Source organism: Bubalus bubalis, chromosome 9, assembly GCF_019923935.1.
Source record: "Bubalus bubalis isolate 160015118507 breed Murrah chromosome 9, NDDB_SH_1, whole genome shotgun sequence".
NCBI lineage: Eukaryota > Metazoa > Chordata > Mammalia > Artiodactyla > Bovidae > Bubalus > Bubalus bubalis.
Window position 1 is genome coordinate 47,839,349 of NC_059165.1, and position 72,089 is coordinate 47,911,437.

A 72,089-nucleotide genomic window follows, 5' to 3' on the forward strand; every position below is an offset into this window, starting at 1 on the left:
TCCGTATTGGGATGTTGAATAAAGATAAAATACCCAGAGTTAAGGCATCAATCTTGCAACAGCAAGGGCACAAACATGAAGATAAAAATACAACACTCTATGACCAAAAAGAGGAGAGGGGGAGTGCCTGGGTTCTTGAAAGTAAGTGCCACAGAGCAACTGAACTAATACCATTAGCCACCTATCTCCACATTTTATATTTTGTAAGGGAAACAAGCCCCTGCAGGCTTAAGCCACAACTATTAAAATCCTGTTACTTGCAGCCAAATTCACTTCTAAATGATACAACGATCAAGCAAAAACAGCCACAGCTCTTTTTTTAAAAAATGAAGCTTCCAGTCTAGTGGGGGTCGGGGGGACAGATAGCAAAATAGTTATACTACTGGATGTATAACTGCAAACTGAGACAAGTACTCTGAAAAAAAGGGTATTTAGTTACATTAGAGTATATAAAATGGAAACTGACCTGGGCTAGTTACGAACGAGAAGGAAGTACCCATGGAAAATTTTGTTCAAGTTATTTATTTCCATACAACAAACTGCTCCCAATTTAATAGCTTAAAACAATCACTTTATTTAGGTCACAATTTCGTGAGTTAGATATTCTGGAAAGGCTTCGTTGGGAATTCTCTCTTGGGTCTCTAATGAGGTTTCAGTCAGTTATCAACTGAGGCTGCAGTCTTCTGAAGGTTTGGCTGAGCTGGGGGTTTAGGACAGGTTACTCACAAGGCTAGCAGGTGATGCTGCTGCCAGTGGGGAGCTCAGCTGGCTGCTGACCAGAGCGCCTCCGGCACAGACTCTAAGGGAAGCTGGAGTTCTTGTGAGGTGACTCAGGACTCCAAGTACCACTATTCCAAACAAAGTGGAAATTGCCTGGTATATTATGACCTAGCCTCATAAGTACATACTGTCACTTCCATCACACTCTTGGTCAAAGCAATTATAAACTGCTCAGACCCAAGAGTGAGGATCTAGACCCTTCCTGTCAATGGGTATTGTCATTATTATCCAGTCACTCTGTCGTGTCCGACTCTGCAACCCCATGGACTGCAGCTTGCCAGCCTTCCTTGCCCTTCACTATCTCCCAGAGCTTGCTCAAAATCATGTCCATTGAGTTGACGATGCCATCCAACCATCTCATCCTCTGTTGCCTCCTTCTCCTCCTGCCCTCAATCTTTCCCAGCATCAGGGTCTTTTGCAGTGAGTCAGCTCTTCGCCTCAGGTGGCCAAAGTATTGGAGCTTGAGCTTCTGCATCAGTTCTTCCAATGAACATTCAGGGTTGATTAGCATGCCAAAGAAATGAAGGGCCTATTTAGATTAGTTTTAGGCTTCCTTAGGAGATGAGAGTTGAACTAACAACTGGAGAATGAATAGGTAGCATTAAGCAAACAGAAGAGGAAAGGAGACATAACATCTACAGAGAAGAGCCTGGTCCAAGAAAGAGCAAGTTATAGAAGAAATCACAGTGTATTGGAGAATAAAGAGAGTGCAGCACAGAAAGTAAGATGTGGGGGATGGGGTGGGGGAGTCATGGTCGGGAGAGAATTCATGCTGGATTTTGTAGGCTATGGTAAGGATCTCAATCTTTATCCTAAAAGTCACTATTTGTGTGACCTTGAATAAGTCTCTAAAAACTACTGCCACTCTCTGTTGGGGAGGTGGGATAGACATTTATCATTCATTCCTGCCTTATAAAACTGTCAAAAGATTTAGTGAGATGGTATTCACAGTAAGTGAAAGTGATAAGTGAAAGTCAGTTGCTCAGTCATGCCCAACTCTTGCGATTCCATTGACTGTAGCCCACCAGGCTCCTCTGTCCAGGGGATTTCCCAAGCAAGAATACTGGAGTGGATAGCCATTCCCTTCTCCAGGGAATCTTCCCAACCCAGAGATCGAACCTGAGTCTCCTGCATTGCAGACAGATTCTTTACTGTTTGAGTGTTAGAAAAATAGCAGTTGTAGCTATTGTTGTGGTCATTTTTATTGTATTTTTATTCTATTACTAAATAGGGCATTTGCTTTGCAGTTAGGAAACTAAGACCCATAAGAGTTTAAGTGGCTCAGAATATCCAAAAAACAAGTCATTGAGCAAAGATTGAAACCCAAGTCTCTTGGCCCCTCATTTAAGTGTTCTCCCTTCATCGCCACTTCAGCCAGGGCAGTATAGAGGCAGAAGTTCAGCCACACTTGGACACCCCCTGTATTTCTAGATGCATCTGATAGAAGCAGGCATGGATTTTAGGAATCTCAGTAATAAACTGAGGCCCATCACTGCTGCTAACAAGCCAGGAAGGCTGGTCTGTGTGTAATTGATGCAGGAAGTGATGTAAGGAAGGGCAAGTGCATTGACTCTGCCGCCAGAAAGAACCCCAGCTCAACACTCTCTGGGTCTGCAGCCTCCAGCAAACACTGAGCTACACTGAGCTTCAGCGACTTCATCTCCAGAGTGGGAATGATATCCACCTAATTTTGAGTGATTTTGAGAATAAAAGAGAAAATGAATGTGAAACATTTGAAGCCTCAACAGTACCCCATTAATGTCTCTTTTCCCACTCAGAAGTCTAAACCTCAAAACACTGAAATAACACCAATTCTTTCCACGAGACCTTATCACCACTGACAATAATACTAAAGTGAATTGGACATTCATAAGTGTGGGTCCGTAAGTCTACTGAGTAGATTCCAGATATGGAGTCTTTGCCCAGAAACTCTCCCCTCAGATTCTAGCATATATTGCTCTTCTGTTCACTCAAGTTTCTACTCAGATAAGGAGGAGGTGAGGAAAGGCTTCATGAGCTAGGATTTCATAATAGGTGGGATTTGGCAACATAGAGATCAGGGTAGAGGACATGATGCATCAAAAAAACAGCATGAATTAAAGCACAAATGCAGGAAAAACGGGGGTCCTCTTTAGGACCATGGTAGATAGTTCCAAGACTATGGTAAGAGGCAATATGGGATGGTACAATGGGTATGGAACATACACAGGTGAACCCAGGAATGTCATTCTAAACATTAAGAAGTATTAATACAATAGGGCCTAAGGCCCTGACCCATTAATCCAACAATCCATCAATTGTGTGCACCTATCCTCTTTCTCAAGATTGCTGGGAGAAATATCAGTACTCTCAGATATGCAGATGACACCATCCTTAAGGCAGAAAGCAAAGAAGAACTAAAGAGCCTCTTGATGAAAGTGAGAGAGGAGAATGAAAAAGTTGGCTTAAAACTCAACATTCAGAAAACTAAGACCATGGCATCCAGTCCCACCACTTCATGGCAAATAGATTCGGAAACAATGGAAACAGTGAGAGACTTAATTTTCTTGGGTTCCAAAATCACTTCAGATGGTGATTGCAGCCATGAAATTAAAAGACACTTGTTCCTTGGAAGAAAAGCCATGACCAACCTAGACAGCATATTAAAAAGCAAAGACATTATTTTGCCAACCAAGTTCCATCTAGTCAAAGCTATGGTTTTCTCAATAGTCATGTTTGGATGTGAGAGTTGGACTATAAAGAAAGCTGAGTGCTGAAGAATTGATGCTTTTGAACTGTGGTGTTGGAGAAGACTCTTGAGAGTCCCTTGGACTGCAAGGACAGCCAAGCAGTCCATCCTAAAGGAAATCAGTCTTGAATATTCATTGGAAGGACTGATGCTGAAACTGAAATTCCAATACTCTGGCCACCTGATGTGAAGAACTGACTCATTGGAAAAGATCCTGATGCTGAGAAAGATTAAAGGCAGGAGGAGAAGGGGACAACAGAGGATGAGACGGTTGGATGGCATCACCAACTTGATGGTCATGAGTTTGAGTAAGCTCCAGGAGTTTGGGATGGAAAAGGAAGCCTGGTGTGCTGCAGTCCATAGGGTTGCAAAGAGTCAGACACAACGGAGCGACTGAACTGAACTGTGTTCTCTCTCTTTCACATACACACACTCACTATGGACCTCTTGCCCAATTATTCTCTTATAAACCTAGAGGACCACTTGCCAGTCTGGAGTTAAGATTTATAAGCCTGTCACTGATGGAAATCAGAGCTGGCAGACAAGTTATGAGAACATAATTTAGGGGACCGCAGGGGGAGACACCCATTCATTGACTCAGCATCAAAGGAGTATGAGGAGAAGAAAGGGAGGGAGGGAGGAAGGAGAGAAAGGGAGAGAGGATAGGACAGAAGAAAGATGGGATAAAGGGGTAAGGGAAGGGGAGAGAAGGAGAGAGTAGGAAGAAACTGGAAGAAACTCTAAAATTCCCACTTTCCCTGGAGTAAGAAGAATGGCTGCCAAAATCATTCTTCCTGAGTCACCCTTGTGAGTAGATAGAGCAGAGAAAACCTTGTGAGCTAATAATAGTCTGGGACACATTACTTGCAGCCTACAATATGCCCCCATCTGGTTCTGGCTCAGCACCGAAAATTCCTCCAGTTAGGGATGCAGGCATCTTTAGGAGTCCAATGTTAAAATGCAAATAACTCTAGGAGGAATACAACATTAAGCTATTATCAACTATTAGCATTTCTACAGGGAGTAGACTCACAGAATCAGAGGTTCTCAGGGCAGGAAGGAATTTTTAGAGATTAATTTATGAGTTAATTTACTAACACCTGGACCTTCAGAACCATATCCTCAGGGGAGAAAAGTACAGCCCACATCTAGTTCTGTCTCCTCTACCTCATTCATCTCCTTCTCCACCCTAAGGCACACTCATTCATTCATTCATGAACTCTTTACTAAGTGCTGTTTTAGATATTAGTGATAGAGGGTAACCAAAGCAGGCAAGGTCTTGGCATTCTAGTGGAGAAGTTTGACAGTTATAAAGAAACTCTAATTTTTTACGCTCACCCTTAGTCTCTGTGTTCACATTCTTGTGGTGAATGCTAAACCCTAATCCACACTGCTGTCTCCCTTTTTGGAGAGCCTGCTGCATTATTCAAATTCTCCCATAGTTTAGTTTTTAATAATGCTCTAATTTCTTGTTCTGCATTCTCACCCGGACTGTAAGCTCTTGGAAAGCAGAGATATTGTCATGCCTAGTTGTATCCCTTACTAAGCCAAGCCTAAGACACAGCACAAACAGGAATTCAAGGGCCTGACAATCCCTGCAGATCACAGGTATTTTTCCTCACCACTAAACTCCTGGCATTTAGTTGGTACTTTATAGACATTTTTTTCAATAAATAAATACTTGTTGACTGATACACAGAGAAGACATTCCAAGTGGGGTGTTCTGGGGAAATGGGCAAAGCAAACAAATGAACAGCATTTGGACACAAGACATTTGAAGCTGGCACCAGAACAAGAAAGAGTAGATACTAAAAGGGAACAGGAGGTAAGAGACAAACCCTGACCTTATCATTTTTTTTAAGATTTATTTATTTTTTATTATGCTGGGTTTTCATTGCTGAGTGCAGGCTTTTTCTAGTTGCAATTAGTAGGGGCTACTCTCTAGTTACAGAGTATGGGCTTCTTGTTGCCGTGGCTTCTCTTGTCGTGGACACTGACTCTAGGCACAGAGCTTCAGTAGTTGCAGTGCATGGGGTCAGTAGTTGCCACGCACGGGCTTAGTTGCTCCTGGCATGTGGAATCTTCCCGGACCAGAGATCGAATCCATGCTTCTTGCATTGGCAGGAAGATTCCTAACCACTAGACCACTAGGAAAGCTTCTGGCCTTATCATTTCCTACTGTTTATTTTCCTGGTATGACATGGGCGAACTGTGCCTTCTAACTTGGTATTCAGTGATTGAGGACTGATTTTTCAACTGATCTGGCTTGTTGACTGATTTATTGCAGCATTCAACATGTACTGCAAATCTGCTGAATGTGAAGCACTCTGTAAGACTCTTGGAGGATAAACTCTTGATAAGAACTAAACTCAGGTTCTGCATTTGAGCAGATTTTGTGAGACCACTGTGTGATGATTCTGAAGGTCTCATCCCTGGGTGTCCAGAGAGCAGGCAGCAGATGAATATCTATAGCTGTGAATAGCAATGACCTTGAATGCTTTTGTTACAGACTGGAAATATCCAGTGCATGGGATAAGACAGAAGTGCTCTTAGTGAAGTGGTCACCTGGGGCTTCCTAGCCTCATTAGCGCCCTGGCTGCCTGATTGATTCAATCACACCTCGTAAGCTCATTTATTCTATGACTGGATCTGAAATACCCTTTACTTGACAGGTTCTGGAAGTAGATAGCTTGGATTCCATTCCTGGCTCCTCTTCTACTTATTGGTGAAGTGAAATTGGGTGACTTACTGAATAACAGTGTCTTAGTTTCAGTTCAGTTCAGATGCTCAGTCATTTCTGACACTTCGCGACCCCATGCACTGCAGCACACCAGGCTTCCCAGTCCATCACCAATTCCCAGAGCTTGTTCAAACTCATGCCCATGGAGTCAGTGATGCCATCCAAACATCGCATCCTCTATTGTCCCCTTCTCCTCCTGCCTTCAATCTTTCTCAGCATCAGGGTCTTTTCTAAGGAGTCAGTTCTTTGCATTAGGTGCCCAAAGTATTGGAGCTTCAGCATCAGTCCTTCCAATGAATATTCAGGACTGATTTCCTTTAGGATGAACTGCTTGGATATCCTTGCAGTCCAAGAGACTCTCAAGAGTCTTCTCCAATACCACAGTTAACAAGCATCAATTCTTTGGTGCTCAGCTTTCTTTATGGTCCAACTCTCACATCCATAGATGACTACTGGAAAAACCATAGCTCTGACTAGATGGACCTTTGTTAGCAAAGTAATGTCTCTGCTTTTTAATATGCTGTCTAGGTTGGTCATAGCTTTTCTTCCAAGGAGCAAGTGCCTTTTAATTTCATGGCTGAAGTCACCATCTGCAGTGATTTTGGAGCCCAAGAAAATAAAATCTGCCATTGTTTCCCCATCTATTTGCCATGAAGTGATGGGACCAGATGCCATGATCTTTGTTTTTTGAATGCTGAGTTTTAAGCCAGCTTTTTCACTCTCAGTTTACTCATATATAAATTAGGGATAATAATAGTGCCAGTGTGTTTCCTAGAGTAATGGAAACAAAAGCAAACAAAGAGATAGGACCTAGTAAACTTACAAATAATTGCACAGCAAAAAAAAACATAAACAAAATGAAAAGACAGCCTATGGAATGGGAGAAAATATTTGCGAATGATATGATCAACAAGGAATTAATTTCCAAAATGTACAAACAGCTCATATAGCTCAACAACAACAAAACAAACAATCCAATGAAAAAAATGGGCAGAAGACCTAAATAGATACTTCTCCAAAAAGACTACAGACCAGTAGCAAGCACATGAAAAGATGCTCAACATTGCTAATTATTAGGGAAATGCAAATCAAAACTACAATGAGGTAGGTATCACCTCACACTGGTCAAAATAGTCATCATCAAAAACCCTACAAATAATAAGTGCTGGAGAGAGTGTTGGAGAAAAGGCAACCCTCCCGTATTGTTGGTGGAAAGGTAAATTGGTGCAGCCACCATGGAAAACTGTATAAAGTTCCTTAAAAATTGTAAAACAAAGTTACCATATGATCCAGCAATCCCACTCCTAGGCACACATTCATAGAAAACTCTAATTCGAAAAGATACTTGCACTCCAATGTTCTTACTGGTACTATTTACAATAGCTAAGGTATGAAAACAGCCTAAGTGTCCATCAACAGATCAATGGATAAAGAAGATGTGGTACATGTATACAGTGAAATACTACTCAGCCATAAAAAGAATGAAGCAACGTCATCTGCAGCAACAGGGATATACCTAGAGATTATCATACTAAGTGAAGTAAGTCAGACAGACAAGAACAAGTATCATATGATACCACTCATATGTGGAATCTTTTAAAAATGATAAAAGTGAACCCATTTACAAAACAGAAATGGACTCACAGACAGAAAATCAACTTACGGTTACCAAAGGGGAAAGGAGAGGAGGGATAAATTAGGAACTGGGGAGTAACATATATATACATACTAATATACATAAACTAGATAATCAATTAAGGACCTACTGTATAGCACAGGGAATTATACTCAATATCTTACAATAACCTATAATGAAAAATAATTTGAAAAGTATATATTTATATATGTATATATAACTGAAAGAAAGAAAGTGAAGCTGCTCAGTCATGTCTGACTCTCTGTGACTCCATGGAGTATAGCCTGCCAAGCTTCTCGTCCATAGAATTTTCCAGGCAAGGGATAATGGAGTGGGTTGCAATTTCCTTCTCTAGGGAATTTCCCTACCCGGGGATCGAACCGGGTTCTCCTCCACTTCAGGCAGACTCTTTACCATCTGAGCCAAGAGGGAAGCCCAATAATAATCTAAGAGACAAATGTATTTTGAAACACTCATTCACAGAACTAACTCCAAGAAGTAATGGAGGTAAGGTGGGGGGTAGGGAGAAAAGGAGTGACTTTAGACTTCAGGACTATTTAAGTAAACTGAGAACAAGAACAGAACTCTAAGCTTCATGAGGAAAGGGTTTGTCTGTTTTGTCCATTCCATGTATCCAGAACATGCTCATAACTGGTAGCCATTTAATAAATATTTTTAGGATAAATGAAAGCTAAGAAATAAATGAATGCAGATTCTGACTGCGAGATGCACCTCCCTCCCCATTATTTCTCTTTATTTCTATCTGCACTGTTGAAGAATAAGGACCATTTCTTAAATTCAGAGGCCTCTCCAACCTGACCCTATCTCTACCCATCTCATGAACACAACACACTCATTTCCTAACCTTATGCCTTTACTCACACCACTTACCTGATGTGAATCCCACCCATTTCTCTTGGCTATACACCTGAAATGTAAATCAACTCTACTTCAGTTAAAAACTAATAATAATAGTGGTGACAGCTGAGGATTATATTGAAAGCTAAACAAGTTGGTATATGAAAAACACAACTATTTCTGGCATATAGTATATATCTAATAACTCTTTGTTATATTTATAGTATGTGGTGGAACAGATACCTCTCTTCCCAGAATTCGTGTCTATTGAGGGAGAAAAGCAATTACAATGCAGTGAGAGAAATGCTGGGTGGGGTAAAGTCAAGGCTGAGATGAGAAGGCAGAGGAGGGACCCTGAATCAGGAGGTTAGGGAGAATTGTTAGAAGAATGTGAAGACTGAAATGAGACGTAAAGGAGCAACCCATCAAAGAGCTAAGGGAATTAAGTTCTAGGTGGAGTTTATTTAAAATCTCAGACATCAGAGTATGTGACCTGTGTGGGGAAGCTGAAATTTCAGTACGGCAAAGACACCAGAAGAAGAGACAATAACAATAAAAACCTAGTAAAGCAGAAAGAAAAGTGGTAACTGCATTAGCAAACCAAGAAAGCAGAATTTTAAGTGGCTGTGCAAGGGGAAAATAAAAGCAATCCAGTTTACACTGAAGAAACCCCAAAAAGCTCCAGGATGGGTGGTATCAGCACTTCTGGAAGGAGGCAAAGGCAGGGCTGAATAGAAGAGGGTGGGTTATAAGTATAATCAAAGTAGTTGAAACTGAAAAAGAAAATATTTGTAAGTACTGAAGCTGGGTGTTAGGAAGATGGGAGTTCATTACACTCGATTTTGGCTTATGTTTGAAATTTTCCATCTAAAAAGGTTAAAAAAAAAAAAATAGCTCCCACATGTCCTCCAATCTGCATAACTGGGAAACTGCACCTTACTGACCTTGACAGAAAATTGGAAGCTTATTCTGAAGAATAAAAAAAAGGGGGTCGGGAACTTTCCTGGTGGTAGAGTGGCTAAGACTCCACACTCCCAATGCAGGGGGCCTGGGTTAAATCCCTGGTCAGGGAACCAGATCCTGCCTGCCACAGTGAAGATCCAGCACAGTCAAATAAATACATAAATAGTTTTTAAAAGAATGAATAAAACCAATATCTCTGAATATTGGGCTTCCCTCATAGCTCAGTTGGTAAAGAATCCTCCTGTAACGCAGTAGACCCCGGCTCTATTCCTGGGTCCAGAAGATCTGCTGGAGAAGGGATAGGCTACCCACTCCAGTTTTCTTGGGCTTCCCTTGTGGCTCAGCTGGTAAAGAATCCGCCTGCAATGCTGGAGACCTGGGTTCGATCCCTGGGTTGAGAAGATCCCCTGGAGAAAGGAAAGGCTACCCACTCCAGTATTCTGGCCTGGAGAATTCCATGGACTGTAAGGTCCATGGGGTCGCAAAGAGTGGGACACGCCTGAACAACTTTCACTTTCACTGAATATGCAGGCATATTTAAAATGCAAGTATGCACACATACATAAGATTCCAACTAGTTTTTTGGTTTGCATTCCTACATATGTAAAGATAGCCAAAGATGATGAATTATCTCAAGAAAGCCTTTAAAATGAATGACAGATAACAAGATAGCAGACAAATAAGGGGGGAAATCAGCTTGCTAACACAGAGACTATTCAGGAAGATGAAAGCCTTAAAAAAAGAGAGACAAAAAAAGCTGCCGTTAACATCCTCAGAGACAGAAGGAAAGATATTGCATTCATAAAGCAAAAATACAATCTGTTGAAGGGGTAATTAGAAAGCATGACAGAGCTCTTAGAAATTAAAAATGACAGGAGAAATGGAAAACTAAGCAAAGGATTGGAAGATGAAGCTGAAGACATCACCCAAACAGAAGGGGGAACAAAGGAAATAAAAAAGAAAAGGCAATAAAAATAGAGAATCCCTCTATAAGATACAACATCTATGTGAGAAGAGCCCTGAGAAAAGAGTGGAGAGAAAATAATCAAAGAAATAAATTCAAATGAATTTCCCACAGCCAAAAAAACCTGAGTTCCCATATTGAACTACTCACTAAAAAGACCCACAGGGATAAAAAGCACAGCTAAGCCAAAATATAATAATGAAATTTTCACAATGTTGAGAATAAAGAAAAGATCTAAGAGATTTCACAGAGGAAAAGAAAAAATAGGTTACATATTAAAAATCAATAAGCAAATAGGCTTCAGGTTTATCAACAGCTTCACTAGATGAGAAGAGAATGGAGTAAACGCCTTCAAAATCATAAGGGAAAGTAATTTCCAAACCGTATTTCTATAACGAACCAGAATGTCAATTAAATATAGAGACCAATGAGAGATATTTTCAGACATGCAAATTAATTTTTATCCTGTGCATTCTTTAGGAAGAAAACTACTGAGTGAGATGCTTCACCGAGATGAGAAAGAGGCAGAACTGGCATTCAAGACAAGAAAGAGAAGAAATGACTCAGGATGAAAAAAGAGACCCAAGAATTTGAGCAGACTCAGAGAATATTAAGTCCAAATTAAAACAAGTCATAAATTTCTAAGAGTAATGTCTCTAAGAACATTGAATTGAGAGGAATTGAGAAAAATAAATAATGTGTATAATCAATGTAATGAGAGGAGACTGTGATAAGCACAGGGGGCAGGATATGCCACTTGGGATACATTTTGAAAAATGACATTTTAAAAAAGTAAACAAATCAAAAAAAGACTATCATTAACTCCACAAAAAAAAAAAAACAAAGTTAAAAAGAAAAGAAAAAGTAATTGTCATTAAATGGCTCAGTAGTGAACAGTGTTTATGGAATATAAACATGGAAAATTCAGGCCACTAATTATGTAGTTAGTATATTAGGGGAAAGAATGGAAAATGTACTTGTATGCATTGGCGGGAGGGGGGTGCTTTGGATGAAAGGTAGCTTACCTTGCATTTTTCCATCAATTCAGTTCAGTCCCTCTGTCATGTCCAACTCTCTGCAACCCTATAGACTGCAGCATGCCAGGCCACCCTGTCCATCACCAACTCCCAGAGCCTGCTCAAACTCATGTCCATTCAGTTGGTGATGCCATCCAACCTTCTCATCCTCTGTCAGCCCCTTCTCCTCCCAGCTTCAATCTTTCCCAACATCAGGGTTTTTTCTAAGGAGTCAGTTCTTCACATCAGGTGGCCAAAGTATTGGAGTTTCAGCCTCAGCATCAGTTCATCCAATGAATATTCAGGACTGATTCCTTTTAGGATGGACTGGTTGGATCTCCTTGCAGTCCAAGGGATTCTTAAGAGTCTTCTCCAACACCACAATTCAAAAGCATCCTTTCCTCAGCACTCAGCTTTCTTTATAGTCCAACTCTCACATCCATACATGACTACTAGAAAAACCATAGCTTTGACTAGAAGGATCTTTGTTGGCAAAATAAGGTCTCTGCTTTTTAAAATGAGTCTAGGTTTGTCATAACTTTTCTTCCAGAGAGCAAGCATCTTTTAATTTCATGGCAAGCATCTTTTAATTTCATGGCTGCAGTCACTATCTGCAGTGATTTTGGATACCAATAAAATAAAGTCTCTCACTGTTTCCACTGTTTCCCCATCTATTTCCCATGAAGTGATGGGACCAGATGCTATAATCTTAGTTTTCTGAATGTTGAGTTTTAAGCCAACTGTTTCACTCTCCTCTTTCACTTTCATCAAGAGGCTCTTCAGTTCTTCTTCTCTTTCTGCCATAAGGATGGTATCATCTGCATACCTGAGGTTATTGATATTTCTTCCGGCAATCTTGATTTCAGCTTGTGCTTCATCCAGCCCGGTATTTCTCATGATGTACTCTGCATATAAGTTAAATAAGCAGGGTGATAATATACAGCCTTGATGTATACTCTCCCAATTTGGAACCAGTCTGTTGTTCCATGTCCAGTTCTAACTGTTGCTTCTTAACCTGTATACGGGTTTCCCAAGAAGCAGGTCAGGTGGTCTGCTAATCCTTATCTTTTTAAGAATTTTCCACAGTTTGTCGTGATCTACACAGTCAAAGGCTTTGGTGTAGTCAATAAAGCAGAAGTAGATGTTTTTCTGGAACTCTCTTGCTTTTTGTATGACCCAACAGATGTTGGCAATTTGATCTCTGGCTCCTCTGCCTTTTCTAAATCCAGCTTGAACACCTGGAAGTTCATGGTTCATGTATTGTTGAAGCCTGGCATGGAGAATTTTGAGCATCACTTTGCTAACATGTAAGATGAGTGCAATTGTGCGGTAGTTTGAACATTCTTTGGCATTGCCGTTCTTTTGGTTAGAATGAAAACTGACCTTATCCAGGCCTGTAGCCATTGCTGGGCTTTCCAAATTTGCTGGCATATTGAGTGCAGCACTTTTACAGCATCATCTTTTAGGATTTAAAATAGCTCAACTGGACTTCCATCACCTCCACTAGCTTTGTTCATAGTGATGCTTTCTAAGGCCCACTTGACTTCGCATTTCAGGATGTCTGGCTCTAGGTGAGTGATCAAACCATTGTGGTTATCTGGGTCATGAAAATCTTTTTTTGTATAGTCCTTCTGTGTATTCTTGCCACCTCTTCTTAATATCTTCTGCTTCTGTTAGGTCCCTACGATTTCTGTCCTTTATTGAGCACGTCTTTGCATGAAATGTTCCCTTGGTATCTCTAATTTCCTAGAACAGATCTCTAGTCTTTCCCATTCTGTTGTTTTGCTTTATTTCACTGATCACTGAAGATGGCTTTCTTGTTTCTCCTCGCTAATCTTTGGAACTCTGCATTCAAATGGATATATCTTTCCATTTCTCCTTTGCCTTTTGCATTTTTTTTCTTTTCTCAGCTATTTGTAAGACCTCCTCAGAAAACCATTTTGCCTTTTTGCATTTCTTTTTCTTGGGGATGGTCTTAATCACTGCCTCCTATACAATATCATGAACCTCCATCCATAGTTCATCAGGCACTCTGTCTATCAGATCTAATCTCTTGAATCTTTTTGATATTTCCACTGTATAGTCTTAAGGGATTTGATTTAGGTCATACCTGAGTGGTCTAGTGGTTTTCCCTACTTTCTTCAATTTAAGTCCGAATTTGGCAATAAGGAGTTCATGATCTGAGCCACAGTCAGCTCCCGGTCTTCTTTTTGCTGACTGTTTAGAGCTTCTCCATCTTTGGCTACAAAGAATATAATCAATCTGATTTCAGTTTTGACCATCTGCTGATGTCCATGTGTAGAGTCTTCTCTTATGTTGTTGGAAGGTGTTTGCTATGACCAGTGTGTTTTCTTGGCAAAACTCTATTAGCCTTTGTCCTGCTTCATTCCATATTCCCAAGGCCAAATTTGCCTGTTATTCCAGGTATCTCTTGACTTTCTACTTTTACATTCCAGTCCCCTATAATGAAAAGGACATTTTGGGGGGGTATTAGTTCTATAAGGTCTTGTAGGTCTTCATAGAACCATTCAGCTTCAGCTTTTTCAGCATTACTGGTTGGGGCATAGACTTGCATTACTGTGATACTGAATGGGTTGCCTTAGAAATTAACAGAGATCATTCTCATTTTTGAGATTGCATCCAAGTGCTGCATTTCAGACCCTTTTGTTGACTATGATGGTTACTCCATTTCTTCTAAGGGATTCTTGCCCACAGTAGTAAATATAATGGTCATCTGAGTTAAATTCACCCATTCCAGTCCATTTTAGTTCACTGATTCCTAAAATGTCAACGTTCACTCTTGTCATCTCCTGTTTGGCCACTTCCAATTTGCCTTGATTCATGGACCTAACATTCCAGGTTCCTATGCAATATTGCTTTTTACAGCATCAGATTTTACTTCCACTACTAGTCACAACTACAACTGGGTATTGTTGTTGTTTTGGCTCTGTCTCTTCATTCTTTCTGGAGTTATTTCTCCACTGGTCTCCAACAGCATATGGGGCACCTACAGATCTGGGGAGCTCATCTTTCAATGTCCTATCTTTTTGCCTTTTCATAGTGTCCATGGGGTTGTCAAGGCAAGAATATTTAATTGGTTTGCCATTCCCTTCTCCAGTGGACCACATTTTGTCATTTTTCCATAGTGGGACATAAAAAACAAATTTCTAAACTAAAAAAAAAAAATCATGAGGAGATACTATATGTATATTATTCAGAGATTTAAAAAAATTCTAAGTATTTAAGATTATTGGGTAGGATGGTGTATTTTTTCATAATAACTGAACAAAATCATTCATCTTGAAACTTTGAGAAATGCTGGGCTGGAAGAAATAAAAGCTGGAATCAAGATTGCTGGGAGAAATATCAATAACCTCAGATATGCAGATGACACCACCCTTATGGCAGAAAGTGAAGAGGAACTGAAAAGCCTCTTGATGAAGGTGAAAGTGGAGAGTGAAAAAGTTGGCTTAAAGCTCAACATTCAGAAAACAAAGATCATGGCATCCGATCCCATCACTTCATGGGAAATAGATGGGGAAACAGTGGAAACAGTGTCAGACTTTATTTTGGGGGGCTCCAAAATCACTGCAGATGGTGACTGCAGCCATGAAAATAAAAGACGCTTACTCCTTGGAAGGAACGTTATGACCAACCTAGATAGCATATTCAAAAGCAGAGGCATTACTTGGCCAACGAAGGTCCGCCTAGTCAAGGCTATGGTTTTTCCAGTGGTCATGTATGGATGTGAGAGTTGGACTGTGAAGAAGGCTGAGCGCCGAAGAATTGATGCTTTTGAACTGTGGTGTTGGAGAACTCTTGAGAGTCCTTTGGACTGCAAGGAGATCCAACCAGTCCATTCTGAAGGAGATCAGCCCTGGGATTTCTTTGGAAGGAATGATGCTAAAGCTGAAACTCCAGTACTTTGGCCACCTGATGCGAAGAGTTGACTCATTGGAAAAGACTCTGACGCTGGGAGGGATTGGGGGCAGGAGGAGAAGAGGACGACAGAGGATGAGATGGCTGGATGGCATCACTGACTCAATGGATGTGAGTCTGAGTGAACTCCGGGAGTTTGTGATGGACAGGGAGGCCTGGCGTGCTGTGACTCATGGGGTCGCAAAGAGTCGGACATGACTAAGCAACTGATCTGATCTGATCTGATATTAAAACTAAAAGCGGGGCAGGAAAAATCACATTCTGGTCCACCAGCAGGTCACAAACAGCACTTCAATCATGAGAAATGTCCTAGTCTTATCCCTACCTCAGCTTTACAGATAATCCAGGTGAGACCTACAGGAGTGAAGAGACTTGCCCAGGATCAACCAGAGGTGGCAAGGACAGAAGGAAGTACCAGATCTTTGAACAGTTTTCAGACTTACAGAGGTTTTGCTCATAGCACTCTGCCAGTAAGCCATGTCTGCCCAAGGAATCCGTGTAGCATCTGGGCTTCAGTCATTTGGGACTGAGTCCTGTAGAGGCAAGCACCATGGAAGGTGACTTGACCACTGCTACTAGAAGCTTCCAGTCAGAAGACTAGTATCCATCTGCGTCAAACCCTTGTAAAATAGTCAAGTGCCCCCAGGAACTTACTCTTAACAATTACCGCTTCCTTGCTGGCACTGCTCTTTCCCTTCTGTCCTCACCTTTTGGCTACTGTGGCCTCAGCTAACTGAGAAGTTAACACATGCAGATTTGCCTTTTCTTCTTACATTGTTAAATTTTTAAGATAAATAAATCTTTACTATTATACAAGTGAATAATTATGTTTTTATAACATTATATAGAAAAAAAATAAGAAAACAAACTAAACATAAATAGACATATATAACAGCTCAGAAGATAACAACACAAAAAAAATTCAAGTTGAAGGGAGAATTTAGAGATATTAGAATTCTACATACCCTATTTTAAAATAGGATTCATAGGGTTGGCCCAAAAAATGATCAAAAGTTCAGAAATAGGCACTCACAAACTCTGTTGGTTAAAATGTTAATCACGGCAAACTTTGGAAGACAATAAAGCAATAGCTACCAATAATTAAAATCCACTTACCCTTTGACTCAGCAGTTTCTTTGCTAGGAATTTACCCAAAGGTATGCCAAGATATATGCACAAGGAAATTCACTGCAGCATTGTTTGTAAAGCAACAATAAAAGAACAAAATATAAACTGCTTCAGTATCTATCAATACCACAGTGGTCAAACCATTAATTGTTGTATATTCCTACAATGTAAAAATAAGTATCCTCTAAAAAGAATGAGCTAGATCAATCTTGCTGACATGGGAAGATTTCCAATTATACTGTTTAGTCTAAAATGCAAGGTTCAGCATAGTATATTTCCATTTGTTACACACACACAAGCACACTGTTTTCCAAAGAGTTGTCATGTTTGAAGAGAGGAATCAGAGCCCAAGAAGAGAGATGAGGAGGAGTTCTGCTTGATTTCATACCTTTTACAAAGTTTAAATTCCAATCATATGCAAAAGTGAAAGTAAGTCACTCATATGCAAGTATACCATTTTTAAAAATAATGAAGTCTAAAGATGGCATCACCGACTCGATGGACATGAATTTGGGTGAACTCCGGGAGTTGGTGATGGACAGGGAGGCCTGATGTGCTGCAATTCATGGGGTTGCAAAGAGTTGGACACGACTGAGTGACTGAACTGAACTGAAAGATAGACAATTCATGAAAAGCAATAAATAAATTCTCATCCAGAGAAGGGAAATTATTTTCCTAACTTCAGTCAAATGAGAGCAGGAGTCTGAGAACTAAAATTAAAGGCTCTTGCCTGATGCACTGCTTTCCATAGTTTCCTCTCCCTGTCCCCTGATCTGGAAAATGGGAACATTCCTTCCTCCTCTATTTCCAAAGATGCCACAAAAAGAGGCCTGCATCCTGAAAGTTGTGTTGTAGCTGCATGTTCAGTAAATGAATGGGAATTAAGTAAGATCATGCAGGGGGGAAATACAGGATTACAGCTTTGAAAGGGTTAATTAATGCCCTCTCCCCACCTGGGACTTGACTGACTGCCCTCTGAGTCCCCATTTGGGAAGAAGGTGACTGGCCCCGTGACTGCTCTGCCCGGCATGATGGATGAGAGGAACATGCAGGAAGCAGCCACCAAAGGCTTGGCATTGGCTCCTGTTGGCTTTCTGATCACATCGCGGCTGGCTGTCAAGTCCATGGCCCAGCGATTTATGGTGTCCCTGGGCAGGAGCAGCCTGTGCAACGTTGTTGCTGCGGCAGTCCAGGGACAGGAGCCAAGCTCTCATTCTCCTTGAAGCTGGAGCCACTCTTCCTGTGGGCCAGGAGCTCCCTACGTCAGATCAGAAAGACTGCACCCTGATGCCTCCCCGCAACACCACTCCCCCCCACCTCCACCACCACAATTTCTTACCAGGACTCTACAGCTGCCAGTACAGTGATTCTGTGGACAACCCCGGCTGGTGCAAGGCAGACATCTCTGCCAGACCCTGCTTCCCAAATCACTGACAGCAATAAAAAGGCATTTACTATCTTTATCTTCACCTCAGACATATGCCTGACTAGTGCCGCACCTCAGGAAGAGTTGAGCAGAGCTCCCCTATAATTCATTTAACCATCTCTAAGCAGAATGCTGCCGGCAGCAAGGGCGGTCAGGATGGAATCCTGGCTAAGGGTGTGAGTTCTGGACTCCAAAAGACCTGTGTCTAAACCCTAGCTCTGCCGCTGTCAGCAGTGTGACCTTGGGCATGTTACTTAACCTCTCTGTGCTTCAATATTTTCAGCTATAAAATGATGATCCTAATAATAATACCCAGCCCACAGGTTTGATATGAACAATATGATTTATTCATTTGAACGGGACTTTGTCAACTATATTTAGGTAGGCTGTTCAGCAAAGAATGGATCTTGCCTACAGTGAAGGGAGAATTCGCATACAGTTGGAGGAATCATAAAAGTCTTCCTGAAAGAGGAAGTCATTGGAGGCAGATGACCAGAGACGAAGGAAGGGCATTCCAGATATGGAAACACTAAAGAGAGATGCACAGGGGAAGGAAAACAGGTAGAATCCTTAGGGAAGATGTGCAGTTCAGGAAGGCTGGAATGCAGGAAAGTGTAGGGAAGGTGAAACTGATGGGAGATGAAGCTGAGAAAGGAAGCAGGCTGTGAGTGTTCTGAATGTCAGGCTACGGCGGTCGACTGGGAGCCATGGAATCTGTGTGAGTTGGGGCGAGGTGGGAGCAGAGCTGCCCCTGAAAGGAGGCATTTGGTAACATGTGTATTGGAATAGATAAGAGAAGGTACTCCAGAGGCTTATATGAAAGCCAAGTTTATTCAGTGGAAGCACTTCTAAGATGTCTTCCTTCATGCACAAGCATGCATACTTAGTCGTGTCCGACTCCTTGCTCCTCTGTGGGATTTTCCAGGCAAGAATACTGGAGTGGGTTGCCAGCTCCACTCCAGGGGATCATCCCAATCCAGGGATCAAACCCACATCTCTTGCACTGGCAGGCTGATTCTTTACCACTGCTGCTGCTGCTGCTAAGTCACTTCAGTCGTGTCCAACTCTGTACGACCCCATATACGGCAGCCCACCAGGCTCCCCGTCCCTGGGATTTTCCAGGCAAGAACACTGGAGTGGGGTGCCATTGCCTTCTCCATCTTTACCACTGGAGTCTCCTTAATAATAAATGGGGCACCATGGGCTAGAATTCTGTCTCTTCTTCCCAAAGTGACATGTATCACGGGAGCACGGTACTGAGGACCCTAGCTGCCAGTTTCAAGGATCATTCAAGTCTCTCTTCCCTGGGCTCCATTTCCCCATCTAGTGAATAGTGAGTGTGAAATAGACAAAGTTGATTAGCCTTATATGATTTTTTGCTACATCCATGTACCCAGTTTACTACTTAACCTTTTTCTTCAGTGAACCCACTTGTTTTTTGTTTTCTCTTTATGCTAAAATATACTTGAAAAGGACTCTTTCTACTACTGCCATGAAGAGAAAAATGTCTATTTCCTCCTCCAAAGAAAAGGTAACCACCATAAAAGGTAAAGAAAAAAAAATGCAAGAAAAACAAAGTATTGTGAAAATCTAGCTAGAGCTTCTTGCTCTCACTCTCTCTTTTTTTTTTTCTTTTTTTTCTTTTTTGAAAATAAACTGGCAATTTTTAATGAGGTGACATAGAGCAGGAGACTGAAACATTCTCCCCTTGAGCTAATGCAATGATTAAAGGAGGGTCAAAGAGCAAATTTCTTATTCACAAATAAGTACAAGTTTGGGGATTGATCACAAGTGTTAGCTGCTTAGTTGTGTCTGACTCTTTATACCCCATAGACTATAACCCACTGGGCTCCTCTGTCCATGGGATTCTCCAGGCAAGAACACTGAACTGGATAGCCATTCCCTTCTCCAGGGAATCTTCCCAACCCAAGGATCGAACTTGGGTCTCTTGCATTGCAGGCAGATTCTTCATCATCTGAGCCACCAGGGAAGCCCCTTTTTCACAATGGACATACTTTATTCAGCAGGGTCCCACCTAAAAGCTTTTTTAGAAATCAGACTCACACATTCACAATTTGACAAATACTGAACTCAATAACCTCTAAGAATCCTTCCATTTCATTTTTTCTTCCTTTCACAAATATGGTTTGAGGATAATCATATATCAAGTGGTTTCCTAAGCTTGAAAGATCAACAAAATGAGTATGAACTGTTTCCTGCTCCTATCAGAGAGTTTACGTCTGTGCATCTTCATCCCAAGTCAGCTGGGAACTTGTTTGGTATCACTGGACAGCTTCCTCACCCAGCCACACTCAGACCTCACTTTTTCTATCTCTGAAACATTGAGGTTGAACCACACAATTGCTGTGGTTCTGTATCTATCTGTTTATAACTCAGTAAAGCCAAGGTGGGAGGACTGGAGATTAGGACAGGGGTTAATGCAGAAACTAGGGCAAGGATGAATCTGATAACACAGTCAGGCTGATCTGGGGAAAGGCTGAAGGTAGGTACTAAGGTTGGCTGGCTTAAAATCATGAAAGCTGAGTAAACTGCTTTAGAAAACTGTCAGTATATGCTAAATCCAAGCATATGTACATACAATGATCCAACATTTCTGTTCCTTAGTGAAAATAAGTACTTAGGTCCATAAAAAGACATGTATAAGAATACCCATATCAACTTTTTTCATAATTTTTAAAAAGCTGGAGGCAATCAAAACGATCTGCAGCAGGAAAGTGGATAAATAAAACATGCTAGATTGACATGTAATACAATGTAATACTATACAGCAATGAAACAATGTAATACTATACAGCAATGAAACAATGTAATACTATACAGCAATGAAAAAGAATGGACTGATGACATACTTTACAACATTGATGACTGTCATGGATAATACGTGTAGCAAAAGAGGCTAGATATAGAAGAGTACATGCTATACAATTCTATTTATGTGTTGCTAAAGAACTGACAAAGACAAATTTATCATAATAAAGGTCATAATAGTGGTTGCCTACAGGTGAGAGGTTTCTGTTGATTGGAAAGGGGCATGAAGAAAGCTTCTGGGTTGCTATAAATGTGCTACACCTTGATCTGGATGGTGGTTACCCAGATGTAAACATATGTAAAGATCCATCAGGCTCTACACTTATAATTTATACATTTGAATATGTGCAAGTTGTATCTCAATAAAAATTAAGTAAAAAAATAATCAAGGATACCGAAGATTGATGAAGATGTTAGGCTGACCCAAAGACAGAAGCAAGAGAAAAGATTTCTCCAGAAAAAGTGTTGCTCTGATTTATCCCACTATGGAAAGCCACTTCATGCACTGCCATGGGCACACTATCTTTAGGTAAATCAGGTGATATGATGGGGTCTTCACAGATACAAGGTGTTGGAAAGTGAACTAATAGAAATGGGTCCCAGTGGAAAGTAAGACCCTCAAAGCAGTGGGTGGTGGAGAGGAAACACAGTCAGGCCTCACAGACTAATAATAACAAATGGACTGTATTTTGGGGACTAACTATGTCCTCAAACCTCCATCAAACATACCTCTCAAGTTCTAAACTTAAGCCTGGGGCAAAGAGGATGTGTGGCAGGTGGGAAATGTATAGGATCAAATATATAGAGGTATTAGTCTAAATTTGATCCACCAATAATTTACAGTATGACCTTGGATATCTTACAACCTCCTCTTTAGCCTTGGTTTCTTCTCCTGTAAAGAATGGTAAGTAGATTACACTGCTGCACTTTAACTTTGGGGGATCATGAAGCATTTTGAGACTCTAATGAAAACCATGGATCCCCTCCCTAGAAAAATGCCCATACACACCAAGTTTTGCATATGATTTCAAGAGTCTTGTGGAATCCTTGAGGCCCATTTATGGGCTGCAAAATTAAGAGTCCGTAGATTACAGGCCTTTATAAACTCATTCTAAGGATGATCTTTCTATATTTTCTTTTTTACTTTATTGTTCAGACAGTAAAGAATCTGCCTGCAATGCAGCAGACATGGGTTTGATCCCTGGGTCAGGAAGAGCCCCTAGAGAAGGTAATGGCTACCCATTCCGGTATTGTTGCCTGCAGAATTCCATGGACAGAGGAGCCTGGTGGGCTACAGTTCATGCAGTAGCAAAGAGTTGGACATGACTGAGCAACTAACACTTTCACTTTCACTACCGACTCTCTTTATTCTCTCTTTACTTGCAACTTCAAGAGCTGCCAAGACTACTAGCTTCAGGCTGCCACTTTCAGATTAGGTTGGAGACCAGAGGGTATTGTGATGGACATACACAGCTGGTCCCAGCCAAGGACCCCCCCCTGCCCATCAGTCTCATCCAAGTCTTAGGGGATGTGTGCTTGCTGGAAGCACAGAAAATCAATTAATAGCAAGGTAGCTGGAAACCACTTCTTCCAGTTGTAACTTTTCAGTAGTAATTAAAACAATCAGGAGGCAAGGAAGAAACAGTTTTTGTTTTGTTTTTTTTTTCCCTTTCCATCAGCCTATCCGTTTCCCACCATGTGGCTGGAAGAAGGGCCCAGAAGCCTGGGAGTCAGGACTTTTCTTATTGAATCTCATCACTTTGGGCCTGCATTTTGTCAAAAAAACAAAAACAAAAAACAAACAAACAAAAAAAACAGACAACAGATCTGAACTCTAAGCAATATCCAACATCATAAGAGTTAGATTTTTCTTGTCAGATTAGGCCACTAGATATCCACAAAGGAAATTTGGGGGTGGGTGGAAAGGAAAAATTACAGAGCAGGGATGGAAGAGGGGAAAAGCTGAGAGAGAGGAGGGGGCATGATTTCCCTCCTCAGAGAATTAGCCAAACCAGTGTAACAGGTTTGGGCGACAGTTGAATGCCTGTCCTCATTTGTGCAAGGGTTTCCCTAAAGACCCAAACAGGTCTTTCTCACATCTACACATCTGTTCCAAGTCATTTCCCATTATAATCCAATTCTGCTGACAAATTGCTGGATTTTTGGTTTCATATCCAAGAAATAGTAACTTTAAGAGAGAGAGAGAAAAAAAAAGGCATCCCAAAATCCAAATCAATAATTAATGGTGAGAAATGCAGGTAATCTGGATGCCAAGAGTTGGGGTGGAAAGGAGAATTATGTTATAGTAGGCTTTTCTTGACATTACATCGATACTCACCCACCCTCCTTGTCCATAGAAATCTACTTTGTAATTAGAGGAACATATATGTGAGGTCAGAACCTGCCTTCACTAGCTGTGCAATCTCAGTCATGTTAGTTTTATTTTATAAGCTTCAAGTTCCCTGTCTCTAAAATCAACAAAATACCAACTGCTCCTAAGGGCCATTGGAAAGAGTAAAGGTGAGTAAAGACTGGCCCAGTAGATGCCCAGGACGTGCGAGTTCCTCCTCTGCCCTCCCCTGTTTCCTGATGCACTGGGCTCACACAGCCCGCTCTCCTGAGCACACAAGGAAGAACAGAACACAGTCATGGAAAACACAGTTTGGGCTGTAATGGGAGGAGGGGATCACTCCGGACAAGACACACTCAGAACAGGAGATGCTAGGCTGTGTTGCGAGCTCTCAGGATAGGCAGAACCTTTCATGACACTTAGATTATGTGTGTTCATGTCTCACATTCCAATTAAATCATAGGCTTTTGGCACAGAATTCATTGTTCTTTCATCCCCGAGGCTGACTGAAACATTCATTCATTCAGCATCTCACCATATTATATCTAAGCTGTATTGCAGAGACTCTGGTGCCAGACTACTGGGTGTGAATTCCCAGTCCACCTCTTTCTAGCTGAGTGACCTACAACAAGCAATCTAATTTCACTGAGCCTCAGTCTTTGACCTGTAAAATGAAGTCAAAATAGATCCTGCTTCAAAGAGTTGAGTTCTAGTTGAGGTCACAGATATGAAATGCTTAACCAAATAACACAGAACAAGCAATCCTTAATATAAGGTACAATCACTACGTTGTTAGAACTGAGAACATAAAAGGAATAAGACTTGATCTCCACTCCAAGGAAATAAGGGAGACAGAAAAGGAAAAAAAAAAAATTTACCTGACACAAAGTAAATACCCAAATATAGGGTACAATGGGGTACCCATAGAAGGGACCCTTAATCCAGACCTAGGAATAAAGAAAGGCTTTCAAAACCAAATGATATCTGAGGTTAAAAAACCTGAAGGATTAGTAAGAAGTACAGAGCCTAGAGACAGGAAGAAGGACATGGACATCTTGAGGAACTGACCTTCCGAATGGAACAGAGAGTATGAGCAGAGACGTCAAAGAGCAAGAGAATAGGGAGGACACCAGGGACCAGATGTCAGCTCCAAACACCATGCCTTGATTTGTCCACATTACAAACGGATCTGCCCATTTTATGGATAAACAAATTAGAGAAGCTCACAGCTTGCTGAACCAGAACAGAGCTGTGAATTCTCAATAGAGTTCCCATCCTATTACACCACGGACTTTTTGAAAATGAACCTTTTAGAAGGAAAGCTATGGCAAACCAGGACAGTGTATTAAAAAGCGGAGGCATCACTTTGCTGATAAAGATATGTATTATCAAAGCTGTGTTTTTTCCCAGTAGTCATGTACAGATGTGAGGGCTGGACTATAAAGAAGGCCAAGTGCCAAAGAATTGATGCTTTCAAATTGTGGTGCTGGAGAAGACTCTTGAGAGTCTTGCTATAGTTTTAAAGACTATCCTTGGAGATCAAACCAGTCAATCCTAAAGGAAATCAACCCTTAATATTTACTGGAAGGACTCATGCTGAAGCTGAAGCTCCAATACTTTGGCTACCTGATGTGAAGAGCCGACTCATTGGAAAAACCCCTGATGTTAGGAAAGACCAAAGGTAAAAGGAGAAGGGGGTAGCAGAGGATCAGATGGTTAGATAGCATCACTGACTCAGTGAACATGAATTTCTGTAGCTAGTGGAGGACATGAGCTTTTGTTGATGGTGGAGGACAGAGGAGCTTGGCATGCTGCAGCCCGTGGGGTCCCAAAGGGTCGGGACACGACAGTGACTAAACAACAACAACAAATTTTAGAAAGCCTAAGATCTAGGTCCCTTGAGTTGTGTTAATAATCTCACCCTCACCAGGCTGAGCAACAAAGAACTGTGGGATGCAGTCACCTTTTTCCCACCTCTGATGCATCATATTCTCCAAACTTAGACAGTGGGACTGAAACATTCGAGGAAATCATTCTTCCACTTGAAATGCCAGGACCAGACATTAAGACTGGACAGATGAGGGAAAAGAGAAAGGAACATCAAAGAGAAAACATCAAGGAACAATCACTGGAGTCCTTGTTCATTTTGTCCTGCAGGAGTCTCTGCTTCCTGAGGGAAAACAACAAATATAAACAAAACAAAACAAAACCACCTTTGGGGAGTGATCCAATAGCATGAAAGCATTAGAACGGGAGAAAATAACATGAAAGGGGCCTTTGAAATGGTGCAATTTTCCTGAGCTAAGGGACAGGAAAAGACTGGAAAGAAAATAAATTAAGACTTGTGTTGGTTTCTAAGAATTTTAGCAATGGCCAGACGTTAGAACATTATGCTGAAGCAAAGGCAAATCTGAGAAGGAAGACAGAGGGTGATTTGACTTTGAAATGAGGGAGAAAGAGGAAGGATAGTCTTTAAATCTGTGGTGAAATGCGCAAATAGAATCAACAGCCTTTGTTCCTTGATGTGGACGCCCATGTATCTCAAGGGAAGGCAATAGAATAAAGGATCTTCAATGACATTTCAGATTTCAAAACTAGAAGGTTCTTCTTTGGAAAACTATAGCAAGACCCCTTTCAAAGACCTTTATGTGGATGGAACAGACACTCCAGAGTACCCAGGCTATTGTGGGAATGAGAAGTATTGGTAGGTCAGAGACTGAGATTTTTTCAGAGAAGAGCATGTTATGTTGTAGATAAAAGAAGGGCATACTTCAGAGACAGCTCAGAGATAGGACATCAAATAAAGGAGTGTATTTCAAGAAGAAAACCCAAACTCTCCTTTTTTTGACATGAAAGGGCAATCCTTGTCTTGGCTATGTGCCTCGCCATTTCATCACACACTGCCTAGGGTTCTCCAATAACCTTACATAATCTTCACTAGTAAACACTGGTTGAGGATTTCCCTTATGTGAAAATTAACTCTACCTGACACTAGGTGGGATCCAGTGAAGCAGAGAGCAGAGTTCAACCCAAGAGAAGTTTCCATCTCATTTGGAGGCAAAAACACAGGTGGTAAAAGTAAATGACAAGACAGGAATATATATGAAGTCTCAATAACAATAATAATCATAAAGGCAACAAGTTCTATAGCAGTTCAGAGGGCAAACATTCCTGCTGGTATTATTGCCCCAGCAAAGCTGTATGCTCCACACAGAGAAGAGTCCTGTTCCCTGCTTCTCTGTATACTGTGCATACACAGACCACCAGGCTGAGGGAAGAAAGAAGCTCACTACAGAGCTCTCGTCTTTAAACAGGAGTAATGTCAAGTGCAGTCCAAGCCTAGAGTGAGTCATGGATTTGCAGACTGGTTGTTGGAAGTGAGACAGCAAGTGTGGCTCATGGTGATAGGCCACTTACCCTGCAGATAGAATAGTGCTGTGGTTGAAATATGGGAGCTGCCACTGAACAGCCTAAATTTGAAACTTGGTTGGTTGGTTTGTTTGTTAATGTATTAATATGCACCCTTGGATTACCTGCATAAGCTCTCTCTGCCTCACTTTCCAAAGTTTTCTTACTTTGGAAGAGGGATAATAACATGATCCACCAAAGTGGCTCCCTAATAGCTGTGCTATGGCCTGAATTTCTGTCTCCCTAAAATTTGTTTGTTGAGGCTTAATCCCCAATGTGACAGTATTAGGAGACAGGCCTTTGAGAGGCGATGAGGTCATGAGGCTGGAGCCCTCATAAACAGGACTGATGCCCTTACAGCAGAGGCCCTGGAAAGCTCCCTTGCTGCTCTGCCATGTGAGGACAGCGAGAAGACAGCCGTCTTTGAACCAGGAAGTGGGGCTGCCGGGGTCCAGCCCCAGCTGATCCAGGGTATTCGAGGGAGAGACAGCGTAGGCGACCTATTTATTTAAATATTCATCAAAGATATAAAGAGTAATAGAATGAGGATAGCTCAGTGAGGAAATTCAGTGGAGAAAAGAAACTGAGTAGCTTTGTTTACACGGGAGACCAATAAAACTTCAAGACAAGAAGTTTGCACCACTTACGTAGGCCGCAGGCGTCCTTCTGTTCTCTCGAAGGAGAGGAGACACTGAGGCCTCCCCGGTCGGATCTTAGAAGCCCAGGCATAATTAGCAAGCATGGCGGTTTCCCCGCCTCAGAGGAAAAATTCAGCCAGAAGGTGAAAGAAAGAATGACATGGGGAGACCAAATTTTGGTGAACTAAAAAAGGGGCATACTTTATTTTCCAAAGTAGTTTTATACCTTAAGTTATGCATAGAGGATAATGGGGGAAGGGGTGGAGTCATGTAAGGACAACAGTTCCTGATCCTCATCGAAGCCAGGCTTTCAAACTTATCATATGCAAAAGTTCAGGTGATTTACATTATCTTCTGGCCAGGAGGCCTGTTAACATTTTAAGAAACTTATTTTTCTCTAAAGGTGATTATTCTAAAGTCAGGCACGAGCCTCCAAAAAAGCATTGGATAAAGTTGCATTCCTATAGGGCAAAGGTGAGGTGGGCTCAATCAAGAAAAGAATTAACTCAAGGGTTCAAGGTTACAAACATTGAGGCTACTACTTACATTTCTATACACCCATTATATCCATCAATACACTGCCAAGGACACAGTAGGTAAGGAGTATGGAGACTTAGCAGCAAACACTGGCCCAACAAGTGAAAAACCCTTCACCAGGGTACAATTTCTAATCAATCTTTTAACTGCTCAAAGGAATCTGTGTTTAGACAGTTTAGAACATCTCCTGCCTCTCACAGTTGGGGGGCTCTGAACAATCACATGTGGCCGGAAAAACCTATTCAGGCAGGCTAGAGGACTTCCAAAGGAGTTTGTAGGTTGAAACACTGTTACACCCAGGAACTTGATTAACTGGAGCTGTAAGTTAACTTTTTTTAGAGAGAGGTAGTGGGGGACAGCCCCCCGTAAAGTCAGAGGTGTAGGTGAGAGCACAAAGCAGAAAGTAGGCAGACTCTGGTTTGGGGGGTAGATGCTCGAGAATTTCCAGAGGGACTCCTGAGGCTCGATCCCACCTTTGCGTATGCCGAGCCTCCTTCCTCATGACCTTTTGCCATGGGCGGAGTTCCTCACGCTGGCTCCCAGCAGTGATAGAATTCCAGTTGAGCTATTCCAGATCCTGAAACATGATGCTGTGGAAAGTGCTGCACTCAATATGCAATATGCAATATGCACGCAATATGCCAGCTCCTGGCATGGGGCCTTACCATATCTGCTGGTACTTCCAAAACTAAGAAATAAATGTCTGTTGTTTTAAGCACTTAGCTTACAGTGCTTTTAATTATAGTAGCCCAAACAGACTAAGACAGCCTGCCTCCTAGAGTTCAAACCCTTGCAGCGTCTCCTGACGTGTTGGTCTGTGTGACCACTAATACACGGCAGATGTGATGGGATTCACTTCAGAGACTGGGGTGTGAGAGAACATGGCCTCCACCTTGGACGCTCTCTCATGTCCTCTCTCTCAGATCTTTGGATCTGAAAGAAGCCAACTGCCATTTTATGAGCCAATTAAGTGAGAAACTACAGCCTCCTGTCCACAGTCAGTGAAGACTAAGACCACCTGGGCATCTTGGAAGTAGATTCTCCAGCCCCAGCTGAGCCTCAAGATAACAACAGCCCCAAGCAACAGCCAAGCCCACAACCATTTGAAAGACCCTCAGCCAGGACCACCCAGCTAAGCCCTCCTGATTTCCCAAACTTCAGAAACCGTGAGAGATTACAAAATCTAAGTTTGGGGATAGTTTATTACATAGTAATATGTAACTAATATTAGGAAGTTGAGAAAAGTAGAGAAGATGATAGATCTGAAGCATTTAGTGCCTGGCACTTGTCAGTAAGTAGTTGCTAAGATTATGGGCAAGACACAATGGAAAGTATTCCATTTGCACAATGTCACTTACTTCTTACAATCCTACCAATTTTAGACAAATTCAAAATACTGTGATAAAAAGGTAAAAGCTCACTTTTTGCACAGAACTTAATATAATGTCAGCCCTCACTCCTTCCATGTTGGCCAAATATTACACAATTTTAAAGATTATGAATTGAAAGATTTATAGATGATGTTTATAGTATTTCTTAAAGCTTCAGCATGCCATTCTCCCAAAACTTCATGGGTTCAGCAGGCCCAAAGCTCTCTAAACCCTCTCATTTTGGGTTTTTATGGAGGCTTCATTACAAGAGTACTCCAGTACTCTTGCCTGCAAAATCCCATGGATGGAGGAGCCTGGTAGGCTGCAGTCCATGGGGTTGCTAAGAGTCGGACATGACTGAGCAACTTCACTTTCACTTTTCACTTTCATGCATTGGAGAAGGAAATGGCAACCCACTCCAGTGTTCTTGCCTGGAGAATCCCAGGGATGGTGGAACCTGGTGGGCTGCGGTCTATGAGGATGCACAGATTTGGACACGACTGAAGCCACTTAGCAGCAGCAGCAGCAGCAGCAGCAGCAGCATTACATAGGTACAGCTGACTAAATCATTGCCTGCTGGTCATCGGTTCAATCTCCAGACCCTCTTCCCTCCCCAGAGATTGGGCGACTGGAACTGAAATCTCCAACTCTCTAATCACATGGTTCACTCAATATCCTTAGATGGTATCCTAAAGTCCATACATTCACTTAACAAAAGATACCTATGTCTGCTCTCCTCCAAATTCCAAGGGTTTTAGGAACTCTGAGACAGAAATGGGATGAAGACCACATGTGTATTTCTTATTATAAATCACAGTATCACAGTCAGAAATCCTCCTCCTCTCTTCTGTCAGTCTTATGAGAAAATTGATTTTGAAATATGTGAGTTTTGAAGCATACGTGGCCCTCTGGAATGCAGCCCTCTGATATCATTATCTTCCACATTTTACCATTGAGGAGACCGAGGCCTGTATGAAACGTGGGGTAACTTGCTCAGTCACAGCGCTAAGTGGCAGCAGGTGGCATTTGACCCCAGGCACCTTGACTGCAGACAGGCTCTGAACCACTACACTACAAGGGAAAAAAAAAAAAGGCTAGTTTTATAGCGTCCCCTGAGCTGCCTTGAGGTGAGTCCAAGATTAACATTTTTCAGCTATTGATCACAAAAAGTCATCATTTCCTCTCTTGTTGGTGCATTTTAATTAGTATCAAAATTAATCAGCAACTTCAACATTGTCCTCTTCTGAACCTCAACCACAATACAAACTCTTGTACATATATAATGCACGCCAGTGGTATTTAATTCGAATTTATACACCAGTAACCTTTCTTTATTTCTTAATTACACTATGCTTCCATTTACAGTTTTCTAGCCAAATACAATTTATATTCACAAACACACGGCCAGAGAAATAAGCAGTGGCACTTACGTCACTGTGAGGCATTTGCTGTAGCTTTCAAATGAACCCCAACTTCCCAAGCTGTTTGAAGCAAATTTTCCCATTAGGTCAAAGACTTCTTCCTTCAAGGAATGAGTTACCCTTTGCATGCGAACCATGTGACTGGTGGAAAGAAGAGAGCAAGCCAGTATTTTGTGTGTCAGACTATGTACCAAATGCTTCACAGGGTCACCTCACTGCATCCGCACAGCAAACCTTCAAGGTAAGCAGTTTGTCACACACATACAAAGTGATGGAGTAAAATCCAAACCTATTCAAGCTGACTTCAAATTCTAGCAGTAAAAACTCACCTCTGAATCTCCTCCCAGTCCACTTGGCTCCTGGAAGCATTGCCTGGTTTGGTTGGGCTACAGCGCCAGCTTATATGGTGATATTAAGAGTGCAAAATGGAGTATCTTCCCCATAAGAGCTGGGAGGGATGCTTCATTCCAGCTGAAACCAATGATCCAGAATCAACAGATGGGCTAGAACAGAGCTTCTCAGATTTAATGGACACAAAAATCACCTGCAACCTTGCTAACAAGCAGATTCTGATTCAGTAGGTCTAGAGTGGGGAGAAGGCAATGACCCACTCCAGTACTCTTGCCTGGAAAATCCCATAGATGGAGAAGCCTGGTGGGCTGCAGTCCATGGGGTCACGAAGAGTTGGACACAACTGAGCAACTTCACTTTCACTTTTCACTTTCATGCATTGGAGAAGGAAATGGCAACCTGCTCCAGTGTTCTTGCCTAGAGAATCCCAGGGACAGGGGAGCCTGGTGGGCTGCTGTCTATGGGGTCACACAGAGTCGGACACGATTGAAGCAACTTAGCAGCAGCTGCAGCAGCAGAGTGGGGTCTGAGATTCCTAACCACCTATCAAGTGATGTTAATGCTACTGGTATCTAGCCCACATTTTGAGTAAAAAGGCTTTAGGGAGCAGTATCAAGAACATAATACCAATGGCATTCAGAATTAGTGAAGGAACGTACTAGTGAAGGAAGGTTTTTTTAAAAAGTGCTCAATTGTATAAGTAAAAAAAATGATGATCTTGATGATGAAAGTAACATTTATTCAAAGCTTATCATGCATCAGGCACTGTTCTAAGTGCTTAATATGTATCAAATCACTTAATTCTCTCAGCAATTCTTTTGAGATGACCGCAACTATCATCCCAATTGACGGAAGAAAAAAACTGAGGAATAAAAAGGAAGGTACACATTATTTGAGTCTGAAAAAAAAAAAAAATATATATATATATAAAGAATATATATGTGTGTAATTGAATCACTCTGCTGTATACCAGAAGTTAATACAACATTGCAAATCAACTATAAAAAAAATTAAAAAACAATATCTAGATATGAACCCAGATAACCTATATCCAAAGATGGGCTTGACACCTGATCCCACACAAAAAAAAGACCTAACAATTTTAATGAACCACAAACTCAGGATGGGCTACCAGTGTGTGCCAGTGGCTAACAACACATACAACTTTGGCAACTGTACTGGGCCTGATAATTTGAGAAAACAACAGCAGCAGAAACATACAGTGCACTCCTTATTATACCATATGAATTTATAGTAATTTAGTTAACTTGTTCCTTCTTTTGAAGCTGAATGTTTACAGAAAAGATACCAGCAGAAAAAATGGGTCCCAGTGACCTCTATAGTGTCTTCCAACCTAATATCCTATAAATGTGTGATGTCAAGACAAACGAGGCCAGAGTATCTCACGGGAGACCGCTGAACCAAACTGCGCCAGGAGCACGCTTCAGGAAGCACGCCTTCCTTCCGGGAAGGGAGCTCAGCCAGGCTGTGCCTTCATCTCTCCCTGACACTGAGAGTCATGTCACTACGCTGCCATATCCAGCCTGACAGCCACAGCCTCCTTCCTTCCTCATAACGATGATAGCCCCTGACCTCTCTGGAGGCTTCTCACTCCTCTTTGGCGAGTGTATTGCTAAGAGCTTCACATTTCATGATTTGTGTATTCAGAGCATCTCACACTAAAAGCATGGGAAATGAGCATCCATTGCAGGTGAAAAATTAATCCCTCTAAACTTCACATATCACTGTTATTTAATGGGACAAATGGTTGGCCCTGTCTTTGCAACTGTGTGCGTGTGTGTGTGTGTGTGTGTGTGTGTGACTCATGTGGTTCAAAACAGGGGATTTAGTGTCAGATAGACCTGAGTTCAAATGTTGGCTTCGCTGCTTCATAAGTATGCAGCCACAAACAGATTACTGGCTTCTATGAACCTCTATCGGAGAAGGCAATGGCACCCCACTCCAGTACTCTTGCCTAGAAAATCCCATGGGCGGAGGAGCCTGGTAGGCTGCAGTCCATGGGGTCGTGAAGAGTTGGACACGACTGAATGACTTCACTTTCACTTTTCACTTTCATGTATTGGAGAAGGAAATGGCAACTCACTCCAGTGTTCTCGCCTGGAGAATCCCAGGGATGGGGGAGCCTGGTGGGCTGCCGTCTATGGGGTTGCACAGAGTCTGACACGACTGAAGCGACTTAGCAGCAGCAGCATGAACCTCTATCTACTCTTCTACAAAATGAAGCTATTGACACCAACAGCTCAAAATAATTAGGTGACAGAAGGTAACGAAGACACACTACACACTGAACAATATTATTATTATTAATAACATCATCATCGTAAGAAGTGTGAATAGAATGTCATGTGTCCAAGAGAAAGGATCAAACAGCTGAGAGGAAACTAATAAATGAGGAGGTGAGGTCTATTTTCAAGCCCCACCAATGCCCTTCATCTTGTATTCAAACAGCAATCTCTCTGATGCTCACTATTTCCTCCCCAGGTAAAAGGATACAGTAATTTTTGCCCTACTTAGTACTCTCATGAGAAAATAAAAAGATACTGAGGAGATCACCTGTTCAACATGTCACAAACTCTCAAGATCCAGGTAGCAAACCTTAGTGAGACAAGAGGGTGAGCAAATAGAAACATAGTCTATTGGGAGTGAAGGGCTTAGGAAAACATTCATCACCTAAAGGCGGAAGGTTGCTACTCAACTCCATCTACTCAGTGCCAGCAGCTCTGATACCTAGTTTCTTAGGAAATCACTGAAGTTTTAAGTGTTGAAAACTAAGTCAAAATTTTAAGACCTCTATCAGCCAAACAAAGCCCATCTGTGGGCACCAATCTGGGATCTCAAATAAAATGTGATTCATTCTTTCCCTCTCTCTCAACACCTGAGAAAGCAGGAGCACAGAAAGGTCTAGCAATTTACCCAAACTCAGCCTTAGCAGTGGTAACTGTTGGAATGAGTTTATGACATCATACATTTCTTTCCAATCTCAGCAGCCTTTGTTACCCTCCACTGGACCACTCCAAGATGACTTTTATTGTTATTTTTAGTCATTCATGCATGTGTTTTCTCCAAGCAAGCTGTTGGAAAGCCTTTCCCACATCTTGTTCTGCCTAACATCAGTCGTGTGTCTCTGCCTGCACAGATCACACTTCACAGGGGAACTGAAGGCTCGATTGTAACAGGCCCAGTGATTGATGAACCCAGAGTGACAGCAGATCTGTGTCCTGAAGGCAGGGCTGAAAAAGACCTAGCTATGAGTGAGGACCTTCTACTGATGCTCTTTTTCCAAAAAGCAAAATAAGCAAATACCATTAGAATGTCTTACAAGTTACACAATAGTCTTATTGGGGAAAAAACACTTTTAGGTAGGTATAACGAATTTTGTTGAGCACTGCTAGAGGCTGGGTGTGGGCCAATGATTGTACCTGATTCACTTAATCTCTGCAACAATCCTATAAGGTAAAAATGATTCCTAGTTCCATTTTTCAGGTCAGGAAACTGAGACACAGGGGAGGTAAACCAGATTGCTCAGGATCACATTGTGAGAGCCACAGCCAGGATGTGAATGAGCCAGCCTGAGCCTGTGCCTATGCGATGCTAGCCTCCCTTGGATGACCTAATTTAATCTTCACAGTGACCTTATGAGAAAGCTCTGCTGTCTCTATTTTGCAAGTGGGTAAACTAAGTCTAAGGGAGGGGAACGGTTTTACTCATGGTAATGCAGCCAGCAGGTGGTAGAATTAGGATGGCTGCCATTCTACTTGAAACCTTTGTAGGGAAGAAACATTGGGACCACGTTTCTTTCTTAAAAGAAGTTGCTTTCTTAGTCCTTAATCTTTTCTCATTGGACAGACTCATACTGAAGCTGAAGCTCCAATACACTCCAAGAGCCACCTATTGCGAAGAGCCGACTCATTGGAAAAGATCCTGATGCTGGGAAAGATTGAAGGCCAAAGGAGAAGAGGGTGGCATAGGATGAAGTTGGATAGCATCACTGACTCGTTGGACATGAATTTGAGTAAACTCAGGAAGATAGTGAAGGAGAGAGAAGCCTGATGTACTGCAGTTCATAGGGTCACAAAGAGTCAGACATGACTTGATGACTGAACAACACAGTATTTTCTCACCTGCCCTTTCTTGGACACTGGCTCCAAAAGGCTTGCCCATGTCTCCAGGTAAGGCAATGAGCGCCTTGTCAGGGAGAAGAGGAATCACAGTGGCCTACTGCTCACTATATCCCAGGAACATAAGCTCCACATGGTAGGAACCATGTCTGTTTTCTCCCCCTTCTATGCCTAAAACCTGGCACAGATCATCATTAATATTTGCTGAATAAATGAATGGGATGAAGGCCTGAATGAAGTGAATGTACAGTAGAACTGTTTGAATTCTGCAGTTATGTCTCAAATATGGAAAGATGGAAAAGAGAAGGAACCTTTGAAGCTTAAAATAAAACTTATTAGCAGAAAGCCAAAAGGTCAAAAGCAGAGTTTGGTTGAATAAATCTTTTCAATTCTAACAAAACAATCATTAAAAAGAAAGGACAAGGGAGCAATCTGTTGGCAACTGGCACTCTACTCACTCAGGTACCCAAATAAAAAGATGTCAGAAGGAGACAAAAACAAAAAAACAAGGCAGGAGTGGCTCTCCAGGGTCTCTGGAGAGGTAAGCAGGGTCAACCGAGACTGAGGGAAGCCTCGCTCTGCAGCTCCATCTCTGCCTCAGCGCCTCTGCCATCCCTCTTCCCCTCCAAGTCTGCACCTTCCCCACAACAGTGGTTTATGAGTTCACTGAGCCACGAGAGAAAGAGCCCCTCCCCTTGCTACCCAGAGACACCCCGGGGCCAGCCAGGATCCCTCACTTAAGTTATAGCATCTGAAGGCTCACCTGCTTTCTTTTCACCATATTCTCACTTATCCTTGCAAGGCACCTGTGAACAGCCTGCCTAGGCACAATGACCCCCACACTGGACAGACTCAAGTACAGACATAGCAAATCGAGTGTAGTGGACCACACAGCCCCAGTGTTCATCCGAGAAGCCTGACTCAAGTTCAGTGCTCCTCCTCTCCTTAGGCTGCCTCCTAAGACCTGGGATCTCCTGAAAGATGTGGTAGACTCACCAGGGCACCTTTATTAGAAGGAAGCACATTCTCCTTATCTTCTGCCCCTTCTCAAAATGGGCACCATTCTTATACTGGAACAAATCAGTCAAGAAGTAGCTAACTCATCCAAGCTTGGCAACTCTAATGTCCCATCTTATTGACCCCAGAGATTGAATCATGAGGTAGACATATGACCCAAGACAAGCCAATCCAAATCCTTGTCTGTAGTTTTCTAGACCTAATTTGAAAGAAAATTTCTTTATAATAGATAGCATGGTAAATGTCCTAAATCCATTCAACACCAGATAATTTTTCTAGGCCAATGACAGTAATTTCATCCCTCTGATCAGTAATTGAGTGCATGTCTGCCATGTGACCCAGCTCTGGCCAATGGGAGGAAGAATGTTAAGTATATGTCTAGGAAGCCAGACTGCTGTTGGGTCTGCATGTGACACTGGGACCTCATCCAAACACCCTACAAATGGTTTAAAGATAAAGCCAACACTAAACTCTAGTACACTGTTGGTAGGGATGTAAACTGGTACCACCGCTGTGGGAAACAGTATGGAGGGTCCTCAAATAACTAAAAATAGAACTATCATATGATCCAGCAATTTCATTTCTAGATATATATCTGGAAAAAAAAAACACTAATTTGAAAAGACATATGCACTCTAGTGATATGGAAGCAACCTAAGTGTCCATGAACAGATCAATGGATAAAGATGTCACACACACACACACACACACACACACACAATGGAATGTGCTTAGTCACTCAGTTGTGTTCTCCTCTGTCCATAGAATTTTTCTGGCAAGAATACTGGAGTGGGTCGCCATTTCCTCCTCCAGGGGATCTTCCCAGCCCAGGTATTGAACCTACATCTCCTGTACTAGCAGGCAGATTCTTTGCCACCGAGCCACCTGGAAGCCATACAATGGAATATTAGCCATTACAAAAAATATTGCAATTTGTAACAACACAGATAGACTTGAAGGATATTATGTTAATGAAATAAGTCAGAAAGAGAAAGATAAATAGTGTGTGATATAAGTAATGTGTGGAATCTAAAATATGCAACAAACTAGTGACTGTTAAAAAAAAAAAAATCACAGATACAGGGAACAAAACAGCAATTACCAGTAGGAAGAGGAAAGGGGAGAGAGGCAAAATAGGGGTATGGAAGTAAGAGAAACAAACTATTAGGTGTAAAATTAACTACCAGGATACCACACAGGGAATATAGTTGTTTTATAATAACTATAAATAGAGTACAAAATTTTAAAAATTGTTAATCACTATATCGTACAACTATAATTTTATTGTGTAACCATTATACTTCAGTCTAAAGAAAAAAAAAAGATGAAGCCAACACTGAGGATAAAAACAGGAAATGGGAAGACCCAGGGTCCATGAGGACTCACCACACACTGTGTGTTGACCAGAATACCTATTATGTGGCATAATAAATTCCCTTTTTATTTACATTAATTTGTGCCTGAATTTACTGTTACTTGAAGCCCAAAGCCTTCTTTGTGATACATCCTTCTTTCCTTCTGGCCACAGTGATGCTACAAATTGACTTTGGAGCTGCTGGCAGTCCTTACAGCATAACTGTGATCACAGCCCCTCATCACAGAAAACAGTGGATCTAAAGCAGGAACAAGGATGCCTAGAGCAGAAATAAGAAGCAGAAAGGAGAGAGGATCTGAGAACATTCAGGTTCCTGGTTGCTGTAATCCTGCTCTGTGGCTTGAGGGAACCTGGATCTTTCTGACTCCATGTCCCAAAACAAGTTCCATGTGAGGTCTCAGCCAGGGACAGGGCCTGAACTATGGGGGACAGTACCGTGGTTAAGGGCTGGGGAAGTCATCTCAAGCCCATCTTCTGCCACTAATATGCTGGGGGCTCTGGACTCTCACTGGATTTGTGAAACTATCTTTAAAATGAGGAGGCTGGGACAATATCTGTCATAACTCAAAAGTACATCCCAGCAATTGCACTCTGATGAATTCATCCTCCAAATAAACTCAACAACCACTGAAAGATGTAGCACAAAGACCTCCATTGCAGCCTTGTTGATAGCAGAAGCCTATGTGGCCATCCAAGGGACTGCATAAATGAGCTATAGCCATGGACTAAATATGCAGAGTACATCATGAGAAACACTGGACTGGAAGAAACACTGGACTGGAAGAAACACAAGCTGGAATCAAGATTGCCATGAGAAATATCAATAACCTCAGATATGCAGATGACACCAGCCTTATGGCAGAAAGTGAAGAGGAACTGAAAAGCCTCTTGATGAAGGTGAAAGTGGAGAGTGAAAAAGTTGGCTTAAAGCTCAACATTCAGAAAATGAAGATCATGGCATCCGGTACCACCACTTCATGGGAAATAGATGGGGAAACAGTGGAAACAGTGTCAGACTTTATTTAGGGGGGCTCCAAAATCACTGCAGATGGTGACTGCAGCCATGAAATTAAAAGACGCTTACTCCTTGGAAGGAAAGTTATGACCAACCTAGATAGCATATTCAAAAGCAGAGACATTACTTTGCCAACAAAGGTCCATCTAGTCAAGGCTATGGTTTTTCCTGTGGTCATGTATGGATGTGAGAGTTGGACTGTGAAGAAAGCTGAGTGCCGAAGAATTGATGCTTTTGAACTGTGGTGTTGGAGAAGACTCTTGAGAGTCCCTTGGACTGCAAGGAGATCCAACCAGTCCATTTTAAAGGAGATCAGCCCTGGGATTTCTTTGGAAGGAATGATACTTGAGCTGAAACTCCAGTACTTTGGCTACCTCATGCAAAGAGCTGACTCATTGGAAAAGACTCTGATGCTGGGAGGGATTGGGGGCAGGAGGAGAAGGGGATGACAGAGGATGAGATGGCTGGATGGCATCACTGACTCAATGGACGTGAGTCTGGTGAACTCTGGGAGTTGGTGATGGATAGGGAGGCCTGGTGTGCTGTGATTCATGGGGTCGCAAAGAGTCGGACACGACTGAGCGACTGAATTGAACTGAACTGAAATCTGGCTGTGGTCTGTTTAGGGATGGCTTGTGAGCTGTGAATAGCCTTCCTGTTTTGAAAATATTGTCAGAAGAAGAAGGAAGAGGAGGAGGAGATAGTACAGAGACCCTATGACCCACAGAGCCTAAAATACTGGCTCTTCACAGAATAAGTTTCTTGACCCATGAGCTACTGTATAATTCTCCTGTGAAAAAGCAGCCACTGAAAATGAAAAGAAAAAAAAAAAAGATATCCGTATGCACTGACACGAAAAGAGATCTACTACATACTGCTAAATAAAAATGCAGGTATCTGAACGGCATGAGTAGTCTGATTGCATTTGTGTCAAAATATGGAAGGCAAGTTATCTATGAGGTGTATGCAAATAAAATTTCTGGAAGGATACACAAGAAAGCAAACGGTGGTTGCCTCTGGGGAAATGAGACTGAGATGTGGGTGATGAAAGAGAGAAAGCCTTTTACACGGTACTTTACATTCTTCTCCACCCTTTGATTTTTCCTGTGAGCACGTGTTAGAGCGCTAACCATAAAAATGAGCCGGTTGGACAATACGATCTCCTGGGGCACCTTCAGCTCTGAGTCTGTCTAGAATAATAAGTTACAATGTTGGTTACTATTTTTTTTTTTTCCGCCAGTGTGATTACTACGATGCAAGTCACATCCTGCACTTTGTTTTCATTTTCACAAAAACCTCCCGAGGGTATGAGCTCCTTCTGCCAGATGAGGAGACTCAGGCTCGGACTAGAGCTGAGGATTCCAGGCCTCTGACTCTACTACCCAGCTCCAGAGGTGACACCATCCTCCCACCTGAGCCTGAGAGGCACAGTGAGGTTGACTGTGCCAGCAAGTAGAGGCAGTAGAAAATATGGGGTGAGATGTAAAGGAGGCCAGATATGCAATATGGCTGAATATTTCTTCCCTGGACCCACTGCAGGCTTCTATGGAACAGATGGCAAGGATGGGAGGTCGATTTTTTACAAGGAAGTGAGGAAAAAAAGTATTTTCTACTACCCTTCAAATCATATCATGAAAAGGGAAACCTATCTGCTCATGGGGAAGCCGTGTGATCTTCGGTGAATCACAGTCCCTCTCTGAACCTGTGCTTTAGCTTTCAAAAAGAAGAGGTTGGCTCACATCGGGGCTTCCAAACTCACGCTGACAGGGCCAGTCCAGTCAAATTAATGGTCAAGGGACCAGGTGGGGATGGTGGGGAACTCAAGAAGTCTTGCCCTATTTAGAGCAGGACAGAATCTATTTATTCCTTGCAGGCTGGTGCCAAGGGTAAATGCAGACCAGTGTCACCAAATGGCCTGGTTTTCAACAGGAGCTGGAATCCCTATTTTTATATCAAAAAACTCAACTTTAAAATCTTGCCATCTCATTCTAAATACTGAAAAAAATGCACTCTGGTGCCAAGCCAAAACCACCCTCAAGTAGCCTGCAGGGCTGCCAGTTTGCCAGCTCTAACCAAGAGGGCCACCAGGACTCATCCCATTGAGCCCTGGTGGGGGTATTGGGGACTGCACCACCCAAAGACCAAATTCCATTTCATATGCAACGTCCATCAGACTTCTCCCTGTTTCCTCTCAGCCACATATCTGCTCATCTCAGCAAATAAGAACTGGCAAAATCCAGGAAATAAAATACCAAGCAAGCAAAGGAAAGAGGTAGGGATCCAGTCATCTGGAGTCAGCAACAGGAGTGAGAAGGCAGAGGCAACCTCTGCTAAAGTGCCTGACTGCCACTTTCCTGGGGACAAGCCTGAAAGCAGTTTCAGGAAGGAGTCTTTCTCCTCTCTCGGTACACAAGCAGCCTCTTGCCCCCTTTCCTCCCCATCTGAACATCCTCAGCATCTTTGCACCCAACTCAGAGATTTCCATACAAGGGAACAGCCACTCAATCTGGAAGTGACAAGCACCTGCTAGCAGCCAACCATGATGGCCAGCTCATTCCTCATTCTGACGTGGCTGCAAGTGACTCCAGCTTCCTTGGCGACAACCTCAAGGTTATTGGAATACTGAATTCCCCCTGGTAGCGGGTGTGTTCCTGTGCATGTGACCACATGCACACATGATGGGGGCAGCCGTCATTCGGGCTCCTGATAGCCTTCACATCAGAGGAGCACGAGAAAGAAGTCATTCAGGAGACATGGAAAACTGCCCTGCTCCGGAATCAGCCATATCTCCCCACCAGCTGCAGGAAACAGCCAAGCTCCCACCATTGGAGGCCACAGGATCAACCTGCCTTTCCAGTCTCATCTTCAACCCCACTGTTCTCTCAAGGAACCTCAGTCACACATATAGTTTTCCTAAAACTCCACCAAGAATGTCCCTAAACTGGGAGGAAGGCAGCCTTTCATGGTTCTTGTTTAAAAAAAAAAAAAAAAACTAGGCTATCCCTTGGTACCTAAAATGGTAGTTCCCTTATAAAACCACAGATAACCTCTTCCAACCAATACTACTGAGCAGTCACAGCAGAAGTAATGACAAGAATCATGGAGTACCTGCTATGCACCAAACACTGTACTGAGCGCTTTGCCTGCTTTACATTATTCAACCCGACAGCCACCCTATTGGATGAGGACACTGAGGCACCAAGAAGTCAGGTGCCCCACCCAATGTCACACAGCTAACACAAGGTAAAGCAAGGATTCAAACCCAGAACCTCTATCTCCAGAACCTGAGCCCTCTGGATATACCGTCTTCCTCTGAAGTTCCCCATAACCCCTCACACACACCATGAGGTACAGAGCAGGAGACAGTACCTCAAGAAAAAGGGGAGGAGATGGAAGTCAGGCAGTCTCACCACTGATGTTCTGGGTCACTTTGGTTAGGTCACTCCACCTCCCTAAGCCTCTCTTTGACTCTTCTCTATAATTAAATTTCTCTAAAAGTAGTGTTTAAATTAGATGACCCACCTTGATGTAGTTTGGGATCCCATATACAAGTCATTTCACTGAATGTATTACAAAGGTGCCAAAAGGAAAAAGAACTGCACATGGTGGAATTTAAAGCGATATGAGTGTCTCAGTGAACATAATGGACATAGGATAGAAAAGCAGTGAGATGTGCAAAAACCAAGACATCAGTTCAGTTCAGTTCAGTCACTCAGTCATGTCTGACTCTTTGTGACCCCATGAATTGCAGCACGCCAGGCCTCCCTATCCATCACCAGCTCCTGAAGTTCACTCAAACTCATGTCCATCGAGCCCGTAATGCCATCCAGCCATCTCATCCTCTGTCATCCCTTTCTCCTCCTGCCCACAATCTCTCCCAGCATCAGAGTCTTTTCCAATGAGTCAACTCTTCGCATCAGGTGGCCAAAGTACTGGAGTTTCAGCTTCAGCATCAGTCCTTCCAATGAACACCCAGGACTGATTTCCATTAGAATGGACTGGTTGGATCTCCTTGCAGTCCAAGGGACTCTCAAGAGTCTTCTCCAACACCACAGTTCAAAAGCCTCAATTCTTCGGCACTCAGCTTTCTTCACAGTCCAACTCTCACAACCATACATGACCACTGGAAAAACCATAGCCTTAACTAGACAGACCTTTGTTGGCAAAGTAATGTCTCTGTTTTTTAATATGCTATCTAAGTTGGTCATAACTTTTCTTCCAAGGAGTAAGCGTCTTTTAATTTCATGGCTGCAATCACCATTTGCAGTGATTTTGGAGCCCAAAAAAATAAAGTCAGCCACTGTTTCCCCATCTATTTCCCATGAAGTGATGAAACCAAGACATAGAATGACCTAAAAATCAATTTCTTTGGGGCAACTTGGTGGGCTCTGCTGTGACTGCTGAGACCCTGAGAATTCTACTCAAAAGGTTCAACTCCAGATATAGAGGCTCCATCACTGTAGATTCTCCAGTGTCCAGCAGAGGGCCCCCATGTCCACGTACTTGGCTGCTTGGAGGGACTGTTAACTTGGCAATCGCTTCAGACAGCCCCCTGCGAGGTCCTCCTCTGTCTTGCTTTGTTTTCCCTGCTCCGTTTGCCAGCAGGAATCGAAACAACCAAGGCACGGGATAGGCGATTGAGAAACTTAATGTTTGTTCCTCTTTGCCTCTGGATTTCTAACCAACTCTCTTAAAAAACAAAGAGGCCGTTTAGCGGCCCCGTTGCTCTCTGCCATTTCTCTTCTTTGTTCCTGGGTTTCTCCAAGCCGGTCTGGGAGATAAGAGAAGGCGCCCAATCTGCACTCTTGCTATGCCTTCTCTGCCTGCTCTCGGGGGATCTCTGATTTAGCTGAGAAGAGTTTCTCTTTATCAAATCACAGGCCTCCTTAGAAATGGCCCGAGAGACTATCATCGCCCGCTGGGTGCTGAAATATGTTATCATTAGGCTCAACATGTGATTTAGTTAATTAAATGTCATGCTTTTGATGGCATTAATTAGACCTGCTGCCAACTCCTCAGAAAACAAAACCAAACAAAAATGAAAACATCACTCCTAACCCAGAGAGACTCCGCGGAGCCAAAGTGAGGTCTTCCTAAACCCATCTCTCCTCCCAGGACAAAATTAGTCCAAAAGGATCTTTAAACAGTTCATGGAGTCCCGTGATGTCATTTCTCCTTTGAGGGATGATGCTGCTAATGTCCCCAGTATTTGAGAGCATTTAATGTTTTTATTAATAATGACACAATTGTTCTTTACATGAATGTACTGTTTCAGAAGTTATAACCTACTTTCACATTCATCCTCTTTAATGTTTCAACATAACCTGCAGAGGTGGGTGGGGGTGAGGAAAGAGGCTCGCTTGCTGGAGGTCAGTGTGCTGGACTGCAAACCCAGGCTTTTCTGTGGACCCACATCCTCCCAATCACAACACACTTTTGTGTATGTTTTTTCTCATGTGAAACATCTAACAAAAATCCAGGAAGGGAGAAACTGGACTAATTATCAGCACTTCTTGACAAGTGATGAAACAGAGGCCCCAAGAAGTCAAATGAGTTTGCTGAGGCACCTGAGCTAGTTAGTGAGGTTTTAGTTACTGAGAGTAATCAGTGACTAAAGGAGGACCAGAGTCCCAGAGTCTTGGGATTCTAGTCCAGATGCTTAAGAAACTGTCTAAGAGGGAACCCGGAGAGATTGTGCTCTTCCAACACAATTAGCAATAGTCATCTGAGCGCTGAACAATTGTTTAACCCCACCATATCTCAAGCATCCTGACATAGCATGTCTGCTGCTACTGCTGCTAAGTCACTTCAGTCGTGTCCGACTCTGTGCGACCCATAGACGGCAGCCCACCAGGCTTCCTGTCCCTGGGATTCTCCAGGCAAGAACACTGGAGTGGGTTGCCATTTCCTTCTCCAATGCATGAAAGTGAAAAGTGAAAGTGAAGTCGCTCAGTCATGCCTGACTCTAGCGACCCCATGGACTGCAGCCTACCAGGCTCCTCCGTCCATGGGATTTTCTAGGCAAAAGTACTGGAGTGGGGTGCCATTGCCTAAGTGCCCACAAAACTTTAAAACTAGGTATGGCTATCTAATCTATTCAACTGAGGGAATAAAACCTTAGAGAGTTGATCATACAGCTGGACGAGTCGGGGGCGAGGATCTGTAACCAGGACTTCCTAAATCCAAAGCCCATGGTCCACTCACTTTACCAAAATGCCTTCAACAAGGCTATCATGGCGCAATGATGTATTGGGTGTGAGTTCAGCATTATGGCACATGTATGGAGAGAAGAGAAACACTTTGGACATGATTCCAGGCACAAAGGGTTTGCAGTTCACTAGAGAAAGATTAGCTAAACAGAAGGAAAAAGAAAGAGTATGGAGAGCAGCATAGTAAACACAGAACTAAGGAAGAATCCTTGGGGTATCTTCTTGAGCCTTAACCTTAAGCATCAAAAGTGCTATGGACTCCTGAATACCTTTGATTTTTCATATTACCTATCATGTACAGCAGACTTATGCAATATGCATAATTAATATACATTAATTCATTGGCATGTGTTCGGCGGAGAAAGAGAAAGAATTTAAGTAGTTGAGAGGTGTCCTTGCCATTGCCCCCAGCAAGAGTGTGCCCCTCCGTGAGCATGAGGTGAGAGACATTAGCCTGCTGGTCCCTGAGGTAGTGTCTGTCCCTGTAGCCCTCTCTGAGCATGGGCATCTTAGCAAGATGACCGTGATTGTTTTGCTTAAAGACACAGTATTATTTTGGTATTAATGGTTTCTATACACAAGGCAACCACTTCACTTGGGGCTCAATCAAAGAAATAGACATCTGTCCCAGTGCTCAAGGGCAAACTGCCTGTGCCCAATAATGGAAGAGATGGAATTATTTTTGAACATTATAGACAATTTCAAGTATTTTCTAGGGTCATTTTTATTATGTAAAATTTTCTACTTACATGTTGATTTTAAAGCTTGACCACAGGGACTTCCCTGGTGGTCCAGTGGTTAAGACTCCACACTCCCAGTGCAGGGAGTTTGGGTTCATTCCCTGGTCAGGCAACTAGACCCCACATGCCACAGCTAAGACCCAGTGCATCCAAATAAAATAAATAAATAAATATTTTTAAAAGTAATAGTGAAAAAACAATGAAACTTGACCACACGTATGGTGTGACTCCACCGTTAACTGCAAGCATGTACTTGCCACTATACTGCTCACTGGAACATCTGAGCCCACTGGCATTGCTTTAAAAATAGCAGTGTGAGCAGGTAGCCAGAAACCCAGAGATACACGAATTACAGTGCTGACCAAGGGTTGAAATGGACACACAGTCAGGTGTGTCTCCTGTCACTACCAAGGAAGCCACGGAATGTGAGGCAAGTCCAAGATTAGCCAGAGGGAGTTATCAAGGCCCAAGGGACAAGCATAGGCAGCAAGACCCAGTGTAAAGATTATGGAATAAGGAATTGAAGGTCAATCTTATGCAAGTTACCTAATGTCTCTAAGCCTTGATTTCCTCAGCCATAATTTAAAAGAATGTACTAGTTCTCTCGAAAAAATCAACCTCCAAATCTTGACACCAGGAGTCAAAAAGTATACAGAGGCAAACCTCTGGGAGTCTGAACTACTAAGACTTTTGCAGAGAGGAGCCAGGGTCCAGAAGTGCAAGAGTCAGAATCAATGGGCTTGCCAACGGGTTACTACTTAATGGGTGACACTTTTGAGAATGTAAATGAGAAGAGTAATCCTCAAGCAAGCAAATCCTCAAGCAAGCATAAGCCAGAACCATCTCAGCAAACCAGTTCCCATGGCCTTTCCTTAGAACAGACAAAAGTCTCAGAACATTGCAGAGCGCCTTGTGCCCTCCAGCTCTCCCTTTGCCTGGGTCTGTCTGGTCAGCACTGCCCCACTTAGCTGACTCCTCGTGTCTTGCCTTGGCTTGTGTCCCAGGGCAGAGGTCCACTTGGGGCCAGGATAAACGTTTTCAGAGGAGCCTAAGCCCTGAGCAGATGCATTTAGGTTAAATAAGAGATACAGCCAGATTCAGCAAGCTGGAGGCTAAGCCACCCAGAAGTGTAGCAAAATATAGAAGAAAAGGGTATATTCAACTGAGACCCAGGAAGTCTGAGTTATAAAGCCAGATATATCTTTGGATTTCTATACAATTTTGGGAAAGTCACTTAGCTTCTCTGAGCCTTGATTGTATCTCCCATAAAACCAAGGAGAAAGCTTGGTTCCTTTTGGCATTTTGAGCCCTAATATCATAGCATTTTATGTTCTTACAAAAATGGGAATATATCTTGGCATTTTGATGTTCCTGTGGGATTTCAGATTTTCCATTTTTCCTTCACAGTATAAAGCACCCTACATCTCTAACCATGTCCAATGGACTAGCTAGCTGTTGACATGGTGAGGGTCCAGCCATTGTCATCCACTAGGAATGATGATGCCACAGGGTAGGCAATCACAGCAGTGTTGCTAACACTCTAATATCTCATATGTCTACCATGGTATTTGCTACTCTGTTTAGACGATCAAGGGTAAGATCACATTGCTGCTGCTGCTGCTGCTGCTAAGTCACTTCAGTCCCATAGACGGCAGCCCACTAGGCTCCACCGTCCCTGGGATTCTCCAGGCAAGAACACTGGAGTGGGTTGCCATTTCCTTCTCCAATGCATGAAAGTGAAAAGTGAAAGTTAAGGCACTTAGTCATGTCCAACTCTTCGTGACCCAATGGACTGCCGCCTACCAGGCTCCTCCACCCATGGGATTTTCCAGGCAAGAGTACTGGAGTGGGGTGCCATTGCCTTCTCTGAAGATCACATTAGTATTACTCATCAATTCTGATAATATCATTGAGCACCAGGATCTAGCCATTCCTGAAGCCAACAATCCCCCAGATTTTCCAGTGTCATGACTCATACATCCTCTTTTTAATTTACAGGGGTTGAAAAGTTCCGTTTCCATTAATCCTACTGTATCCCATTTCTATCACTTGTAACTGAAAAAGATCTGAGAATATGCAATCTATCCAGAAAGTGAGATTGCTACATATAGCACACACTATAAAGCTTTAGATTTAGATGTCTCCATAGGTTTTTTTTTTTCCTGTAGGTCAGGAGTCAGAAGGGGAAAACTGTAGAGTCAAGATCATGCCAGTGTCAAGAATCTGCCAGACAAAGTTGCAGAACAATTTGTTGAAATGCCCTTTTGGCCAGTCGTGCTGAGCATTTTTAACAGTCTACAGTTTTCGCCTGAGAAATTTAGCTGCCTACAGGAAAGTCTGCGATTCTTGTGATGTCATAGCATTAATGAAATAGACAAACACTCCAACAAGATAAGCTGATAGGTTCTACATGATACATGACTGAGGAGAGGTAGTAGCCATTTATTGAAGACCTACTGTGTGCCAGGAAGGTCCTGTGCACTGATGTCATTCTCACAATAACCCTGGAGAGTGATACAGTCATCTCCCTTTTATTAACATCAATGTTAAAGTCAGAGAGGCTAAGGAAAATTTTTCTGAAATATCAATAGTCAGTAGTAGTAGATCCTGTGTTCAGTGTTTAGCCTCTCAGGTTCAGGTCCACAGTTCTTTTCCCCGTGCTAAGACAGCTTTCCTTCTGTAGAATGCAGGGGCCTCACTGAAGGCAAATGGTGCTAAAGGAGAATAAAAACAGCCCAGCCCTGAAGGTAGGTGGGCCAGGGGCTAAGGGAAAGCATCTGTTTCCAAAGGGGCAGAGCCTGTGGCAAGGACAAGCATGGAAAAAGCTGTGTTCACATCATGTTGCAGTATAGTAGTGTTAGTCACTCAGCCATGGCCAACTCTGTGTGCCCCTATGGACTGTAGCCCACCAGGCTCCTCTGTCCATGGGATCCTCCAGGCCAGAATACTAGAGTGGGTTTCCATTCCCTTCTCCAGAGGATTTTCCAGACCAAGGGATCGAACAGGGTTCCCCTGCATTGTAGGCAGATTCTTCACCTTATGAGCTAATCCTGTAAACGCTTTCCTGGAGCCATCATCGTCCTTCTTCATTCTTCTTCCTCCATGGAACCCTCAAGATCAGGCTCAATGTCACAAAGCTAGTAAACATCAAAGTAAGGGTTAGAACCCAGGCCTGACTTGTTCCAGGAGCCCAGGCTCTTTAACAAATGCCTCGGGGTTTCCTAAATGACACCATTTCCATGTCACACTCTGGATTTTTCTGGACCCTTATACTACCTGCATGGTTATTTACCTAGCATTTTAATTCAAAATGACAACTTTTGCTGTGGAAATTTTTTTAAAGGAAGTTTAAATGGAAAAACTATATTGCTTGAAGTTCAATAGAAACTTCAAAATAAAGAACAAGATAAAGTTATTATATTTAAGAGGCATTGGTGCTGAAAGTGTTTCTGAGCCTAAGACTCAATCTTTATTTAGTTAAAGAAAAAGGTAGGAAGGAATTATTGAGGGTCTTAAATATATATTAGCACAAATATGAGTCTTTCTCCCTGACAAGATGAGATGGATTAAATGAGAATTGAAAAGAAAATAAGTCTCATAACACGTTTCTACATTATTGAAGACCCAGTTGATGTACCACTTAAAACTATGATGGAAGTACCAGCAGAGACACCCAGCCTGTAGTTCAGGACATGCTGCCTTGATGTATATCAAGTTCACACAAGCCTGCCACGTCCCCATCTCAGTGTCTTTGCTGAAGCTGTCCAGACCCACCATTTTTTCCTTTCTTCTAGTAAGTCCCACCTCTCTTTCATGAAGCCTTCCAGAAATGTTTAATTCTAAAGTTTGATTTTGCTTCTGGACCACATATCTAAAAAGTACATAAATTATTTTTCTGAGTGGTAACATAACCACCTCTTTCGTAGATTTCTTGCTTTATTAAACTTGGTATCCAAAGAGGCAAGGTGACTGTCCCATTCAATCCCACTGCCCTATCTACAAAGTAAACTGCAAAACAGCGAACACCCATTCCAGCTCTGGCAGTGGCTGTGTGTATTTTAGTACTGGAGAATATCTTAATGATTATCTGATCCATCGTCTTACTCGGTAGATGGCAAAGCTCAGACTCGGGTTTTAAAGTGACTGGATCAAGGTTAAATCCCCATATGATGATGGTGGGGGGCGGAAGTGGTTCTGAACTCAGAGTCTCTTGGTTGGTAGAGATCTTTCATTTTGCCATATGTTTTCTATATCATAAGGATGTAAGCACATTTAATGAATACAACTCCAATTTTAAATACTCAAGAATAAACAGCCATGTCTCTGTTCAGTTGCTAAAAGATTCCAGTGGATACAGAATCTCCTCCTCCCCTCCAAAAAAAGCAAATTCCATGGAAAAATGTTCATCTTGCAAACCAGGCTTTGCTGGTTTTGTAGCAATTTGTAAATGAGGACTGATGGGGTGGAAGTGCTGGCCAGAGGGATCAGGAAAGAGTGATTCTGCCAGTGGTGACTTTGTACAAATAATAAACGTCTCCTTAGGAAAGGTTTTTGTTTTTTTTTTTTTTTTAATTGTTATTATTAAACCTCTCAAACACAACCATGTGAAGAGCGCCTCCCAAATCGTACCTATCTCTGCTGCTCAGATGACTCAGATAAGCTTTAGATAAATACACCCTGATCTGTGGCATGGATCCAACAGGAGCTGGAACTTCCAACACTCTGAGGTTTCCCCAGCTCTAAGTAATTATCCCTGGAAATATTTACTGTTTATCTACCTTCAAATTTTAATGACAGACATTCCACTGCTCCCATTGTGATTCGGGGCATGGATAAAAGCTCCCCCAGACTCTCCCTAATAAACATAATACAGCACAAAGTAGTGCTGAAATGTTTATAAGTCTGCAGGGTCAGTTCCTCATGTTCGCCCTGTCACCCCTTTCCAGCTTTTCGTTCAGAGAGCAAGAAATGCTTCTTAATTTGTTCTTTGAAAAAAGGTCTCATATCTGGGTTACAAGTTCTATGAATTACCTCTGTTTTAAGATCTACATCTTGGTCTTTTCTCTTCTGGGAATGCAGTCCATTTTTCTTAGCAAGAGGCATGCCCACCTGCAGCACACACCCTCTGAATTCCTGGACTATTTCTGTGGTATTTCTCTATCCTTGATGGCCCAAATCAATGTTACCCTCTCCTTTCAAGGTCACCTTGAAGATGATGGCCTTGGAATGGGAATGGAGAAGATATGAGAGTCAAGAGACCTCTCTGGACCTCAGTTGCCTTATACGTAAAGGATGGGGTTTGAGCTAGACAAGACCCATGGTTTCTTGCCACTCCAACAGTCTATGGTGAGCCTATGGCAAATATCCAATGACTGTTACCATCAGAGAACCAGCTCACTGTTTCATCCACTGCAAAAGATGCTGATGGTCAGGAACGTTGCACTTTGGGAGAATTATCACCTCTCCACTGGGGACACCAGGCAGTGAAGGACTGACCCTGAGTCAGGCAGTCTTCATCTCTCATGGAAGACACAGCCCAAGGAAAGACCATATTTCTTTCTTTCTGCAAAACAATATGATGAAATCAGCCTCCTTCCCCCGCTCCTAAACAGACTGGGATGTCAGTGGATTTTTCCTGGGGCAGTTTTGTCAGCTGCTTTACTCCGCTTCCCAACAGGCAAGGAGGACAGAGTAAGGACTGTTCCAAGAACCTGGCTACCAGCGATGGGCAGGCTAGAGCTCAGTTATAGAGACCTGTGGAAAGCCACTCCTCCCACAACACTTATCCACAATTAATGTCTACACCATTGGTTTTCATTTGTGAATTTATAGGCAGAATCAAAATAAATATGATAGTAAAGTTCTGGATTAGATTTTAATATCTGACCTTTGTAATAAACATCTTCACCTCCAGTATATAATTGTCAACTCCTTAAAGGCATAGAATGCCAAAATCAGGCACCCTACAAAATGAAACATTCCTAGCTTAAAATCAGATTCCTGGGCTTAGAATCAGAAGACAGAGATTTTGGTTCAAGCGTTCTTCCTTACTTGCTGTGCAGCTTTGAACAAATCTCCCCACCTCTCTGGACTCAATAAAATTCAACTAACAGTCCTTGGTGTCTAATCAAAAGACACTAATAAGCAAGACAAAGTTATGCAAAGAAGAGGACAATGTGACCTTGCCCTAAACTCAAGATAAGACAAACTCTGGTGACTATAACACAAAATTCTAATGAGAAAAGTGTCATGAGAAAATTACAGTTTGGGGACTTCCCTGGCAGTCCAGTGGTTAAAACTCCATGCATCCGGGGCAGGGAACATGGGAACTAAGACCCCACATGTTGTCTGGTGTGAGCAAAAAACAAAAACAGAACTACTATGGTTTTCACTCTCACAGATTTTTTTTTTTTTTAATGAAAGAAATTATAGTTTTAGTCAGGGTGCAGGGTGGAAAATGAGAGGAAGTTAACTTCTTGAGGAAGTTAGCATTTAAGCATGGATGAAAAAGAAAGAATTGTGAGAGTAGACCTGAAGAATAAAATGAATATTTCAGGCAAAAGAAATATGAACAAAGATATGAAGCAGAAAACAGCTGGTTGGGATTGCCATGGGTTGTTGGCTTGGTCAGAGGATGCAGCGCTAAAGAGGAGGAAGAGTGAAAGTTGAGGACCAAAGACAGACACGGAAACCCGACTTTAGAAAATATTTATTTTGCCTACTGCTGCTGCTGCTAAGTTACTTCAGTCCTATCCGACTCTGTGCGACCCCATAGATGGCAGCCCACCAGGCTCTGCCATCCCTGGGATTCTCCAGGCAAGAACACTGGAGTGGGTTGCCGTTTCTTTCTCCAACGCATGAAAGTGAAAAATGAAAGTGAAGGCTCTCAGTCATGTCCGACTCTTCACAATCCCATGGACTGCAGCCCACCAGGCTCCTCCATCTAAGAGGTTTATAATTCGTTCCTGCAACAGGGAGCCATTAGATGCTGAGGAGTGAAGGAGAGGCATGATCAAAGCTGTGCTCTAGGGACTGGAGTCTGGCAACAGTGTAGAATAAGCATGAAGGGTGGAGCCAGACTAGAGGCAAGAAAGCAGTCAGGAGGCTACTGCACTCTCTCTCCTAGGGTGCTGTAACAAGGCACTGATTTAAGGCAGCACACAGCTCCCATGGTTGTAAGGAAAAAAGAAAACAAAGAAAATAGATGGGAGAGCATTTCAAGCTCTTAATTTGGATAAGAAATAGGATGTCAAGAACTGGGAAGAGTAGGAGATCTTGTAAAACAATAATTCAGTCTGCCACAACTTCATAGATGCTGACGGAACCCAGGAGTCAGAGACAAAGGACTTTGTTACTCAAAATACACCAGACAGCATGAGCTTCAAGTCTGCCTCAGTTTCCCTTGCCCCTCAAGTCTTATGGGACTGAGGTGAATGCAGCCAACACAATGTGTTTGTGAGACAGCTGAGGAACCCCCAAACCTAGGAAACCTCCAATTTCATAAGGCAGTATTAGCAGACATGCCCAATCTTTGCCCACGAGTGAGATGTTATTTCATTTTCCTGGTCAAGAAAGAAATCTTTTCTCTGCCATCAAGGGAGATGCTGTCTGTATTTTCTAAGGCTGTTTGCTAAAAAACATCCTTGAAAAGATAGTTCTGAACAAAGCTGTAGCTGTCTCTCACTCAAAAGATAGTCAGAAATGCAAGAAACATGAAGAATATATGCTGACAGTCTTTCCTGATGGAAGTGAATGGTTCATATCTCTGCATTTGACTGGAGAATTTCCATAGGAAAATAACCAGGCAGGTAGACTTTAGCAGGGCCACAAAAGTGCCAAATAAAAAGATGCTGTGTCTTCCATGGTTTACTGAAAATCCTCAACAAACAAAATTAATGCTATTGGCTTGTCAATGGTGTTGTCAGTCTGCAAGAACAGGCACTTTACTACTTCTTAATACTGATCTCTTTAAGAACCATTTCTTCTGTTGATGAAGATCAGAAGAGGGTTTACAAGTTCCCTGCCCCAGGGAACCATCCAGTGGACAGGCTCTGTACCTCAAGGCTTCAGACTCAGCTTGATTATTATTACTGTGCGTATTTTTATCCTCCCATAAGGTTACAGTGCTGAAGAAGATAGTTTCACATTGCTATGTAAACATCATTTCTGCTTCCCAGGATGACAGAGAAGGGGGAAAATTCATAATAGCATTAGCATTTTCACTTACTGAGCACCTTTTACCTGAAACACCCAATTAATGCTTTGGCTGGGATGTATTCATTTATAATTCCATGACACCCCTGAGAGGTAAGGTAAGCATTATTAAATTCATCTAGCAGTTCCACAATGGGGATTATGAACCAATACTAGGCTAAACAGGAAGGGTTCAGAGCATCACTAACAAAAGTTGGAGCACAAGTATCAGGTTCCCCTCTCTGGTGTTACCTAATCTTTCATTCTCCTAATGAGGAAAATTCCAACAACTAAAAACTACAAGACTGTATCCTCTACTACATCTATTTTATTCATATCTAAGTCTTAAAGATCCAATTTACTCTTCCTATTTGTTTTTCACTTTTCTCTCTGGCTACCTCCATTTAAGTCAAACTGACCTACTCTTGAAACTGCACTAGTGGAGTCAATGCAACTTGTCAGCGTTCACTCCCACGTCCCTGTATGTCCACATCACATCCATCTCTGAAGGCCAATGTCACCGCCTCACTGCAGTCTTCCAGGATCCCTCCTCTAGCGTTTGATCTACACCTCTTTCATGATTTAGGCATAAAGACCTACAATGAAAAGTAGAAAGTGACATGCAGCAGCTCCTTCCAAGACTGAAACTTTTTTTAATTGGAATATAGTTGATTTACAATATTGTGTTAGTTTCAGGTATACAGCAAAGTGAGTCACTTATACATAAGCATAGACCCACTCTTTTTCAGATTCTTTCCCCATATAGGTCATTGCAGAGTAGTGAGTGGAGTTCCCTGTGCTGCATCAGATCAGATCAGATCAGTCGCTTAGTCATGTCCAACTCTTTGTGACCCCATGAATCGCAGCACGCCAGGCCTCCCTGTCCATCACCAACTCCCGGAGTTCACTCAGACTCACATCTATCGAGTCAGTGATGCCATCCAGCCATCTCATCCTCTGTTGTCCCCTTCTCCTCCTGCCCCCAAGCCCTCCCAGCATCTGAGTCTTTTCCAATGAGTCAACTCTTCGCATGAGGTAGCCAAAGTACTGGAATTTCAGATTTAGCATCATTCCTTCCAAAGAAATCCCAGGGCTGATCTCCTTCAGAATGGACTGGTTGGATCTCCTTGCGGTCCAAGGGACTCTCAAGAGTCTTCTCCAACACCACAGTTCAAAAGCATCAATTCTTCGGCACTCAGCCTTCTTCACAGTCCAACTCTCACATCCATACATGACCACAGGAAAAACCATAGCCTTGACTAGACGAACCTTTGTTGGCAAAGTAATGTCTCTGCTTTTCAATATGCTTTCTAGGTTAGTCATAACTTTCCTTCCAAGGAGTAAGCGTCTTTTAATTTCATGGCTGCAGTCACCATCTGCAGTGATTTTGGAGCACAGAAAAATAAAGTCTGAGACTGTTTCCACTGTTTCCCCATCTATTTCCCATGAAGTGGTGGGACCGGATGCCATGATCTTCATTTTCTGAATGTTGAGCTTTAAGCCCACTTTTTCACTCTCCACTTTCACTTTCATCAAGAGGCTTTTCAGTTCCTCTTCACTTTCTGCCATAAGGGTGGTGTCATCTGCATATCTGAGGTTATTGATATTTCTCCCAGCAATCTTGATTCCAGCTTGTGTTTCTTCCAGTCCAGCGTTTCTCATGATGTACTCTGCATATAAGTTAAATAAACAGGGTGACAATATACAGTCTTGATGAACTCCTTTTCCTATTTGGAACCAGTCTATTGTTCCATGTCCAGTTCTAACTGTTGCTTCCTGACCTGCATACAAATTTCTCAAGAGGCAGATCAGGTGGTCTGGTATTCCCATCTCTTGAAGACTTTTCCACAGTTTATTGTGATCCACACAGTCAAAGGCTTTGGCATAGTCAATAAAGCAGAAGTAGATGTTTTTCTGGAACTCTCTTGCTTTTTCTATGATCCAGCGGATGTTGGCAATTTGATCTCTGGTTCCTCTGCCTTTTCTAAAACCAGCTTGAACATCAGGAAGTTCACGATTCACATAATGCTGAGGCCTGGTTTGGAGAATTTTGAGCATTACTTTACTAGTATGTGAGATGAGTGCAATTGTGCGGTAGTTTGAGCATTCTTTGGCATTGCCTTTCTTTGGGATCAGAATGAAAACAACCTTTTCCAGTCCTGTGGCCACTGCTGAGTTTTCCAAATTTGCTGGCATATTGAGTGCAGCACTTTCACAGCATCATCTTTCAAGATTTGGAATAGCTCAACTGGAATTCCATCACCTCCACTACTTTGTTCGTAGTGATGCTTTCTAAGGCCCACTTGACTTCACATTCCAGGATGTCTGGCTCTAGGTCAGTGATCACACCATCATGATTATCTGGGTCGTGAAGATCTTGTTTGTACAGTTCTTCTGTGTATTCTTGCCATCTCTTCTTAATATCTTCTGCTTCTGTTAGGTCCATACAATTTCTGTCCTTTATCGAGCTCATCTTTGCATGAAATGTTCCTTTGGTATCTCTTATTTTCTTGAAGAGATCCCTAGTCTTTCCCATTCTGTTGTTTTCCTCTATTTCTTTGCATTGATCTCTGAAGAACGCTTTCTTATCTCTTCTTGCTATTCTTTGGAACTCTGCATTCAGATGTTTATATCTTTCCTTTTCTCCTTTGCTTTTCGCTTCTCTTCTTTTCACAGCTATTTGTAAGGCCTCCCCAGACAGCCATTTTGCTTTTTTGCATTTCTTTTCCATGGGGATGGTCTTGATCCCTGTCTCCTGTACAATGTCACGAACCTCATTCCATAGTTCATCAGACACTCTATCTATCAGATCTAGGCCCTTAAATCTATTTCTCACTGCCACTGTATAATCATAAGGGATTTGATTTAGGTCATACCTGAATGGTTTAGTGGTTTTCCCTACTTTCTTCAATTTAAGTATGAATTTGGCAATAAGGAGTTCATGGTCTGAGCCACAGTCAGCTCCTGGTCTTGTTTTTGCTGACTGTATAGAGCTTCTCCATCTTTGGCTGCAAAGAGTATAATCAATCTGACTTTGGTGTTGACTATCTGGTGATGTCCATGTATAGAGTCTTCTCTTGTGTTGTTGAAAGAGGGTGTTTGTTATGACCAGTGCATTTTCTTGGCAAAACTCTATTAGTCTTTGCCCTGCTTCATTCCGTATTCCAAGGCCAAATTTGCCTGTTACTCCAGGTGTTTCTTGTATAGTTGCTCCTTATTATTTATTTTTTATACTAGTGTGTATATGTCAATTCTGGTCTCCTAATTTATTCCTCCCTGACCTTATTTCCTGGTAACCTTAAGTTTGTTTCATATCTCTATTATTCTATTTCTGTTTTGTAGATTAGTTCATTTGTACCCTTTTTTTAGATTACACATATATTTTTGAAGGCATAGTTCATTTTCATTGATTGTCTATATGTCTTTTAGCACCTAGATCAGTGTCTAATTCTATATAGTTTCTCAATAAAGATTAATGGAATTAATGAAATAATTTATACTACAGGGGTGTGTGTTGCCTTTTCCTCTACTGTGCCTTCTGGTGAATAGCAACATAATATCAGATGCTTTCTTCTGCTAAGATACTTAGCCTGACTATTCTTTACTTCCAGAACACTAGAACACATGAGTCATACATGTAGCTTGGTACAGTACCAAGGTATATTCTTACCTTGAGAACCCCATGAGAAGTATGAAAAGGCTAAAAGATATGACACTGAAAGATGAACTCCCCAGGTCGCTAGATGCCCAATATACTACTGGAGAAGAGTGGAGAAATAGCACCAGAAATAATGAAAAGGCTGAGCCAAAGCACAAACAACACCCAGTTGTGGATATGTCTGGTGGTGAAAGTGAAGTCTAATGCTGTAAAGAACAATATTGCATAGGAACATGGAATGTTAGGTCCATAAATCAAGGTAAATTGAAAGTGATCAAACAGGAGATGGCAAGAGTGAACATCAACATTTTAGGAACCAGTGAACTAAAGTGGACAGAAATGGGTGAATTTAATTCAAATGACCATTTATATCTACTATTGTGGGCAAGAATCCCTTAGAAGAAATGAAGTAGCCATCATAGTCAACAAAAGAGTCCAAAATGCAATACTTGGATGCAATCTCAAAAACGACAGAATGATCTCTGTTCAAGTCCAAGGCAAACCATTCGATATGACAGTAATCCAAGTCTGTGCCCCAATGACTAATGCTGAAGAAGCTGAAGTTGAATGGTTCTACAAAGACCTACAAGACCTTCTAGAATGGATACCAAAAAAAGCTGTCTTTTTCATTATAGGAGACTGAAATGCAAAAGTAGGAAGTCAAGAGATACCCAGAGTAACAAACAAGTTTGGCCTTGGAGTACAAAATGAAGCAGGGCAAAGGCTAGCAGAGTTTTGCCAAGAGAACATACTGGTCATAGCAAACACCCTCTTCCAACAACAGAAGAAATGACTCTACACATAGACATCACCAGATGGTTAATACCAAAATCAGATTGATTATATTCTTTGCAGTCAATGATGGAGAAGCTCTATACAGTCAGCAAAAACAAGACCAGCAGCTGACTGTGGTTCACATCATGAGCTCCTTATTGCAAAATCTAGGCTTAAATTGAAGAAAGTAGATAAAACATTAGGCCATTCAGGTATGACCTAAATCAAGTCACTTAAGACTATACAGTGGAAGTGACCAATAGATTCAAGAGATTAGATCTGATAGACAGAGTGCCTGAAGAACTATGGACAGAGGCTTGTAACATTTACAGGAGGCAGTGACCAAGACTATCCCCAAGGAAAAGAAATGAAAAAAGGCAAAATGGTTGTCAGAGGAGGCCTTACAAATAGCTGAGAAAAGAGAAGCAAAAGTCAGAGGAGACAAGGAAAAATATAACCATCTGAATGCAGAGTTCCAAAGAATAGCAAGGAGAGATAATAAAGCCTTCTTAAGTTATCAATGCAAAGAAATAGAGGAAAACAATAGAATGGGAAAGACTAGGGATCTCTTCAAGAAAATCAGAGATACCAAGGGATCATTTCATGCAAAGATGAGCACAATAAAGGACAGTTATGGTATGGACCTTACAGAGGCAGAAGATATTAAGAAGAAGTGGAAAGAATACACAGAAGAACTGTACAAAAAAGTCTTAATGACCCAGATAACCATGATGGTCTGATCACTCACCAAGAGCCAGACATCCTGGAGTGTGAAGTCATGTGAGCCTTAAGAAGCGTCACTAGGAACAAAGCTAGTGGAGGTGATGGAATTCCAGATGAGCTATTTCAAATCTTAAAAGATGATGCTGTGAAAATATTGCACTCAATATGCCAGTAAATTTGGAAAACTCAGCAGTGACAACAGGACTGGAAAAGGTCAGTTTTCATTCCAATCCCAAAGAAAGGCAATGCCAAAGAATGGTCAAACTACTGCACAATTGCACTCATCTCACACGTGAGCAAAGTAATACTCAAAATCCTTCAAGATAGGCTTCAACAGTGTGTGAACTGAGAACTTCCAGATGTACAAGCAGGATTTAGAAAAGGCAGAGGAACCAGAGATCAAATTGGCAACATCCATTGGATCACAGAAAAAGCTAGAGAATTCCAGAAAAAAACATCTACTTCTGCTTCATTGACTGCGCCAAAGCCTTTGTGTGGATCACAACAAACTATGGAAAATCCTTAAAGAGATGAGAATACTAGACCACCTTACCTGCCTCCTGAGAAACCTGTATGCAAGTCAAGAAGCAACCATTAGAATCAGACATGGAACAATGGACTGGTTCCAAATTGGGAAAGGAGTACATCAATGCTGTATATTTTCACTCTGCTTATTTAACTTATATGCAGAGTACATAATGTGAAATGCCAGGCTAGATAAAGCACAAACTTGAATCAAGATTGCAGAGGAGAAATATCAATAACCTCAGATATGCAGATGACACCACCCTTATGGCAGAAAGAGAAAAGGAACAAAAAGCCTCTTGATGAGAGTGAAAGAGGAGAGTAAAAAAGCTGGCTTAAAACTCAACAGTCAAAAAGCTAAGATCATGCCATCTGGTCCCATCACTTCATGGCAAATAGATGAAGAAAAAATGGAAACAGTGACAGACTTTATTTTCCTGGGCTCCAAAATCACTGCGGATGGTGACTGCAGCCATGAAATTAAAAGATGCTTGCTCCTTGGAAAAATAGCTATGACAAACCTAGACAGCATATTTAAAAGCAGAGAGATCACTTCAGTGACAAAGGTCCATATAGTCATAGCTATGGTTTTCCCAGTAGTCATGTATGGATGTGAGAGTTGGACCATAAAGATGGCTGCATGCCAAAGAATTGATGCTTTCAAACTGTGGTGCTGGAGAAGACTCGTGAGAATCTCTTGGGCAGCAATGAAATCAAACCAGTAAATCCTAAAGGAAATCAGCCCTGAATATTCATTGGAAGAACTGATGCTGAAGCTGCAGCTCCAATACTTTGACCACCTGATGAAAAGAGTCATCTCATTGGAAAAGATCCTGATGCTGGGAAAGACTGAAGGCAGAATGAGAAGTAGACAACGGAGAATGAAACAGTTGGATGGCATCATCGACTCAATGGAAATGAGTTTGAACAAACTCTGGGAGATAGTGAAGGACAGGGAAGCCTAGAGTGCTGCAGTCCATGGGGTCGCAAAAGTCAGACTTGACTTAGGACTGAATAATGAAAACAAAGTCAGACAAAGATACTACAAGAAAACTACAGGCTTACAAGTATACAGATTAATAGAAAAATGGAACTATTGTACACTGTTGGTTGCAATTTAAATTGGTACAACATCTATAGCAAATAGTTTGGAAGTTCCTCAGAAAATTGAAAATGGAACTGCCATATGATACAGCAACTCTACCTCTGTGTATATGTTTGAAGGAAATAAAATCAATATCTCATCTGATCTGCATCTTCATGATATCTGCATCCTCATGTTCATTGCAGCATTAGTCACAACAGTCCTAGGACATGGAAACAACCTGTCTATCAACAGAAAAATAAAGAAAATGAAATATATGCAAAGTAAAGAATATTATGCAACCTTTAAAAAGAAAATAATTCAGCAATATATGACTGTATGGATTAGTCAAATAAACTGGACGGAGTAAGATTAATATAAAGTGGACATATTAATATAATGTCCAGTTTATATAAAGATTAATTGCATTTATATGAAGTATCTAAAATAGCTAAATGTATGGAATCAAAGAATGAAATTGTGGGAATTCCCTGTCAGTTCAGTGGTTAGGACTCCATGCTTTCGCTGCTGAGGGCACAGATTTAATCTCTGGTCAGGGAACTGGAATTCTGCAAGCTATGCGGTGCAGCCAAAAAAAAGGAATGGTGGTTGTCAGGGTCTGGGGAGAGGGAGAAATGAGGAGTTACTAGTCAACTAGCTTAAAGTTTCAGTCAAGCAAGAAGAATAAACCCTAGAGATCTGCCATACAAAACAGTACCTGGTGCTGAAGCTGAAGCTGCAATACTCTGGTCACCTGATGTGAAGAGCTGACTCATTGGAAAACACCCTGATGCTGAGAAAGATTGAGGGCAGGAGAAGAAGGGGGCAACAGAGGATGAGATGGTTGGATGGCACCATCAACTCAATGGGCATGAGTTTGAACAAATTCCGAGAGACAGTGAGGGACAAAGAAGCCTGGCGTGCAGCAGTCCATGGAGCTACAAAGAGTCAGACACAACTTAATGACTGAAAAACAACTCAATAATAACATATTGTACATTTTAAAGTTCGTTAAGAGGGTAAATCTTGTGTTATACATATAGATAGATGATAGATAGATAGAATGAACAAGTATCTCAGAGAAAGGCCAGAATGGGTAAGTGCATGAGATGGTTGGGATAAATGCTGTGTGGGAAGACAAAGACATCACACAAGGGGCAAAGGTCAATTGTAGAGAACCTTGCCCACAAGTTAAGGAGTTCACAATACATCTGACAGATTAAAGTCATTGCAGGTTGAAGGATGGAATTGAAATTATTTAAGCAGGAAGAGGGATAACCATATTTGAATATACATGAACAGTTCTGTGGTTATTAGGAGGGAGGAAAGAAGGGTACTTTGAAACAAGGAGACCCTTAGGAAGCTTCTACCCAATTTAAATCTAAGCATGATGGGCCTGAATTACATTCAGAATAAGATAATAAATCACAAGCTATTAAGGAAGCAAGTACTAAGGAATTTAGTGAAAAACTGCATTGAGGAGATATATGGTGATAGACAGGGAAGCCTGGCGTGCTGCGATTCATGGGGTGGCAAAGAGTCGGACACGACTGAGCGACTGATCTGATCTGATGGAATCAAGAATCTAAATGACTTCTGGATACAGCTTGGGTATTTGGGTAAATGATGATACCATTCAGGGGAAAAGAAAGTGTGGGGGAAAGATGATGAGTTTGTTCTGAATGTTGCATCTGAGAGAGTTGTGAGATATCTAAAGGGAGCTGTCTAGCAGACAAACAGAAACTAGGGTGTGGCCATTACCACTAGAGGTGTGCTTTTGAGTTTCATTTTCAGAGCCATGAAATTATAATTGATAGTTTCTCCCAAAGGCTTACAAAAGGTCACCCAGGGAGAGTGTTTAAAATTAGAAGAATAAAGGGATCAGAGTGGGGAGAGAAGAAAAAAAAAATTTATGAAGAGAGCAGGCAATGCCACTCCTTTCTCAGACATGGAGAAAATTAAACTCCAGTGCCCTACAGCATCCACTGTATGTAATAATATAACTTCTCTCCTGGATAACTAGGATGGTACTAATTACGTATGTGACCTCGGGAGAATTGAGTAAATAGTTCCTAAGGCCATATTCTGTATTCTGTGTCTCAGGTAAGGATCCCTATTTAAGAAAGACTTCTGGGGAGATAGGAAACAAACCAGGAAACAACAGTGCTACAGAAACCAAGGGAGATGGTCAATGGTAAATGCCACCAAGAGGCTGAGAAGGAAAAAGGCAGAAGTATCCATAGGACCTGGAAAGATGTTATTATCAGTTAAGAGGAACAATTTAAATGTGTGTGGAGAGAGAGGAGAGAGCATGATATTTGTAGAGGAGTAATTGGGTTCTCACGAATGAGCTGTGATAAAAATGTTTAAAACCAGTGTCTACTTTTGAAGAAAATTGGCCTTGAAGGGGAGGAAACAAATCAAACTGTAGCTCATGGGGAATATAGGATTGATGATATTTATACACTAAAGAAAAATCACAAGTATTATGGAGGTAGCAACTGAGGATAAGACCACAAAGTGGATAACAGGAAGAATAAAGTTTATGAGAGTGATGATAATAAAGTTTATAAGTGATGATGGTACTGAAAGGCAGGCAAAGATATCGCCCTTTCCCAGGAGAAAGAATTTCTCTTCTCTGAGATAAGGAGGAAGGAAGAAAGTTATATGGAATGAGATAAGCTTGTAGATATCAAGAAAGGCAAATATGATTTGGAACATGTGGAAGGATAACTAAGCTGCATGGAGGATTCACCTGAGACTGGAAAACTCTAGAAACAGTTACTACATTATATTCTACATTGTCAACATTTGCTTGCATGGAGTTCATGCAATCGTTAATACTCTCTCAGCCTATCCTTCTGGGATCAAAGACATGCATTTGCAGAAGAGCTGGCCAAATTTAAGGCAACTTTGCTCGGCTATGAAAGAAGTTGTTCCAAAATGACTTTTAATGAAGCCTAAACTTTCTAACTTAGCCTCATCAGCATAGTTCTCTATCTTCCTTACCTAATAGGCCTAGGATAAATGGTTCCTCTTCAGTTAGTATTCTCAAATGTACACTGTTTGGGAATATTAGCCCTTCACCAGTCAGCCACACAAACCCTAAGTTATTGATGTATTATTTATATTGCTATCAAATGCAATAGGACCCTGAGTTCAGAAGATTCAGTACCTATTCAACTACATGCTTATCTCTCTTGTTATAACTTGACTCTCAAGCAGTCTTAAGATGAAGCTGATGTTTTAGGTCAAGGACTAAAACGGAGTGGGAAATATTTCTCCTACCTCTGGTATTGGTCTGAAAATGTCTGTCCTTGAATTCATAGTATTTAGCACACTGAGACTTAAATGGAGAAACTTGGTATTCAGTCAACCAATATGTTGATTGAATCAACTCATTATCTGTCCACCACATGCCACATTCCACACTAGGAACTCAGCATGCACCCATATATCAAACAGACATGGACTCTCCTACTGTGAATGTTGCAGTCTAATGTGAAGAAAGTCCATCTTACTGATGATCAGTCACCAGTGAGGGGCCATCAAGACAAAGAGAGTGTCTCCACTGGGAAGTTGACGTGAATAAGAAAAATTATACCTGAACTGGGACTGGGAGCTAAAACTGATGGTCTAAAATTCCCTTACCACAGTTTTGTCAGCATAAGTCATGATTATTAGATGACCTGATGGCCGCAAAGGATTTCTTCTTCCTTCCCATCTTTGTATCAAACTTAAGGAAGAAGTCTAAGCCATGGGTTTGAGTGATATACCCTTATATACTTATCATGAGAATAGTATATAAGAAACTAAGAAACCTAGACTCCCGCTAATTTAAAAAAGACATAGAGACCAGTTTAATTCCCTTTTGGTGCTTGAATCTTCCATAATATTCTCATCAGGTAGTCATCCAGCCTCTGATTAAATAGTTCCTGTAACAGGGAACTCACTACTTTAGGATCACCTACCTTGATCTACTTTAAGATCACCTATCTTGAAAATCACTGCTTTATGTTTGAATGAAATTGTCTTTCTGTGGCTTCTGTCCCAATTAATCCCTAATCTTAAAGGACAGAGAAACTTTAGCTGTATGTGACAAGCTAACAGGATTTGTGAGTAGGTGATGTCATTTACAAAAATCCCCAGTACCGTTCTTAATCCTGGGTTTACTTAACACATTTCCAGAAGAAGCAAAGACTGTGCATTCCCACTGCTACCACTGGGGGAGGAAGGAACATGCCATGTGTATATGTGCTGAAGATCAGTCACCTATAAAGAGAAGTCTGGAAATCAGACCCAGTCCAAGAGAAACAAATGAGTGGTTCTCATCAGCCTGACAAGAAGACATACTTGATCTGCCTTGAGCCCAGCTCTTTTAATCTCTTCTCTCTCTTCCTCCCTACATTTAGTTCCTCATTCATCAGCCATTATATACTGATTGTCTGCCTCCTCCATACCAAGTACCATGGTAAGTGCTCAGGACAAGGTCCTTCACCTCTCTCTTCTGACCTGTACAGACAGACAGATCTCCAGATCCAGGTTGTACTCTCACCGTCTGCTAGTGTTCCGCACTGAGGTGAAACGATGCCTGTTCACTTACCACAGTCTGCTGTCATCATAACTCCCTTGGGAGCCGTGAGGAATGAAGGATGTGGTTAGAACACAGTGTAGACATCCCTGCATCCCCTAAGCAAACTCCAAGTGAGAATATTCCAAATCTGTGTTCTTTCTTAACCAAATGCATTGTTACTGGAAGTCAGAGTAATGCCAAGCCTTTATTATTAGAAGATAGAATGTTCAGAGTCCACTGCAATATCTCACACTCCAATTTTTCCTCAGCCCAGCTTCTTACAGGTTTGTATCTAGAGGGCAAACAAACACAGAATTCTCACTAAAAGCTCCATGAGCCACTGGGAGACAAAGCAACACAAGAGGTGCATTTTCCCCACTTTGCCCCCAAATCCCACACAGGGACAGCTCCTTGGATCCTTGCTACACTCACTACACCGGTGGACGAATCTACTAACAAAGCAGAATTGACTAACAGGAGGAAGAATTGATCCCACAGTCCCGGGGTCTGACGGGTCACGGTGGGAGCAGTGACAGCACAGGGCTCCCTTGGAGGCCACAGGGGTCTGAGGAAACACCAGGGCTTGGCAGGAGGTGGCTCGCCTCCGGGCACTGGGGCAACTGGTGAAGCAACTAGCCACTACCAGTGAATACAGCAGAGCATCAGCTATGAACATCACAGAGCGTCCACAAGGGGGAGATGGCAGATGTCAGGTAGTGGCTGACCAGATTTATTTGCTAGCACATCTGGGACTCTCCCTGGGGGCCCTCTGAAATAGCTTGAAGGGCCTTGCTGGGAGCTAGAGACACTGCATTAGCAGGGGCGGATGAAAGGCATCGCAATATGGGCTGTTACTAAGAACGCTTCATTCTGAAGAGATGGTGAAGGGGCTTGGGGAAACCAAGATGATAGATTCAACAGATTCATAGAATACAAGGGGGCAGGGACAGGAACACAGAGATCACCGAGGACGAACTATTTACTGTTTAGGTAGGCAAACTGAAACCCAGAAACACAGAAGGACAGAAGCAAGATCACACAGCTGAGGATGTAGCAGGACAAGGACTAGGCTCTCATTCAGCACGTGGCCCTTCCCTGTTCCTGTGCAGGCCCTTGTCTCTAATGAGACTAACCTGGACTGTCCTTGGTGCTAAGAATGCTGGGCCTGGTATCTGCAGATGCAGACTATACATGTGTGGATTGATGACTTCGCGAAGCTGACTGTCCATCTCTGCATCTGCATTTTTAGCAGAAGAAAAAGGGAGAGGCGGGAGAACAAACATCAGGGTGATGCTGAGCTGGGCCAGGCTTGCTGGAACTGGAGCTTTCTTCATGCCCCATCAGGGCCCGCTCCCTGTCCTCCACCCATGGGGGTTCTAGCAGTACAGGAGGAGATGGGTCACAGGGTTTTGTGTGCAATATGTGTAGAATGTGTCGTACTTCTTTTGGTTTCCATGGTTCATTTGAGATCTGTGTGTTTCTGATGGCTCTGAAAGTAAAGAATCTGCCTGCAATGCAAGATACTTGGGTTCAATTCCTGAGTCGGGAAGATCCCTTGGAGAAGGGAATGTCTGCCCATTCCAGAAGGCTTGCCTGGAGAATCCCATGGACAGAGGAGCCTGGTGGGCTATGGTCCATGGGGTTGCAAAGAGCTGGACAGGACTGAGTGACTAAGCACAAGCACATGTTTCTGACAGACCAAGGAAGAAGGGAGGGAGATTCTGGGCAAAGGGACAAGCTCTGTAGTGAGAATGTCTGGGAAGCTGGCAGTAAAAAGGAAAGCGATAGGGAACTTCTCTGGTGGTCCAGTGGTTAAGACTTTGCTTTCCAATGCAGGGGGTGCAAGTTCGACCCCTGGTCTGGGAGCTAAGATCCCACATGCCCCTACAGACCAAAACACCAGAACATAAAACAAAAGAGGTGATGTTGTAACAAATTCAATAAAGACTTAAAAAAAAAAAATAGGCAAGTGATAATGCTTTCTACAAACAGCCACTAGCAAGCCTGAGCCGCCACAATCCCAGTGCCTGCCATAGCCAGCTGGACGAAAATTGCCTGCGCAGCCAGCCTCCTGCATCCCTCAGCACCAAGCCACTACAGATGCGTCTCCCCAGAGACTGTCGCCTGGCCCCAAGCCACAGCCTGACTACCTTCCTCCTCCTCACCATCAAGGATAGGAAGCACCTGCTGAGACGAGAGGAAATGAGTTAAACTGCACTGGTCTGTCACCTCTACAGGGTTTCCCGGACAACACCCTGGATATGGTGACATCCGAATTCCCTACCTTTCATCTCCAGGGGCTATGTCCTTCCCCTTACTCCCAGGACCACCAGCATTATATACCCTTGCCAGGTCAGGGGCTCTGTTTCTCCAGTTTGCTCCCCAGCAGGCCTGCACCCCCTCATTCCCCTCCATAGCAGCCAAGAACCACTCACAATAGCAGGTTTCATTTGACACCTACAATAGGCCAGGCATGGCCTTGCTCAGGGCTTGACTTATACTGCCTTCTTTAACTCTCACAATAAATTCATGGCATAGACACTGTTGTTAAGATGCTTGCTTTGCAAAAAAATAAAATAAAATAAGGCTTATTGTCACACAGAAAGAATGTGATCCAAAAATAAAGCCATTGGGTAGAGTCCATGTATTTAAGCACCTTGTTATTATATACTTAGCCTGCGTGTTCAGTCATATCCGACTCTTTGTAACTCCATGGACTGTAGCCCATCAGGCTCCTCTGTCCATGGGATGCTCCAAGCAGGAACACTAGAGTGGGTTGCCATGCCCTCCTCTAGGTCTGTATTTTAACCAGGACCACCAAATTTGAGTTGGCAGCGATATACTGCCCTAAAGGGTTTTTCTAGCCTCTTGAATTCATCTGCTTGAATTATCTCAGCCCCTTAATTTAATTAAGGTGCTGGACCAGGACCCATTTCTTTCCGCAGAAACAATTATCCCACCTTTGTGGTAACCATACTAGTCTGTGCAACACTTGGTACTGCTCTTGTATAGTTTCCCACTTGGTCCTCAAGTTGACTCTGTGCTGGAGACAAGGCAAGGATTAGTCTAATCTCATAGATGAGCAAAGGAGGGCTCAGCAAGGTGAAGGTGAACAGGGCCACAGAGTTCATAAGCTACACAGCCAAGACCAGAAGATTCCCTACCAGAGCTTCTCTACATCACATCCAGGTTACATTCAAGGACCTCGCCTAGGAATAAAACAAGCCAGTCACTCCACAAATGGATTTCAACCAAGCAACTGCTTGACAACAGCTAACAAAGGCCTTTCTATTTTTCTTTTTTCTCTCAAGTCCCGGGGAATCAATGAGGACACCAGTGGGTGAAGTGTTGCTGTCCCATTTGCCCCAGCCTCCACCCAGGGAGGTGGAACAGACAGAGACGCAAGGGCTGCTCTACTGTAAACAGAGCCATTTACAAGATGTCCTTAGAGGGAGGGAAGAACCACAATGCCTCCATTTAAAAGGAGATGTAAACAGCTGTCTAGCCTTTTGAAAACACTCCCCGTTGGGATCAGAGATGGTAGGGGAGAAAATGCAACAAAAGGAAGGAATATTTAAGTGAACAGGAGGCAGCTGTTCTAGGACAGGACGCTAGGATGTCAGCTAAAAGACTTTCAGATCCCTCAATGGCTTCCTTATGCCTAAAAAATAAAGCCCAGGTGTGATGGCTTGTTTCAAGACTCTCCCTTTCTCCATCATAAGCTGCCTTTCCAATTTTCTTTCTCAGTATTCACCTGCATGTTCTCTAGCCTCCAACCAAAATGAACTATTCCCTATGCATACTCTAAGCCAAGGGGTTCATATTCAGATGCCTAAAAGATCCAGCCAGAAAAGCGATGGAATAAAGTCAGCTGGGGAAAAACAATATACCAGTCATAGTTTTAATGACTACTGACTTTTAGAAAAACAGTAGAGTGATGAGGCCTGATGCGAAGGACTGATCTCTTACAAAAGACTCTGATGCTGGGGAAAATTGAAGGCAGGAGGGGAAGGGGATGACAGAGGATGAGATGGTTGGATGGCATCACTGACTCCATGGACATGAGTTTGAACAATCTCCAGGAGTTGGCGATGGACAGGGAAGCCTGGCATGCTGCAGTCCATGGGGTTGCAAAGAGTCAGACATGACTGAGTGATTGAACTGAACTGAACTGATGAGGCCTGAGGCAAACTGGAACGTTTCTGACCTCACAGGGGTAGAAATTTCCTAGCTCCAATCAATCAAGACCCAGCTGATACCTAACTCTACACCTCAAGGAACAAAAAACAAAGAACAAAGTAAGCCAAAAGTTAGCAGAAGGAAGGCAATTACATAGATCAAGAGGGTAAATAAATGAAAAACAGACTAAGAAGACAATAGGAAAGGTCAATGAATCTAAGAGCTGACTTTTTTAAAAAATAGACAAACCTTAATGGCTTCCCAGAAAGATGACTCAAATAAAACTGTAAAAAAGGAGATATTATAACTGATAGATAAAAATACAAAATCATAAGAGACTACCACACAAATATATGCCAACAAATTGGACAACAAAGAAAAAATAGATTAATTCCCATAAATATACAGTCTACCAAGACTGAACCATAAAGAAATAAAAAATTTGAATAGATAAATTACAGTAGGAAGATCAGATCATGAATCAAAAACTCCAAAAAAAACAAAGCCTAGGGCCAGATGGCTTCAAGAGTAAATTTAATCAAATATTTAAAAAATAATTATCAATCCTTCTCCAACTCTTCTGAAAAAATAGAAGAGGAGGCAGCACTTCCAAACACAATTTTCAAGGCCAGTATTACCATGATACCAAAACTAGACAAGGACACTATAAGAAAAGAAAATTATAGGTCAATATCCCCAATGAGGGCTTCCCTCGTGGTTCAGTGGAAAAGAATTTGCTTGCCAATGCAGAAGATGGTTCAATCCCTGGTATGGGAAGATCCTGTGGAAAAGGAAATAGTAACCCATTCCAATATTCTTACCTGGAGAACCCCATGGACAGGGGAGCCTGGAGGGCTATAGTCCATGGGGTTGCAAAGAGTTGGACATAACTTAGTGACTGAATAACAATCCCCAATGAACACATATGTAAAAATCCTCAACAAAATATTAACAGACTGAATCCAATAGTACATTATAAGGAGTACACAACATGATCAAGAGAGATTTATTCCAGTGACACAGGATGGTTCAACATTCAAAAATCAATAAATATGATATACCACCTCAACAAAAAAAGATAATAATTATACAATGATCATAATAGATACAGAAAAATCATTTGACAAAACTCAACATCCTTTCATAATAAAAACTCTAAACAAATTGGTTATAGAGTGAATGTACCTCAACACAATAAATGCCATATATGACAAGTCCACAGCTATTAATAATATCACACTCACAGTGAAAAGCTGAAAACTTTTCTTCTTAGAAAAGAAGAGTGGAACCAGATGCCCACTTTTATTCAACAGTTTACTGGAAATGGTAGCCAGAGCAATTAGTCAAGGAAAAGAAATAAAAAGCATCCAAATTGGAATGGAAAAAATAAAATTATCTCTATTTGCAATTAACATGATATTACCTATAGAAGATATTAAAAATTCCACCAAAAAAAGTTATAGCTAATAAACAATTTCAGTAAAATTGCAAGATACAAAATCAATATATAAAAATCAGTTGAATTTCTACATACTAAAAACAAATCATCAAAAAGAGAAGATTAGGAAAAAAAACCCACTTACAATAGCATCAAAAAGAATAAAATTTATAGGAATAAATTTAACAAAGGAGGTTAGAGATCTGTACACTGAAAACTGTAAGACACTGATGAAAGAAAGTGAAGAAGATGTAAATACATGAAAATATATTTCATGCTCATTGATTAGAACTGATATCATTTAAATGTGCATACTACTCAGAGTAATCTACAGATTTGGGATTACATCTACAGTGTAATCCCTATCAAAATCCCAATGACATTTTTCACATAAAGAGAAAAAGACAATCCTAAAATATGTATGTAACTATAAAAGACCCTGTGTAGTCAAAAAATCTTGAGAAAGGACAAAGTTGGAGGCATCACAATTCTTGATATCAAACTGTACTAAAAGCTGTAGTCATCAAAAGAGTCACAAACTGGAATTAAGATTGCTGGGGAAAATATCAACAACCTCAGATATGTAGATGATATCACTCTAATGGCAGAAAGCAAAGAGGAACTGGAGAGCCTCTTGGTGAAAGAGGAGAGTTAAAAAGTTGACTTAAAACTCAACATTCAAAAAACTAAGATCATGGCATCCAGTCCCACCACTTCATGGCAAATAGAAAGGAAAAAAATAGAAGCAGTGACAGATTTTCTTTTCTTGCATTCCAAAATCACGGCAGATAGTGACTGCAGCCATGAAGTGAGAAGACACTTGCTTCTTGGAAGGAAAGCTATTACAAACCTAGACAGCGTATTAAAAAGCAAAGACATCACTTTGCTGACAAAGGACTGTATAGTCAAAGCTATGGCTTTCCCAGTGGTCATGTACAGATGTGAGAGTTGAACCATAAAAACGTCTTGAGTGCCGAAGAATTGATGCTTTTGAGTTGTGGTGCTAGAGAAGACTTTCAAGAGTCCCTGGGACTGCAAGGAAATCAAACCAGTAAATCCTAAAGGAGATCAACACTGAATATTCATTGGAAGGATGATGCTAAAGCTGAAGCTTCAATACTTTGACCACCTGATGCAAAGAGCCAACTCATTGGAAAAGACCCTAATACTGGGGAAAACTGAAGGCAAAAGAAGAAGAGGGCAGCAGGGTATGAAATGGTTAGATAGCATCATGGACTCAATGGACATGAACTTGAGCAAACTCTGGGAGATAGTGGAGGACAGAGAAGCCTGGTGTGCTGCAGTCCATGGGGTCACAAAGAGGCAGTGACTATTACTGACTAGTTCACTAAGTAGTGACTGAAC

The 72,089-nt window shown here is 42.0% G+C and overlaps 1 long non-coding RNA gene across 1 annotated transcript; it reads right to left on the reverse strand.

Annotated features, from left to right (window-relative positions):
• Positions 1–30,085: 30,085 nt before the first annotated feature.
• LOC123466146 lies at positions 30,086–31,242 on the reverse strand. The gene is made up of 3 exons (XR_006641389.1): positions 31,061–31,242; positions 30,741–30,872; positions 30,086–30,381 (listed from the first exon to the last, which is right to left on the reverse strand). It is a non-coding gene; the product is annotated as an uncharacterized LOC123466146 (long non-coding RNA).
• Between the last annotated feature and the right edge of the window lie 40,847 nt (positions 31,243–72,089).